Here is a 72089-nt window from a genome sequence, read left to right as displayed (position 1 = left end):
CCTTGACCTCATAAGTACCCCTAAAATCTAGTGTGCATCATCCCTACATTTTGATCGACAGCTCATGTTTTGGTCTGAACTCTAACCTGCACAAATTACAGAACGACTGTTGGGAACTCTGCGTATACTTCTGTAATAGATGGTAGTTATCTGTAGCATGCTTCCCTCCTATCTGACAAATCACACACCATAATGCAGGTGCTGTGCTCAGTCCTACTTGTGCCTCTAGTCTCAATGGCATTGGTCCTCCTCCTGCCAGGTAGTTCGCGATGACTAGATAATGGTCCTTGTCATGTCCTTGGCCCTTGTAGTTTACGCACCATACTTCCTCGCATGCTTCTGGGCGAGCTGTCCTGTCTTGTTTCAAACTCTGCATCTCAACGCACAATTTTTTCAACTACACGTGGATCTGTTGAAATCCTAGGTTAGGATCTTGTATCGGGGTCTCGTGTAGTCTCATTGCGATCTCCAAGGCCTCGACCTGAGTGGATAGCTTCTGCTGTGCTATTGCATTCCTTAGATGCAGCGTTAGCGATGCTACAAACCATCCGTGGCATTGCCCATCTATCAAGGTCATGTTGGCTTCACAAATCATACCCTTCAATCTCTAATCCAGCTCCCAGGGGGTCTCGCCTTGAAGCATTGCGATTTCCTTAAATCTAATGATTGACCATGTCTCTAATTTTGGCCTGCTAAATTCCCTTTATAGTGCAGCTTGGATATCCTTGATCCCTGTGTTCAGATTGTCATTGGAATGCTTGATGTACTACATCAGTGTGGGATCCTACAAAGCACTAACCAACATTGCTTTCTTTATATTATCATCCATGACTCCCTGTGCTTCCCATATAGCCTTTACCATGAACCAAAACTCGTCTGGATCTTCATTCCCTACTCCTTTAAACACCGACGGTTTTATCACGCTTGCCATATTGAACTATGATGGTGGTAGAGGTGGTGTGGGCGAAGATGGGGGTGAAGATGGTGAGACTGGAGGTGGTGTAGGTGGAAGTGGCATGCGCAGAATTCGCTACCTTATCAAATTGATCACACTTCTTGGTGAAACCTTCGTGAGCTCTTCTTCGCTTTCTCGTGGAGGTGAAATCAAGGGGCTAGTTTCTAGTTTTGTGCCACCTTCGTTTTTGTAGATCCTCCCACTTCGCGTAGCCCCAAACATCAATTTATTCACATAATCTGTTTTTTCACATAGTAGCATCTTAATCCAAGTGTTAAAAGATTTAACGTACTTACCTCTTTGAGGAAGCGTTGTTCCGCCTCACTATAGCTGACTGAAATATCTACCGCGAACTCGATGATAAACCCTCCTATAATTTGATCGAGGCAATGGTCCATGGCATGCGTGATCTTATCTTTCGATGCTTCCAGTCTGCGCACCAACTCTAGAGTCCACACAATAGGTTTGTCAAGCCTACACCTTCCCTGACTATCTGCTAGCTTCCCGATCCACTTGTACAACTTAGAGGGGAAGGATGCAAATAAAATTTCATGGATTTCCATATATAAGTAGCAATCTAACCACTCTTCCTTCGATAATCGCCGATTCCTATTTTCCTGCACCGCTAACTCGTGAATCTTCCTATCCAACCACTCTTCAATTCCTTTCTTTGTCAAATTCCAGTGGTACAACATCAAACATCTCTTATGCAGATCCTAGTCCCGGCAACAGAACCATTTTTTGGCTTATTAGGGCCTAACCCAGGTTCATAGTTAAGTTAGCCAAAACTATCTCGGTACATTTGGCCCTTTCAGCAACAATCCGCAGAGCGTGGAATGAGGTCTCACCTAAAGTAGTATGGGAGGGTGCTAGAACTAGGTTTCCGCACCTTGGAGATGTCTAATGAGTTCAAGTCGTCCGTGGTTTGACCCTGCATGCAGGTTGCTTCGTGCACTTTCCCTTACCTCGCAGCCTGATATACTTCCTTCGTGCAGACCTACTGAGTGGCTGAATGTCGCACTCCACGTTATTACCCAAGACCTCAATGGTATTCCAACGTTAGTTACTTAACTTTGCCTACTTGAGTGCTTTAAGTATACTTAACAATATAAACCATTCATATAGGTGCGCATAGTAAATAAACAGTATATTTGCAAATCAAATCAACCATGCTTTAACCCAAGAACAAATACGCAGAATTATGATAAAAATTATCTTTATTAATTCCTTCCTTGGTTACAGACTCGACTCTACCCTATGCACTCAGCTGCAGGGGTTCGTGCACTCAGTTGTAGACTACTAGGCCTCTGCGCACATAGCGGCAGAGCCTTCTCTTACTCTACGACCCAAAGACACACTTTACACTTGTGACTCAGTCACTTACACTTTTTTTCTCTCTACCATTGTTTCTCTCTTTTACACTTAGAGCCTCGCTCTATTTATACGATCCCATGGTTCGTGGACCATGGGTAGGTCTATCCAGCCAACATTACATTACAAAACTAGGGTGGACAACCTTGTGACTCTATCATACTTTCGCGCCCCGCACCCACAATTCGCGGAGCTTTACAACACAATTTGGTCAAAACTTGGGCTTTGAGCCCCTAAACATGCCTTGGGGGGATTCCATGCCCAAAAATTACCAAATTATACTTGCAAAGAATATCATTATTGCGGGTGAAGTACTAAAACTGGTTGACATGTGCAAAGTACTTAGGCTATTGATTGATTCTTTTGTAAGTGTTTTATCTCATGATGTTTATCTCCCTTATTAATTTTAATGAGTTGAAGCATTTTCTTTCAAGCAACTAGTTAATTCAGAATTTCATTATAGTTGCAATTCCTTTTCAGCATATCTTTTCCTCTTTCAAAAGTAAACTGAAAACTAAGTAAATGTAACCCTGCTTTAGGGAAAGAGCAAGTCTCTTGACATTGGAACAGAGTGCTCCAAGCCCTGAGGCTTAGAGCACCTTCACTCAAACATAAGTCTTTAGTAAGGAAGATTGAATATACTCTTACACAAAAATATTGTACCTGCACTAGTGCAAGAAAGATTGCAACTGTGCAAGGATAGCTTTTTTGTGTGGGAGAAAGATCTAAAGAAAGGCAGAACTCTGCAAGGGCCCACTTATCAAACTGCTTATCATCCATCTGGAGATTAACATATTGTTTCATTTAGCATTTAATATTGTTTCTGTTGTGTGGAATTTCTTTACTTGATTTACTTGCAAATTCTCTTTTACATTCCAGCACTAGATTTGCCTTGGTGTAAATTGCCTTTCCAGTTGTTTTCTATCTGATTCTGCAAAACATTCCCTTCAAGAAGTAGGATTAGAAATAAGAAAATTTCATACCATTTCTGGCATTGTCTATGCTTCGTCTCTAAGTTTACAAAACCCTCAGGTTGACGATTAAGTGTTGAGGTGTTTTCTCAAGCGCAATTCCTGCACCCAACATTTTGGCGCTGTTGTCGGGGAGGCAATTTGAATTGGTAAGAATTTTCCATTTTTTGCAATAGGGGTAAGTCTGCTATCAGTTTTTCCGCAGTGTGCTTCTATTGTTTGAAGGAGTTCATAGGTGCCAATTTATTTCTAAAACTTGCAGCTTTTACTTTTTGAATTTCGTTTGTCATTTTTTCTAAAATGAATGCCTAAAAGAGGTACGGGCCCAAAGCCCACTAGAGGCCAATGAAACACTAAAAAATCTGAAACCATCACTCATATTGGGCCTTCTTTTGCAGACAGAAAGTCCAAATAAACTCAGATTCATCACGCAGGAACATTCCACCTAGGCTTTGGTAGCAGTAGTTCAGGTGTGACACAACCCATAAATGGGAAGAAGGGGACTGTTGGAATCCATAGTTATCCTTCTCAGCCTATTAAGAGTGATTCATATGGAAGAACAACAATGGAAGATATGGAAGACCATGCAAAAGGAAGTGGTGAAAATCAGGAAAATGAGGAACAATCTACTTTCAGATTCCCTATTGTGAATCCTAATATACAAGCACAAATGAAAAATATTTCACCATCAGCTCTTCCTCATTTCTATGGTTAGGTACATGAAGATCTAGACTCTTTCTTATTTGAGTTTGATATTTTATGTAGAAGTTATGATTACTTATCTGATGCCTAGAAGTTAAAGTTGTTTCCTACAACTCTCAAGGATGCAGCACTCCACTGGTTCATGGGACTAGGAGGAAACACTATAAATTCTTGGGATCAAATGAAGAAAGTGTTTTTATCAAAATATCAGGAATATTGTAAAACTAGAGATATCCAAGATGAAATCTCTACTATTGTGCAAAATAAAGATGAAATGCTAGATGACTATTTGGAGAGATTCATGTATATTCTCCAAAGGTCAAAGCACAAATTTGATATAGGTACTATTAGAACCTTGTTCTTACGTGGACTTACTGATGATTCTAGGAATAATCTAAATCTATTACGACAAGGGGATATTTCTCAAAAACCTTTTGATCAAATCTATGACTTGTGCAGGAAATTCTCGAGGAACCAATATAGATCTGGTAAAGGAATTCGGAATAAAAATAGGAAAACCGAATGTATTGATGCTATGATTATTGGATTAGAAAACAAAATGGACAATATGAAAATTGAAATAATGAATACTATTAGTAAACAAATACTCTTTGAATTTTCAGCAAAAACTTGTAGAAGAGCAAGAAACATTGTCTATTTTCTATTCAAGATGTAGAAGAAATCATCCTCTAAGAGAATGTCCTCTAGATATTAAAGAGACTAATAAATGTGCAATTTGTGCATATAACCATGCCACGGAAAAATGTCCCTCCCTACATGGGCTGAAATTTGTATTCGAAGGGGAACAACCTGAAGCTGAATCATTACATGCAATAGGAGCACGAAGAAATTGGCCTCAGGTAAGTGCAGGTATGGTTCCTGAACCTCCACCACATTTTTTTGGTTATAATGCACACTCATATTCCTATCCTAACACTGGTCACTCTCGGCATTGGCAACATGGGAATCAATATCAATATGGACAACCCTCCCAATCTTGGCAACAAGGATGCAGAGGGCCAAACCGTTCACATCATTCACATAATTCCTATCATTCATCGATGCAATCATATCCTCCTACATATGCACCTTACCCAATGCCTCAACCATCATTACCTCAGTTGAATCAACCTATGCCACCATTACCTTTACCTCCACCATTTCGACCCTCTCAGCTGCCTGCTCAACCTTTACCCAATCCTAATAATAAAGCGGTTCAAATGAGCCATTATGTGACCCCACTTTCTTCATCCATATTTCAGACTAAACCAGTTGGAGTCAATGATCTCCAATTGAAATCAGGGAAAGTGTTAAGCTCAGAAAATCAAAAGCAGCCCATGGTGATTATCGATGAGAAAGGAGAGGAGGAAACTCCTGACCATTCTGGGAAAGATGACACCATTTATCCTATCCTTGTACATTCTGAGCCCTTGTCATCTTCTTCCAACCAACCTCCCTATCCAGAGAGGTTAGTTGTGGAGAAGAAAGGCCCCATTCCCGAGTATAGCCTAGCTTCTGAGCTTAGGAACCTTTTTATAAAGGTAACTTTGCTCCAAGATATCAAAGAGATCCCCATTTGTACAAAAATAATTAGGGAACATTGCCTCAAGAAGCTAGGGAGGAGAAGATTGGAACCTTAAACCATTCAATTTGTTGGTAGAGTACCAGAGTTAATGATGGGATGTATGAACATGGAAAAATATACCAACCCCGAAAACCCTATTGTCTCTATTTAGATAGGTGATTTCCTTGTCTCCAATGTACTTATAAACCTAGGGGCAGCCATTAATGTTATGACCAAGCAAACCATGGATCAACTTGGATTGGTCCATATTCGTCCTACTCCCACTGTGCTTGAACTGGTAGATAGATCTAAAATCAAGCTAGAAGGAGTATTGGATGATGTGATCGTTTCCTTAGATTCTTGGGAATATCCCATAGATTTCATTGTGCTTCAGCCAAAGAATCCTATAGGAGGGCATCCCTTGATCTTGGGACAACCATGGCTTGCTACAGCTGATGCTTATATTGGATGCCGTTCTGGTGATATGTATATTTCCCATGGAGATTCTAGAAATAAATTCAACCTATATCCACCTGTTAGATCTATTCAAGAGCTCTGAGACACTTTATGGTCAGACTATAGTAGTGATTAGGAGACCCAACCTGTTTCTTTGATACATCAGAATTCTGAGACCTCACAGGAGGGAGAGATTCAAGACTTCCTAAACAATCTAGACACCATGGCTAATTTTGAGTCATTAAGTCAGATTTTTAGTCTAGATTTTTAGGAAGGATATCACTCTCTACCTCCATCATCACCACCTCTAGCGACACCTTTGTGTACTCTGGAGCCTAACGCTACTCTTGTTGAGACTAGTCTAGGTAAATCCTTGTATATCAGTTCAGACTTGGACCCTTCTCAACGAGAGCAGCTTTTGAATTTGTTGCGAAACCATCTTGATGCCTTTGCATGGGGTTATGAGGATACGAAAGGCATCCCTCCTGAAACTTGTACAAAACATATCTATATTTAGGATGGAGCCTGACCTGTTTGACAATCACAAAAGCGAATGAACCCAGCTCTAATAGATGTTGTAAAGGAAGAATTGCAAAAACTCTTAGATGCTAATTTTATCTATCCCATTTTTGATAGCCAATGGGTCTCTCCATTAGTGTTAATCCCAAAGAAATATGGGAGATGGCGCATTTGCATTGACTATAGAGAATTAAATAAAGCCACTCTCAAAGATTACTTCCCTCTTCCTTTCATCGATCAGGTACTCGATACCCTTGTTGGTAAAAAGTACTTTTATTTTCTAGATGGCTTTAGTAGATATAACCAGATACAGATAGCACGCAAGGATCAAGACAAAACCATTTTTACATGTTCATGGGGTACATTTGCTTACCGAGTGCTTCCCTTTGGCCTATGTAATGCCCTAGCTACCTTTCAAAGGGCAGTCTCGGCTATTTTTGTTGACCTGGAGTGTGTGGAAATCTATATGGATGATTTCTCTATGTTTGGTGATTCATTTCAAGAAGCCCTCAAGAATCTAGAAAAAGTTCTTCTTCACTGCCAAGAAGCTCATCTTTCCTTGAGTGATAAGAAATGCAGATTAATGTGCAAGGCAGGAGTAGTCCTTGGCCATCTTATTCCCGACAAAGGTATCCAGGTTGACCCTGCAAAGATAGAAGTCATTTTGAGTCTTCCTATACCCAAAAGTCAAAGGGAAGTGAGAGGTTTTCTAGGATATGCGAGCTATTATAGGAGATTTATTGAGAATTTCTCAAGGATAACTACCCCCCTTTTCTGACTTTTGGCTAAATATAGTGAGTTTTCTTGGTCTACAGCTTGCCAACAGTTTTTCGAGACATTGAAGGAAAAACTAGTTCAGGCACTAGTTTTGAGAGGACTAAACTTGTCCCTACGATTCCATATTTCCTCTGATGCCTTAGATACTGCTATTGGCGCAGCTTTAAGACAAGAAGAAGACAAACAATCTTATGCTATTTATTTCATTAGTAAAAAATTGTCACCCGCTGAACTCAATTATACTGTTACTAAGAAATTGTTTTTAGCTGTAATTTTTTCTATTAATAAATTCAGACACTATATTACAAGATATGAAGTTTTTGTACATACTGATCATTCCTATATAAGATATTTGATGAATAAACCATTAACTAGTGGTAGAGTGACTAGGTGGTTGTTGTTATTATAGGAATTTAATATTACTATTGTTGATAGACTAGGGAAATCGAATGTAGTAGTAGATTATCTTTCAAGATTAAATCATCCTGGTGAAGCAATTCCTATTGATGATGATTTTCCTGACGAACATCTTTTTTTTGTGTCAACAAAGTCTCCATGGTTTTCTGATATATCTAACTATTTAGTCACTAGAAAATTACCACCCCACTTATCCACTCGTGAAAAGTGGAATATCATTCAGAAAAGTGTTGCATATTCCTGGATCCAAGGAGACCTCTTTTACATTGGAGCAAATCTCATTATCTATAGATGTGTAAGAGAGGAAGAGGTGTTTGATATCTTAAAATCTGTTGATTATGAACCATGTGGTGGTCACTTCGTTGATAAGCGAACTACATACAAAGTGTTACAAGCTGGCTATTTTTGGCCTTCCTTGTTTAAGGATGCCAAACAATACGTCGAGTAGTGTGATAGCAGTCAGCGAATTGGCCAGCCTAACAAAACCAATGAGATGCCTTTATGTCCTCAAGTTATGATTGAGCCTTTTCAAAAATCGGCCATTGATTTCATAGGACCAATAAATCCTTCATCATCAAATAAAAAGCATATCTTGGTTTGTACAGATTTTGTTACAAAACGGGTAGAAGCTAAAGCTATTTCTTTCGCTACTGAAAGAGTTGTTATTGATTTTCTTTTTACTGAAATCTTTACTAGATTTGGTGTACCTAGAGAAATTGTTTTTGACAATGGATTGTAATTTATTTCTAATCTGGTACAGAGTGTAATGGAGAAGTACAAAATTCGGCACAGGAAATCCACACCATATCACCCATAAGCAAATGGACAGGTAGAATCCACAAATAAGGTGATTGAGTCTATCCTCACAAAGATGATAAATATGAACATAAATAATTAGGCTGACAAATTACCAAAAGCATTGTGAGCCTATCGGACCACTTGGAGAAACAGCACGGGACACACACCATGTGAGCTGGTGTATGGGAAACAAGTCCTTTTGCCGATAGAATTCCAGATCAAGACTTTCAGGACTGTAGTCCAATTAGGGCTAGATATCTCTGAGGCATAGCAACAATGCCTTCTACAATTGAATGAGTTAGATGAAATCCGAAGGGATGATGTTCAGCAGAACATCTTGGTTCAACAACAGCGCAAGAAGTGGCATGACAAGTCCATTCAGAAAAAGCAGTTCCAACCAAGTGATTGGGTTCTCCTTTATGATTCAAGATTCAAAAATTTTGAAGGAAAATTCCATACATGCTGGATGGGACCCTATGAGGTGGTCAAAGTGTTCGAAAATGGAGCGATAGAAATCAAAACTATTGATGGACAGAATTCAGTGTTCCTGGTAAATGGGCATAGATTGAAGGTATATTTTCAGCCCCTTACTAAAGGAGATTTTATGCAGCAAGTCCAACAGCCATTTGAAAAGGAGTTGGTAGGTGATAACAATAACTTGTTGAAGAATTGACTCCTTCTTGTCCCTATTGTAAAGAAAAAATAATCAAAGAAAAATAAAAAGAAAAAAAAGACAAAAATAAAAAGTATAAAAAGAAAAACAATTCCTGTAATTGTGGAAATCAGTTGACTGACATGATTGCAGAAGGATCAACCTGAAAACAAGCATGCTGGTAGGAAGATAAAAAAATTTCATAAAAAGGGAATGTTACTTGAATTTTAGATATGTTGGTTGATCCAAGAAGGAGAAGGTTCACGAAACCGAGCCCTTACCCAAGTTTGGGGTAACTAACATGGACATTTTTTCCAAGTAAATGATTACTTCCCGTTGCAGTTATTTTTCCTACACCAATGCAGGGAGACTTCAAGGTAAAATGTTCTTCTATTTCCCATTTCAAAATGTCCCACTAGTTTCTTTTCTAAATTCCCCAATGAATTACCTTCCTCTTTCTTCCAAGAAATAACCCTTACCCGATTCGTAGAATCCCTCTTCTCCCTTGAATTTTTTTCCCCACATCCCATTTTGTTTATCCCTCTTGATGATATCATTTTGAAATCCTTGTTGTTATATTCCTTCCCATTCTGAAATTTTTACCCCTTTCCCACTTCTTTATTCCCTCATAAGTTGATTGCAGAATTTGATGCAGTCATTCAAAAGGCATGTCGAGAAGAACCAAAGGATGGCAAATAATTTTTTCTTGTATAATGAGGCAAAATTTTTAAAAGTCTAGCTATAGATGTCCTATCAAAGTTTCTATTTGGTAAAATTCTATGGTGCAAGCACAGCGCAGTGCAAGCACGAGTGCAAGCAGGTCTGGTGTAGAGATACAATTAACTGTGGGAGCAATTTACACAGTCTTGAAATGGTTTATCAAAGATCTACAGGCCCATATTTTTTTACATATGTTGATATGATAACTCACTTCATGTTTTAAATTGATGCTTTGTTTCATTAATTACTAATCTAGGGATAAATCTTTAAAGTGCAAGGTGTGGAAGCGTACTCCGTCTGATAACCTGCACTCACCCTCTTTGCAATTATTTCGCACTATCCTACCATCATTAACCTACTTGTGATCAAATCATTCTAGTCATTGCATCACCACCACCCATACCACCACTACATCCAATCATTGCGATTCACCTATAATGATGATCACTGACACGAATCTACATATGAAGTGGAAGGACTATTCCATCATAACCAGGTAACCAGGTCTACAAAGATGGAAGGAAAGGAACCTCCAGTATAGAATTCTTGGGTAATGTTGGAGTTACCCTGGAATTTTTCCGAAGGTCTAATTGGTGAAGTGTAAGAGGTTCGAAATGGCACCCATGAGGAGTGAACCACTATCACTACAAGAGATTGAACAAACTGTCGAGTACAGGAACAGTCTTGCACTTTTGCAAGAAATTGGGTTCCTGCCATTTCTCCAAAAATTTGATGGATTCGACATGGGCATAGTGCTAGAATTTGTAAGAACGTTCAAGGAAGGCTGAATTAGGGTTGGGTCCTTCAAATTTAAAATCACTGAAGAGTTTATTTCACAAGCCACAGGCCTGCCACTTACAGGTGAGTGCTGGTTTAAGGAGTGGTTGACAAAGAAGCGTTGGCAGCAGTTCGTGGTCAATAAGAAGATTGAGTCCGTGGCAGAAAAGGAATTTTCTCCCGAATATCTCAGTAAATCACCATCCACTCTCTTCCTTAATAGCAGAATAGTGGACTTGGAGCAACAAGTCCATGACTTGGAAGCTCTAAACTAGGTCATGAAAGAGCAGAGTTGGCAAAAACAGAGTGAGGTGGAATTATGGGTTGAAGTAAAGAAGCAGAAGCAACAGGTAAATGTGTGGAAATATCGAGCTTCCAAATGCTATAGATGCTTGAAAAAGGTAACTAAGAAGCTGCAAAAAGCCTAGGACAGGAAGCCAAAGATAGTAAAGATAGGAATAAACATTGAAGTGCAAAACTGAGGTGCAACCACTCATTTTTGAAGTTTTTTTGCAGAGGTAAAATGTTGTGTGAGGACACACAACAACTTAGGGATGGGAGGATGTTGGTATCCTAAATTGCCCTATTTTCTACCCCATTTCCATCAATATCAACCTCTATTTTACCTTAATACAAGACCCTTCTTCCCTGCACTAGTACAAGATGGTTACCCTTTTCCTACACATGCTCATAGTTTACATTAAGATTTGCTACAACACTTTATTAATATTTTTATGTATATTTCATGTTATTTACATATTCTTGCAACTCATATTGATTTCCTAGAAGTAATCATGGAACGTAGTGTTAATAATGTATGAGTTGACTAGTGCAGGAAGATTCCTGCACTGCCACTGTCTGAGATTCTGAGAGCTATCTTCCACGAGGACGGATCTCGATCTTCGACTCCGAGTTTAACTGCTGATAAACTGAAGTAGGTGGCGCACATCCAGGGATTTTTCTCCAAAGATAGATCATGGCCCAACGAAGCTCATGTTGTTATAACGATTGGCCAAGTTTGTAATTCAGTTTCTAAGTCTGTTTAGCTGAGAGGTCTGAACGAAAAATTATCTGTAATTAGTGTAAATGGCTTAGAGCCGAAGGATATATATGATGTAAATCATAGATAGGAAAGCTAACGAACCATCAGTTATTATTTTGGTTTATGTAATCTAGTTATCGCCTCATTCTAGGGCTTGACTGCTTCGTAATGTAATTTGTCGAATCAAGTAAATACAAGAGGATCATTAAGGTTTGCACACACAACATGTAATTTTGTCTTTGATGTGTTATTTGAAGTGTTGATCGCTTTCGTTCCTTAGAAGGGGAACGAGCTGGTTGGCCAGGGCCCAGCCAACCCAGCTCGTTGACCCCTCTCGCTTTCGTGATTTGGGAAGACGGTGTGTTTATTTCATAGCAGTTGTGTGATGAAATATTTTAATCGTTAATCTTTGAGTTATGAATTAAATTATCTTTTGTAGCCTATGTGTGGAACAGATCCATAGTTTGCAGAGTATTTGTGTTCATTTCTGTTTATAAGATATCTTTTACATATTTACTCTATTCTTTCTTTATGTTTTAATTCATTTTCAAAGCAGATCATGCAAGGAACTCCGTCCTTCACTAGTGCATGGTGTTGCTTGCACCACGCTCAGTCATTCGTTGCAGCAAACATTAAATCACTCACCTACATTTTATTTCCCATTATTTCGCAAGTGAATGAATCCATAAATCAAGTAACTATTTTTGGTGGTAAAATTTCATCTCTAAAAAGATTTGGAAGTAGGTCCATATACTACTAGTGTAACCCCTTATTGTTATTAGTGCAACCCCCTTATTGTATTATTGTGCCCATATAGTCCCCATGTTGTTATTATTATGCCCCATAGAAGCCCACTATTGTTATTATTGTGCCCCTACAATATTATTGTTATGTAGGCTCTAATTGTTTTGGGATGCCTTAGATTCCTATATATAGAAAGGAGGTTTGTAATTTGTATCATCCAATAATTTTTCATTTGTGTAATGTAAAGGAGGTTGGCCCCTTGAAGAGGCTGATTTTGAAGTCGTTGATCTATCTTTTCTATATTTTTGTGAGTTGGGTTCATAACATAATGTCCAATACTTATAATTTCTTATACTCAATGGTGTTCCAATACTAAGATACAAAGAATCCATTATAGATACCGAGTGGACAAAACTAGTTGAGTTGCAGAATCTATATGATGAATATCAGCCAAAATTTCCTAGAGGGAGTCCGTCTTTCTTACGTCCCAAAGAGATTGATGTATACTTAAAAGAAATAAAGGAAGGAATAACATCATGCATAAAAATGTGGATGGACACTATCAACAATGAGGATTCTCCAATTATTACAGAGGAATGGAAAAATACAGGAGATTATTGGGAAAGAGTTCTTGATACATTATATGGAATCTATAATGACCATGTGATATTGGACAAAAGTGTTTCATCTTATGAATATTTTTGGCCCAAGCTAAGGCAATTTATTTATGATAACCACAATCTAGTACATGTTATGAAACCAACTCACAAAAATATAGAAAAGATAGATCAACACCTTAGAAATAAGCATCTTCGAGGGGGAAACCTCCTTTACATTACACAAATGAACAATTCTTAGATGATACAAATGAAAATACCTCCTTTCTATATATAGGAGTCTAAGGGGTCATAATATAATCAGAGCTGACATAACAATAATAATGTAAGGGAACAATAATAAAAATAGTGGCTTCTATGGGGCACAATAATAACAATATGGGGACTACATGGGCACAACAATATAATAAGGTGGTTGAACTAATAACAATAAGGGGTTACACTAATAGTGTAGGGACCTAACATGCCCCTCTCCTTCAAAAAGTGTTTTCCTCAATGCTTGAGTAGTTCTTGATGCTTCTATATAAAATTCTTGTCCTCCCATGTGGAATATTCAACTAAGAAAGTTCTTCCACTTGATGAGATACTCTGAAATTGATCGATTTCATAGCTATCGGGTTCTTGTCTCTGTGACTGCTCCAAGTTCCAATATGATTTTTCCTTCCTCGTCAAGTTCTAGCAATATTATTTGAATTGGGATCTTCTACAACTTTTGAATGAGTGACCACACTTCTTCATCCTTCTTCCATTCATCCCTTGCTTCATTTATCCAATCTAGTTGGATAATAGAAATAGCACAAAACAATGCTTCCACATCCTCATCCTTTCTTAAGAGTGCATCTACAACAACATTTTTCTTCCCTTTTTTGTAGATGATTTCAAAGTCATAACCCAACATATTTGTGACCCATTTTTTCTGTTCTTCAAAAGATAAGCTTTGTTCTAAAAAGTATTTAAGACAATCATGATCCATTTTTACCTTTAAGTGTCTTCCCATTAGGTAAGGTCGCCATTTCCTAAGTGCATGTAGTATTGCCAACATTTCCTTCTCATAAATAGCTTCCTTAAGGGACATTTGTTTGTATGGATGTAACCATAAAAATACCCAATTGCCTACATCAAAAAAAAATTCATTGCGATGTTGATCTGCATGTTGTTTCATTCGATTCTAGACCAAAGTGGCGTTATCCTTTAAAAGTTAGAAAACTTGTTGTTGATGCTCGATGTGATCTTTCACTTCTTGAATCTTTTTCTTCTTGATATGTCCTTCTATCTTGAGAGTTTGAGGAGTGGTAATTTCTTCCAATGCATTACAAGATATGATCGGATTCATTCCGTGATGCTCAATGTGATCTTTCACTTCTTAAAAAAAATTCTTCTTGATATGTCCTTCTATCTTGATAGTTTGAGGAGTGGTAATCCCGACCAATGCATTACAAGATATGGCTAGATTCATTTCTTCTTTCTCTAGGGTTGGTTCCTAGTGAGTGTCCTTTTCTTTTGATGTTTCTTGATACTTTTCTTCCTGGTATTTCACTGATTGAACCTTCTTCTTCTTGATATTTCCTTCTATCTTGAGAGTTTGATGAGTGGTAATTCATGCCATTGCAATACAAGATATGGTCGGATTCATTTGTTCTTTCTCTAGGGTTGGTTCTTGATGTATATCCTCTTATTTTGACATTTCTTAATCATTTTCGTCATTAGAAGGCCTTTCTTGTAGCAGCTTTGTCTCACCTTCCTTCAAACCTTCCATGTCCTTCTTCAAATATTCCATGCCTTTCTTCCAATATGCTTTTATACCATTGATATCAGCTTCCATGGCATAGATAAAACTATCTATCTTTTGCTTCTCTAGAATATCATTTACCCTTATATTCAATTTTTGAAAGTCCTCAAGGTGCTCTACCATTGTGCCCCTTTGTTTGAGATTTATAAATTGGCTAAAAAGGGTGTTTCTCTTGGTATCCTCATAATGTGCTATCATTTCCTCGGTGAAAATTGACCATGTGACAAGTGGTTTATGAGAAAAAAGCGCTTTATACCATAAAAATTGATTTGGTTCTAAATAATTAAATGTAATACATACCTTTTGTAACAGTGGTACACAATGTAGATCAAAATATTTCTCCATCTGTAGTATCCAATTTACCGGATCCTTGCCATCAAACTTCCTCATCTTACTTTTTCTTGATTTTAGGAGCTCGATCTTGAAATGCCTATAACTCTATAATTTTGGATCTTTAGGTTCTGAAATTTTGGCTTGTAATAGCCCTCTGAGTCCTCTTTCTAACTCTGAAAGTTTGATCACAATTGAATTCCCGAAGAAATATTTATTCCCAATCTCCTGCAATGACCTAATTATAGACTATTTTAGTATATTTAACTTGTACGACATTCCACGTGTCACTGTTTCAACCTTAGGTTCTAAAAATTATACCTAAACAAAATAAAATATGTCCTCTTTCTGTAACTTCTTACGAAATTTCAATCTAATGGTCAAAGAGAAAGTTATGATGGTTTTCCCAAGGTCACATGTTTACGATGTAACTCGGGAGTATGAAAAAACCCTAACTTCCTCAGATCATATATCCGAAAATATAGGGAGCAAAGATCTGAAATTTGGACCCAAGGTTCAGACCAATTTCTACTCAAATGGGTTTTTGTGTTAGCTTCTGAAACTTTGTAGCGAAAACGCTATAGCGAAAATTCCATGATGACCTATTTTAGATGAAATTATCGAGCTTTCAAAAACCCTAACTTTCTCATATCATATCTTTGAAAATATACTGAGCCAAGATCTGAAATTCCGACACGAGGTTCAGTGTGATTTCATCTCAAATGGGTTTTGTTTTTCACTTCTCAAAATTTGCATAAAAAAGGTTATAGCAAAAATGCCACAATGACCTGTTTGGAGCAACGAAACTATAAAATCCAAAGCTCTGATACCAAATGTTATGAAACCCGCTCACAAAAAGATAGAAAAGATAGATCAACGCTTTAGAAATAAGCCTCTTCGAGGGGGCAACCTCCTTTACATTACAAAAATTAACAATTCTTAGATGATACAAATGACAAGACCTCTTTTCTATATATAGGAGTCTAAGGGGTCATAATATAATTAGAGTCGACATAACAATAATAATGTAAGGGAACAATAATAACAATAGTGGGCTTCTATGGGGCACAATAATAACAATATGGGGACTACATGGGCACAACAATATAATAAGGGGGTTGCACTAATAACAATAAGGGGTTACACTAGTAGTATAGGGACCTAACAGTCCATGATCTCTCAAGTATTGTGGATGGAGATTTATAATGTGACAAATGAACCAGTATATGTTGGATCCAAATGCAACAAGCCAAAGTCAACATTCAATCCTATGATTGATGTTGAGAAAGTGAAGATGTTTCTAGTTATATCGGGAAAGGAGGATGAAGGAAATATGTTTTGGATGGAAAAATCCACCTCATATATCTTCAAGGATAATGATATTTGTTGGCTTAGAGGGTCCCAACCCAGGTTCAAAGTTAATTGTGACAAACAAAACCCTACACTATTTCCCATTTCAAAATCAACCCATGGAGCACAGGCTGAAGTCTCACTGGAAGCAGTATGGGGGGATGCTGGAACCAAGTTTCTGCATCTAGAGATTAGTGTAATGTCCTTTTATTTCCCTAGATCTACCTTTGTGTAGATCTATAAGCCCATAGGGCTCGGTACTATAACTTCCTTTAAACAACCTTGAGACCTTCATGAAGGTCTATGATAGGTCTTTGTAGACCCTTAACAGTTGAATTATCCACTTACGCGCATCAGAAAATAACCCTAGATCTGAACTCGCACAGATCTAATTAAGTATTTAATAAACATAACTGAATGTATTATTATCTTTGTGAAAGTACTTAACATGCATTGCGTACAGTTAATAATACTTATCCCATAGAGTCATGCATAAATATATCAATATTTCATAAATACATTATTCAATCACATCATATATTGCAAACATAAATAACAGAAGTAAACAGATAAACACAAGGATTATTCAACAGTCTTTTTTATTGATCTTAAATATGGTATTACAGACTCAAAACTTCCATGCGCACTTAGCTGCCGGGGTCCACGCATGCAGCTGTGGAATCCCACTCAACTACCCCTTTTCCTCTCTGAGACATAGACATGCCTTAGACTCTCTAAGACACAACTATTTATAGATTTTTACATACAATCCCATGGTCCACGAATCATGGGTGGATCTCAAAACTGACTCAATTTTAAATGAACAAGGGGCTAAAGCCCCTTTGACTCCTAACCATGTACACACTCCACAGAGACTTTATATTACTTACAAAAATTACATCAAAACTTCGGTTTTTAACCCCAAAACTGACCTAGGGGACCCCATCCCCACAGGCCCCCCAACACAAAGGTCATGAATCGCCCTCGAGTCACTCAGCTAGAGCTAGGATCTTGCTACGAAGATCCCCCAGCTCCACCTATACTACTACAGCCTTGGAAATTCTTTGCGTAACTACTTTGTTGACTTCTTCCATGAGATGCTCGGTAGCTGGTACTTCCGCGACAAGCTTCATCGTTTGCTAGGTCTGCTACAACCCCGTCTGATTCTCCTGAAGGTTGGTTATGACTTGGTAAAATTCTTCTAACCAAGGTCCCAACCTGGCCTTAAGCACAACCTCCTTTTTCTGGGTTGCTTCTACCTGTGTGAGGAGCTGCTTCCCCTCCTGTAACTTGGCGAGGCACTGCGCTAAAGAAATTGATCACGTTGTTGCCTAGACCTAATCATACTGCTTTTGCAGCTCACAAAGCTCTGTATTCAATATCTTCAGGTTTGCGTCTTCCTGCAAAGTCACCACCAATTCCATTGCCTTCTCAAATACGGCCAAGCAGTGAGCAATTGTGGCATCCAAAGTCACCATACTTTCTTTTATGGTGGCTCCGTGCTGCTCCATGACATCGGGCGGAGTTGTAGGCTGTAATTTGAGCTGCAGCTCCATTATTTTCATGTTGAGTTCGAATTGAACTCGCCCAACTTCTACCTTTGCCTCGCGGACGCCTGCAGCTAACTTCCGGATCTTAGCTTCTGACTGTGCATCCTTTGGAATGTGAAGTTCCGACACTTTTCTACATGCCTCTGCAACTGCGGACTCCAGCTGAGAACGTTGTGCCTGTAGTTTTTCTTTTTCCTTTAAGGCTTGTTTTTTCTTAACAAACATCTACTCATTTTTCACCCTATATTCATTGATCAAATTGAGAGCGTGCAGCTCTTGAGCTCTCAATTCCTCCGTCACCCCTGCCTGCAATGCATGAAGAAGCTCATTTGGGAGCACTATGATGTTCAACCCAATGTTCTTAAGGGTGCTCAAGATGATGTGTCATCATTTGACTCTGTGCGTAGGGACCCTTCTGGTAAAGCAATAGTTTGAATGTCCAGTGTCCTTCCCATTCCGCAGCCTGACTCATCCCCAATGCTAGGCTCACTTGTGTTGCGCTCACTTTACCCGCGCCCACCTGTATCTTGCTAGCTTGGATCTGTAACTCACGTAGATCCTGATGGACGCTCCCCAACGTCTACATATATTGTTGCTCAAACTATTGCAACACTTCAGTGGTAGTGCCCGTATTTTGTCACTGATCTCGTCGAGATTTCCCTCCATTAATACCAAGGGATCATCTTGCAACTTGTCTAATTTTTGGTTTTTAGGGGGACTTTCCCGCTGCTCCTATCTATGCTTCTTTAGTTGAAATGGGGTACTCTACCCCTCATCTCCTTCACTGCCCTATTTGGACTGGTCTTCCTCCTCGGTTTTGGGTGAAGGTGATTTTCCACTGCGCTCTAATTCGCACTGCTCTTGCTCAACCTACTCCTTAGCAGCGCACTCCTTCTCAATCTGAGCCTTCTCTATGACTTCCTTTTTCCATTGTGCAGCCAAATTTTGTGAAGCCTGCTTGGTTGCATCCTTCCTTTTCTGTTTTTCTGAGCTTCCCATGCCCTTACTGGTGCTGACATCCAAGCCTGAGGAGGCACGCCACTTTGATAGCCATTGCTTGATTACCTCTTGAATGTATGACCTTGACCAGTTGAATGTCCCATTTCTGCAACGGGTCCTTCCATGCCTGAATGTAGACTCGATGGAAGTTAGCCTTGAACACGAAATAAGTTGACAACTGCTCGTACAAGGTTGGGGACAACCTTGGGCGATGATTGATGGCCATGTGGAGGCCTGATTCCATTAGAACCTAGAATATTCTTGTCTCTATGACGCACACGGGGTCCTTTGTGGGCATAGGGAGGCAAACTGTGCGGCCTCCCACAATCCTTCTTTCAATGGAGGAAATTGGTTGTCCTCCGACATCTCCCATGTGACCAACACAATGGAGAGGAACAACGAGTCATAATGGAATGGCTTAGTTTCATCCTAGACCTCGCGGCAATTCACAAGGAATTCACTACAGAGGTACGTTGACCAGTTGAACTGCACACCCTTCGCGCATTATGCAGCTAGAGAAACCACTGGCACCGAAACTCCCTCCGCATGACAATTCCTCATTACCTTCCCTGCTAAGATTTGTGTTGCAAATTGCATCTTATCCAACTCCAAGCGAACCTTTTCCTTGTATTTGGGATTAAGGTGATACGGCGTCTGCTTAATAAGCTTCATGTCCAGTTTCAAAGTGATTTTCATCACACCTAAGTCGCCTATGATGCCCTTTAGTTCCGAAAACTTGGTAGGAAAAAGGTCCTAGTACTCGTGGAGTAACTCAACAACTTTATCCACTATAGCATCATCCCAGTAATCCCCAATATTCATAAATTTTGGCTCTGCTTCAGTACCAATGTTCACTTGCTTGGTTTTCAATAGCGCGGTGATGTCTAGGTTTTCTATTTACGAACCTTTGACCTTATGATGGCCTTCTGCTTATTGAATATTAATATTTCTTGGATCTTCATCCTCCCCTTCAGCGGTCACATTATAGCATTCTAGTGCCTGGCACAGCTGGGTGCTCCAATATGGTTGAGCCCACTCCAAAGGTTCTTGTGGGACTCTGAAGATCGTTGCCTTAATCTCTTATAGAGCTTCATCAATGCTCTCGAACCCATCTTGAAAACTGAAGGTCATTAAGAATCCTTCCCTTAATATATCCCACTCCACGGTGCCATGGTGGAGCTCTGTTTCCAAATACCAATTCATAGGAATTGTATCCAAAGTATGACAGAATAAGTGCACCCACTCCAACTACAGCTCTGTTCCATAAGCTTTGGACCACTTTGCTAAATGATCACTCGGATAATTTCTCCCATCATATTTCTTAGTCAGATGAATTTTAGGATGACCAAATCACAACCTCATCATCATTTTGTAGTCTCGCCATTCATCGAAGCTGCCCTTGTGCGTACCCCACCATCATGTGGGAGTAGCGTGTAGTGCCAAATCCAGTGCTTAGAATCGATGATCCTTAGGGTCTTCTCATTCGAAGGCATCCAAGAACTTATCTACGTCATTTAAACCATCATAATAGGGTAAATTTCTTACCTTCAATGACACATAGCGCAGTGATTTAGTCATCATGTTGCAGTGTAGCATAGATACTTCATGCAGTCTATTCTACTAGTGGTCCAACTCTTCATCTGAATTTGAGGTATAGGAACTTTCCCGGTCCCATGCAATCGTCCATCAGCTGTTGGATTAATCCAGCCTTGATCTCGCGCTGCTATTTTGTAGATCTGATCCAAGTCATCATCACTTTCTTCATAGTCATGGATTGGTTCAGTATAGTGAGGTCCTTCTGCAGGATCCAATGGTACTACAACCCGAAGCGATTTCCTCTCAAACGAAATTGTCCTCTTCTTTAAGTTGATGACTCCATTCATATTTATGGCCCAATCAATTCCAAGGAGTGTGAGGTATGGATTTTTGTCGTCAACTATCTCTATTACTTTAAAATCAGTCAGCGTGCTCGAGAATTCTATATCCACTGTTAATCCATGTAGTTGTCCCATAGGGATGATCTTCTACTGGTTTTCCATTCTAAGCTAGATCAAAGTCCACTTCAGTGTGGGTCTCCCCATTCCCTCCCATGTCTGGTTAGGAAAAACGTTTAAGTCATACCCTAGATCCAGAATGACTTGGTCCATCTCGTAATCTCCTATCTGCGTAGTGAGCATCGTCATGTGCCCTATTCTTGCCCTATGTTTGCCAATTTTTCTAATCACGTGGTGTTCATCAAGGGCATTTTATTCATCAACACACTTGTTTATCAATTCTTGCAGGTCCTTCATAGCTTTGCTATCACACAGAAGTTTCATGCAGGTCTCCAAGAATGTGGTAAGTAACGTGGTAAGTATAGAGGGATCAACCTATGTAGGCGCACTGGTTTCTAGCACTTTGTTCTGACTTCTTGCGGTGGAGGCCTTAGAGAAGATTTTCTTGGATTCCATAAATGTTTCCTTCACATGCTCCAGATCAAACCCAACTTCCTTTTCTGGGGCCTTGCGGACCCATCCATCCTCTTTAGGTTGTTTTCCCTTATCATCCCCAGTTGTAATCCCTCTTCTCAGCATGATCACATTTGGATCTTCCTCATGGTGCTCAGCTCTCATCATTTGTAAGTTTTTTGTTGGTTGTTGAGGTTGCACCTTTTTCTCCTACATTTTTGTTATCAACATAGGGCATTCTTCTATAGTGTGGTCAAACTGGCTAAAGTATTGACATGACGGGCGTGTATGATTCTGACACTCCCACGCGTAGTGCCCTAGCATTCCATAATTATAACAAATAACCTATCTATGACCTCTATCAGGTCCTCCTCCTCCTTGGCCCCATCCTATTCCTTGATACCCCCCATGCACTCCTCCTACACCTTGATCCGGAGGCCGAGTTTCTGCTTGCATTCAGTAGGTAGGTGTTCTTTCCATAATTATTTCATATCTATGATAGTGTCGCTCATCATGACCCACTGATTTGTAGAAGTTGTAGAACAACTATCATTGCAGAAAATGACAATTATCCATTACGTGTTTTTTAGCCACCTGACAAATCGCACAACATAGCATGGCCCCTTCACTTGGTCCTACTAGAACTTCTAACCTCAGAGGAAGTGGTCCCCCTCTTGTAATATAATTTGCGAGGACATGGAAGTGCTCTTTATCATGCCCCTGTCTTTTACATTTCAGGCACCAGACTTCCTCACACACGTCTACTTTAGTCTCCTTCTCTTTCTTCAAGCTCTGCAATTCCAAGTAGAGGTTTTTCAACTGCAAATGAATTTGTTGGACTCCCAAAGTCACATCTTGAATAGGTGTTGCATGCAATCTCATCATGATTTCTAGGGCTTCTGCCTAAGTTCCTATCTTCTGTTGTGACAAAGAAATCCTTAGGTGGAGCAGAAGCGAGGCCATGAACCACTCGTGGTGTTGACCATCTGTGAGCTGCATATTAGATTTTCACATCACACACTTCAATCTTTGATCTAACTCCCAAGGCAATTCATCAACCCTCATCTTGATTTCCTTAAATGCAACCACTGATTGTGAGTCATACTTAGGCTTACTAAACTCTTTGTTTAAATCATCCTTAGTCTCTGCTAGAGTTGCTATAGGAAGATTAGCATAGTACTTAATATACCACATCAATGCGCGATCCTGTAGAGAAGTAACTAACTGCACCTTCTTTATGTTATCATCAGTGATCTACTACATAGTCCACACAGCATTCACAACGAACCATAGCTGATCTATATCTTCGCTCCTTATACCCTTGAAAATTGGTAGCTTTATTTAGTTCGACATGTTGAACAATGGTGGTGGTGGTGGAGGTGTGCGCTGTGGAGGTGAAGGTGGAGGTGGAGTGGATGGATGATGTATCCGCAGAAAACACTATCTTATCAACTGGACAGCACTCCATGGTGATGCCAATACCATTTTCTCGTCGTCACTCGAACTAGGTCCAATCAACGGGCTATATTCAGGACCTACATTTTCTCAATTTCTAAAGAGTTTTCCACTTCGCATAGCTCCAAACATCAAGGAAATGGCATAAATCATTACTCACACAAGAGCATCCTAATCCAGGTATTCAAAGATATTAGATACTTACCTCACGGTCCATTGAAGAAGCGTCTCTCTGCTTCGCTATAGCTGACCAAGGTATTAATCATGAACTCTGTAACAAATCCTCCTATAATCCAATCGAGCTAGTGGTCGACAACACACGTGATCTTGTCTTTAGAGTCTTATAATTGTCGTACCAACTCTAGAGTCCACACTATTGGACCATCAAGCTTCCATCTTCCTTGGTCGTATGGAAACTTAGCTATCCACTCGTATAGTTCAATTGGAAGGTGCAAAAGAAAATTTCGTGTATTTCCGTATACAAATATCTATCCAACCATTGCTCCTTTGATAGGCGTAGAAACCTGTTTCCTTGCATCGTAATTCATGAATTTTTCTATCCAACCACTTCTCAATTTCCTTCTTGGTCGGATTCCAGTGATGTGACATCACACTTCTCCTTAAGCAAATCCTAGACCCAGTAATGAAACCATTTGTTGGCTTAGAGGTTCCCGACCCAGTTTCAAAGTTAATTGCGCCAAACAAAACCCTACACTACTGGCCCTTTCAGCATCAACCCATGCAGCACAGGCTGAAGTCTCACGCATTTCCACATCCAGAGATTAGTGTGATGTCCTCTTGTTTCCCTAGATCTGCCTTCGCATAGATCTATAAGCCCCTAGGGATTGGTACTGCAACTTCCTTTAAACAGCCTCGAGACCTTTGCGAAGGTCTATGATAGGTCTTTGTGGACCCTTGCCAGTTGAATTATCCACTTACACGCCTCAAAAAATAACCCTAGATCTGAGCTCGTGCAGATCTAATTAAGTATTTAATAAACATAACTGAATGTATTAACATGCATTACATATAATTAATAATACTTATCCCATAGAGTCGTGCATCAATAGATCAATATTTCATAAATACATTATTCAATCACATCATATATCACAAACATAAATAACAAAAGTAAACAAATAAGCACAGCGATTCTTCAACAATCTTCTTTATTGATCTTCAATATGGTATTATAGAGTCAAAACTGCCTTGCACACTCAGCTTTAGGGGTCTGCGCACTCATATGTGGACTCTACTCTAGGCCTCTATGCACTCAGTTGTGGAGGCTTTCTCCTTATATCTACCCTGTGATGCAGGAAAGTGTTCCCTCTGCGGACAGAGGCAACCCCGCTAGCCCTAGAGTGGGTCTAGTCACAAACAAGGATAGATCAACAATAGCTTTCCTTAAACAGTCATAGTTGGAGGCCTACCTCAACCGATGGTTGATGGAGTTCCGTTGCACTGCTCCAGCTCTCACTTCCTTCTCCCAATGAGTGATCAACCTGAAACAATGCAAAGGAAAAACAACAAAGCACGTAATCGGAAAACAACAATGATCTGTTTACTCACAAAGTCAAGAAGTCATGAGCTATCAAGTAAATTACATACAAGACATAGGAAAACATCATTGATTGTATTAATAATAAAAAATAAGAGCAAGCTTACAACCAAAGTCTTAACGTCACAAGCCTTCTCAGAGGAATCCAGCTAACATGTTCCTCAAGCATTCACTCTTTGAAGATGAATCTCCCAACATACAAGGTCTCTCTCACTCATAAGTTTTACACAAAATCAAGGGCAGTTCACAACCTTCCACAAGCTATCAACAATCCCACACTTGTCACACTCACACCAGCTATCTAGAAAACTTACAAACACTAACAACACTGCTTAACTAGCCAACTATCAAAAACTAGCAATGCATAGCAACGGTGAGAGTTTAAATAGGAGAAGGAGTCTCCATGAAAGGTGGAAGAGTGAGCTTATCTCTAAGGAAGGTAGCACAACTGATGGAACTACCATGCCAGAGAAAGGAGGGTGATACAAACTATGCCAACAACCAAGTCTGGAGTCATCCAGAAGGCCAACTGTTGGAACAAATTTGCCCAATCTGGATCATCGTAGGGGCATCACTGATCTTTAGCACTGACATTGCCAGTGAGCAATGTAGCCAGTCAGGTCATTGCTAAAGATAACAAGTAACCTCGCGCTGGAGCATGAAATAGGACCATCGCAGGAATCAGATGTACTTTCGCGCTGGCAGCGCATCTGGACTGTTTACGAGCACCCTTCAGCACGTATATTAAGTCCACAGTCATGATGAGGAAGATATCTTAGGAAAAGTGGGTCATTTGGCAGCACAAGAGAGCATTTGTTCAATATGAGCATGTTTGACTTGGACACATGACACAGCAGAAGGACTGGAGTGAAGGCAGTGACAAATTACTGTGTAACATACCCACTTCTTACTTTCCCTTTTTCCTCTCTCAGACATAGACATGCCTTAAACTCTCTAAGACACACCTATTTATAGATTTTTACATACAATCCCTTGGTTTGCAAACCATGGGTGGATCTCAAAATTGACTCAATTTTATATGAACAAGGGGCTAAAGTCCCTTTGACTCCTAACCATCTACGTGCTCCATGGAGGCTTTACATTACTTTAAAAAATTACATCAAAACTTCGGTTTTTAACCCCAAAACTAACCCAGGGGACCCCATCCCAACAATAGCAGAACACTCTTCATGTAAAGGTTCATTGGTAGAATCCTATTTCAGGGGAATAAAATGGAAAAATTTTAAAACGATATTGGGTATTGGCAAAAAAGGTTTAAATTAAATTTTACCCAAGGTTCAGCCTTGGGTGCCAACAAAAGTCTTCATGTAGTCTAGCACTTCACTGGAATTTTCACTCCCTTGGATTAATGGACCGTCTCACCTGAGGCGAGAGAGAACCATAGAAATGTGTAAGGGATATAGATTTAGTTATCTAAGAAACATGTGCAACCATTGATGCATTCATTCGCATCTATTTAACTCGTGCATTTAACAAAAAATAAACATAAGCAGAAAATTTTAAAAGGGGGCATAAAATACACAACTAAATGATAGAATTCCCATTCTCCTTTTATTATTAAAACAATAAAGCCTGATTACAATAACATTTATCCATTAAATATTGCGGCATATTTTAGACTTGTGTTCAATATTACAATTTAAAACAATTATCAAAATGGATCATTACATATCATGATCTGCATATAAGCAGTTGTTCTCCGATATAGCCCAGATTCATAACATTACCACAAAATCTAAACTCTGTAGAGCATTTAAAAATTTACAACACTGTATGAACTCGGTGAAACTATCTAAACTTGTTTCTTGTTGCTCTTCATCCTCTTTTATTGTCGTGCTCGCTTGATTTATTCCTTGGTCCCTCACTCTCTTGATCCATGGTTTTCCAATACCTAGGGCCATTACCTTGGTTCTTTGTTCACTGTATCAAAATCAGCTCTAGCTTCTTCGATGTGTGCCCTTATTTTCCATTGTGCAAGTTCCAAAACAATTATTCCACTTCTGCTTTGATTTTTCAATGCTCTGTTTCTGGCATATTTGTCCAAAATTTCCTCCGGAATTGCTATTCCTTCAAAAAATAAGGACCCAACATACCCCGACGACAACCCATTGACTCACCCTCGAGTCAATGTGCTACTACTACTTCTCCTTATCTCTGTGCAGGTTAGTCGTTTCTTAGATCAACTACGGTACCTTTAAATGAAGTACCAAACTCTGGAACAGTATGAAGGGATGACTCTTTAAATGTTGTGTATGCGGAAATAGAGGAGTCCAATAGTGTAGACACTTTTCCTGAAAATTCTTCCACTATCTGCGCACTAAGATCAATCGGTTGTGACTACACAAGTTCCTAGAGCTTTTGATCAGTAAGAGTAGATAGCATGCTCAAAGTGAGGAATTGTTTTTGTGCTTCTAGGTGAAAGTCACAGAGAACTCGCTTCATTGCTTGAGCTGCATATTCTAATTGGTTGATCTAGGCATCTATAATGTCATCTTAATGAAGAAGTTGCTTCTTTACCTCCATATCGGTAGTCATAAGTTCTTGCTAGAATAATATTTGAACATTCTCGCATAAGGGATCAAGAGTTGCATTCTTCTTCACAAGAACACCACTGCCATCTAAAATTTGGTGGAACATGTGTTGAGACTCCTGCATAATTTGTGGTAAAGTGGCACGAACAAAAGTGGCGGTCTGAAATCTTATTAGTGATATGATCTCGATAGAAAATTGAAGGGTTTGATGAAGATTGTTGCATAGTGGTGACAGTGTCCTGGAGCTCGATATGTTTGGTAACAAGTTGTTTGCACATCACTTCAACAAAAGTGAAACATTCGGCAGGGGAACATGTGACGAGATCTTCATGATGAGCTTCAGCACAAGGAGAAAGAGTAGGTGTTGGGAACGAGATCCCCCAAAGGACAGTTTTGAGGCTAAAATCCCATGTTTTTGTCAAATTTTGTAACAAACTTGTAAAGACTCCACATTTTGTGGTCGTGGAGCACGAAGGTGTTAGAAGTCATAAAAGGTAGTCTGCCTTTAGTTTTGTAAAGTAAAGTAGGTTGTAAAAGATCCACCCATGGTCCACGCACCATGGGATTGTATAAAAAGAGCTAAGCTCTAAGTAGTTTTAGAGTTAGCAATATGAAGAAGATAGTCATAGCTCTGAAGTAAGAAGTCTAAGTTTCGGGTTGTAGCATAGGTAGAGGCTCTATAGCTGAGTGTGTAGAGGCCTAGGGTGGAAGTCCGCAGCAGCTAAGTGCACGGACCCCTGCAGTTGTGTGCGCAGGGTGGATAGAGTCTGTAATCACTTGGAAGATATCAATAAAGACAAGTATTCTGCAATTTTTGTGTCTTTGTTCCTATTAATGCATCTTGACATGTTATATATGAATTTCCTTTATAATTCTTATGTGATGCACAGATGTGTGTAATTATGTTGGTTAACTGAACACAAATAAGGATATCTATTTACACGGTGCTAACTGTGAGTATCTAATAAGATATGTAAGATTCTTAAGATAACTTGACAATCTATGTAATATGCTACCTTAGTAGCATGAAAGTGTCTAGATCAAAGGTTAGGGCTACACGAAGGCGATCTGTACCCTTTCGCGAAGGTATTGAAGGGAGGAATAAGGGGTTAGGAAGACAGAGCCCTAGAACTAAGTGACCTATGCGAAGGAAGGAATAGAAGTAATAAAACGACATCACGACCATCTCAGGGTGCAAAAACTTGGTTCCAGCATCCCCCCATACTGCTTCGAGTGAGACTTCGGACCGCGCTCCATGGGCTGATGCTGAAAGGGCCAGTAGTGTAGGGATTTGTTTGGCTAACTAATGCTGAACCTGGGTCAGGCCCCAACAAGCCAACAAATGGTTCCGTTACCGGGACAGGAATCTGCATAAGAGATGTGTGATGTCATATCACTGGAATCCAACTAAGAAAGGGATCAGAGACTAGTTGGATATGAAGATCCATGAATTTGTGGCACAGGAGAACAAAAACCTGCGACTGACAAAGTAATAATGGTTGGATTGAGCTATACGAGTGGATCACAAAGCTAGAAAATAGCCAAGGAAGGTGGAAACTTGACGGTCCTATTGTTTGGACCCCGAAACTAGTATAGAAATTGGAAGCATCTGAGGACAAGATCGCCCACACTGTCGATCATTGGCTCGATTGCATCATAGGAGGATGTGTGACTAAATTCACGATTGAGACCTCAGTCAGCTACAATAAGGCGGAGCAACACTTTTTCAAAGGACCACGAGGTAAGTACATGAAATATTTGAATACCTAGACTAAAATGTTATTGTGTGAAAAAAGGGTTATGCAGCTACCTTGATGTTTGGGGCTACGCGAAGCAGAAAAAATTAGAGTAAAGAAGGAAAAAATGGTCCTGAATATAGCCCACTGATTTCACCTCCACGAGCTGACAAAGAAGGAATAGTGTAGGTTTCTCCACAAAGTGCTATTCAATTAATAATACAAGGGTTCCCGTGGATACCACCTCTACCCATAGCACCTCCAACTTCACCACCATCACCTGTACCACCTCTAACTCCACCACAGTTCAGTATGGAAAACTCAGTGAAGCTTCCTTTGTTCAAAGTCTTGGGAAATGAGGATCTGGACCAATTCTGGTTCATTGTGAAAGCTGTATGGGAAGCTCAGGGTGTTACAAGTGATAACATGAAGAAAGCAACCTTGGTTAGCACTCTGAAGGATCGCACGCTAACCTGGTACATAAAGTACCCTAATGATAGCTCGAATGTTGGAGTGGCAGACATCCAGACCGCGTTGAACAAAGAATTCAGTAGGCCCAAATCTGAAGCACAGTCAATTGCGGGGTTCAAGGAAATCGCAATGCAACAAGGTGAGACACCTTGGGAATTAGATCAGAGGTTGAAGTGTAAAATCCGCGAAGCTAATATGAACTTAACAGACAGCCAACATCCCAAATGGTTTGTGGCTTCACTCCTGCCTCACCTGAGGTTGCGCTGTCACAACAGAAGATAACAACTCAAGTGGAGGCCTTGGAGATTACAATGAGACTGCATGAAACCCTGATGCAAGATCCAAATCTCGTGGTTCAACAGGTCCATGTGCAATTGAAAATTCTTTGCCTTGAGATGCAAAGTTTGAAGCAAGAGAGAACAGTTCGACCAGAGGTGCGTGAAGAGGTATGGTGTCTGAATTGAAAGAGTCAGGCGCATGACAAAGACCATTGTCTGGTCTTTGCAAACTATATTACAGGAGTGTAGAGCTTTGAAATTACACCTCTCCTACACACTTTCCTAGAACTTTTTCCACTCACCTAGACCTCCTAAGCTATCAAAATCATTGCATATTGATTCCAAAAGAGCATTTAACGTGGTTTTCTAACTATGTTTTGTGTTTGCTGTTTGAACTAGATTTTGCTCATTAGCTGCAGAATCCAGTCACTTTCCGCAGCTGATTCAACTTTCCGCAACTGTTTTTGTTAAACTCTATGTTGCAGGTGTCACCAGGCAAAACAAGCCACATGGGCAAGTTAGAAATGACCTGGACATGGATCAGGTCCTATTGGTTCAGCCGAATTCATCAAGGGAAGTTGTGGTCAATGGTGGTCAAACGGTGGTCCTACGTAAGAGTCCTACGGCAGCGAGACTCTGTTTTCCAGCACATGAAGGATTCTGAAGGATGTGTGGCCGTTCCTAACTCTCTGGGGTCTATTGCCACCTGTAGACTGACCCATGATGAGAATCTAACAGCCACAATTGCAATATAGTGCACCACACTTCATCAATTTACGACTCCCAGATTGATAATTAATGTAGCAATTTAGGACACACTAAATTGACCACACATTTTGGCACCGTTGCTGGGGAAGTGTAACTAGGTAGCCAATCTCTTAAAAAAAAGGGGGGGAAATTGATAACTTCTTGAAGTATGCTCTCCTCTTGCACCTAATGTGATCTGGAGGATCAGAAAAGAGAGTTGTTAGTTTAATAATTTCTTGATTATGCTCTCTTCTTGCACCTAGTGTGACCTAGAATATCAGAAAGAGAATTATTAGCCCAACTTTGAAAAATTAAAAAAAAAATGACATGCATAGAGCAAGAGATTCTAGGGGAAGGTTTATAGCTAGGGCCAAAAGTTTGATTTTTACAACTCTAGCTACTTCAAGGCATAGATAAGATACACCTCCATCATCTCCAACTCACACTCCCAGCCTTAGGATTACTAGAATTCAAGGGGCAGCAGCTGAATTAGGAGACTCTCCCACACTATCCATCAAATCTGACCTAGGGAAAGAACCTTTCCTCACTTCTACAGGAGAACATATTGTAATCAAAGAACTAGAATCACCTGAAGAAGAAGAAGGATAAATTCCTCCTCATTCGCCATTAATAGAAGAACCAAAGGACTTTGAAAACTCTGAGGAAACTATCATGACAGAGGAAGTAGTAAACGAATTTGGAGGAGGAGGTAGAGGTAGAGGTAGAGGAGGAGGAAACAATGGAGGAGGTATAGGTAACAATGGGGGAAATAGGGATGGAGATAACTCATTTGGATTCCCTATAGCTGATGAGGAAACCCATACAATAATGAAAAATATTTCACCATCTGTCCTCCCAAACTTTTATGGGTTGCGAAGTGAGGATCCTAAAACATTTCTATCTAAGTTTGAAGTCTTGTGCCGAACCTATGACTATATGGAAGACTCTCAAAAACTCAAATTGTTTCCTTCAACATTGAAAGGAGCAGCTTTGAAATGGTTCATGGGATTAGTCACTCAATCTATTAGAACTTGGAATGATATGAAACAAACATTTTTGGATAGATACTTGGATTATTGTATGCCCACCAACCATAAGGATGAGGTATTCAAGATGATGCAAAAAGAAGATGAAAACTTGGAGGATCTACTTGAAAGATTTCAATACAACTTAAAGAGAGAAAAAATGAGTAATTTAGATGAGGAAACCTTGAAATCCCTTCTATTGAAAGCCATTAGAGATGAATGGATAGATATTTTAAACATGATGGGGAAGGGAGATATTTCTCAACTTCCACTCCATGACATAGCAGAACTATGTGTCCATCTCTCAAGGGGAAAATCTAAAACTGGAAAAGGGCCTAGAGATCCTTCTCTTATTAGAGCAAACAAATCTGCAACCGGACGAGTAAGTAGGGTAGAGATTGGCAATATGCTTGATGAGTTCAAAACCGATATTCTAGGGAGCCTTAGTGAACAACTAGACACCCTTAAAATACAAAACAAGAAGAAAGCAGAAGCCGAAGCCTTAGCCATCTTTTGTCCAAAATGTAGAAAGAAACATGCTTTAAGGGAATGTCCCTTGGATGCAAAAGTTGTAGAGACATGTGTGATTTGCTCAGAAAGCCATGAGACCAAGGATTGTCCTTCAATTCTGGGGCTCAAAGCTGTCTTTCAGGAAGATCCAAATTTAGTAGAATCCCTTTGTTTTGTTTCAAGAAGACCATGGCAGGGGCCACAAAATCAAGGATTTAACAATCCTATGAATTTTCAGCTCCCACCAAATTGGAATTCTTGGCAAAAACCTTGGCCCCAATCTCAAAATCCATACCAATCATGGGCACAAGGGATGCAAAATCCTTATGGGAGATTTGCTCAATTTTATCAATATCCTCCATCCTGTCAAAATCCACAAATTCCAAATCAAAACCCACAACTTTCATTACCATTTCCGCAACAACAACCTTCTCAACAAAATCCAAATTCTCAACTCTTGCTTCCATTTCAACAAAAGACAAATCAACTACCAACCTATCCATTGCCAAATCCCAATAACAAAAATCCTCAGAATGCTTACATGGTAGAAGGACAACAATTTCCTACCTATATGATTGTTCCTCTCAATGATGTACAACTCAAGTTTGGTAGAGTTTTAGAAAAACCTTCTATAGATGTTCAAGAGCAAGATGCCTCTGAGGAGGATTCTCTTAAAGCTAATAAAGGTTCTGAAGAAGCATCTGTTCAAAACCCAACCATTCAAAAAGAAAAAGAAAAAGAGTCAACCCCCACAGTTCCTATAGTTGAGCAACCTGCATCTTCGTCCACACCTCCTTTTCCTGAAAGATTACAAATTGACAAAGGGGTGGAAAAACAAATCTTGTTGCCTGACTATGATTTTCTAGATGAATTAAAGAATGTCTATATCAAGATTCTCTTGTTACAAGCCATTAGAGAGATTCCTATTCTAGCAAAAACAATAAAGGAGTTGAGTCTTAAAAGACCAGGAAGGAAACCAAGAGATACAAGAAGAATCCACCTAGTAGGAAAAATTGCAGATATCATGATAGGAAAAATTACCATGCAAAAATATGTAGATCCAGGAAGTCCAATTGTCAAGACACATATAAATGGGATAGAAATTCCAAATACTTTGATTGAATTAGGGACTACTATCAACATTATGAGTAGACAGACTATGGAACAGCTAAAACTTCCTAATCTTCTTTTTACACCTACCTTGCTGCAACTTGCAAATAGATCAATAATCAAACCAGATGGTGTATTAGAAGATATTTTAGTCTCCTTAGATTCTTGGGAATATCCAGTAGATTTCATGATTTTGACTCCCAAGAGTAATTTAGGAGGGCACCCACTCATCTTAGGAAGACCTTGGCTAGCCACAACCGATGCTTTCATTAGTTGTAGATCTGGGGATATGTACATTTCTAATGGTAGTTCAACAAAGAAATTACATTTGTATCCTCCAGCAAAAGCAATTACAGAAGTAGGAGACAATGAATGGGTCGATGATGAGGATACTATACAACCTGTCTTTACCATTTCTGAAATCAATGAAGATAGTCAGATTCTGAACACATTAGAAAATTTTGAAACATCTTCAGAATATGACCACACACAATTTCATTTAGATTCTGACATTGAGTATTTATCCTCCAGACAAATGTCTCTTTACTCTATGGAAGAGTTTGGTAGTTCTACCATTGAGATTTTTCCAGGTAAAACATTGAATATCAACAAAAACTTGGAACAATCACAACAGGGAGAGCTAACAAAAATCTTGCAAAAACATTCTACTACATTTGCATGGGAGTATACTGATATGAAAGGTATTGACCCTAAGACTTGCATCCATCATATCTATACTGAGGAAAACAGTAGACCAATCAGACAACCTCAGAGAAGGATGAATCCAAATCTTAGGGAGATAGTGAAAGAAGAGCTCCAAAAATTACTTAATGTAAACTTCATTTATCCAATTTCAGATAGCCGATGAGTTTCTCCTTTGGTTATAGTACCCAAAAAGAATGGTAAATGGAGGGTATGCATTGATTACAGGGAATTGAACAAAGCAACCTTGAAGGATCACTTTCCTTTGCCCTTTATTGATCAAGTATTAGATACATTAGCAGGCAAAAAGTTCTTTTCATTTCTGGATGGTTTTAGTGGTTATAATCAAATTCAGGTAGCACCTGAGGATCAGGACAAGACCAAATTTACTTGTCCATGGGGAACTTTTGCTTATCGAGTGATTCCTTTTGGATTATGTAATGCACCCGCAACATTCCAAAGAGCAGTACTAGGAATATTTTCTGATCTAATCCATGATTGTGTAGAGGTTTATATGGATGATTTTACAGTTTATGGTAATTCGTTTGAAGAAGCATTAGAAAATTTGGAAAAAGTCCTTATAAGATGTAAAGAGACAAACCTTTCATTAAGCCATGAAAAATGCTTTATGATGTTTACTGAAGGTATTGTTTTAGGACATCATATTTCTGGGGATGGGACTAAAGTTGATAGGTCAAAAGTTGAAGTCATCTCCAAATTTCCTATTCCAAATTGTCAAAAAGATGTTAGAAGTTTTCTAGGATTTATTGGATACTATAGAAGATTTATAGAAAACTTCACTAAAATAGCATCTCCACTCTTCAAATTGCTTACAAAAGACTGTGAATTCAAATGGGATCTTGATTGTCAATCAGCATTTGAAACTTTGAAAACAAGAATATTTGAAGCACCTATCTTGAGAGGACCAAATTGGAAACTCCTTTTCTATATTTCTACAGATGCTTCAGATACAGCTCTAGGAGCTATGTTGGGTCAAAAGGATTTATTTCCTTATGCCATTTACTATACCAGTAAAAATTTGACTCCCACTGAGTTGAACTATACTGTAACTGAAAAAGAGTTCTTAGTTGTTGTTCATGCAATCAATAAGTTTAGACATTATATAATAGGCTACGAAACTTTTATTCATACTGATCATTCTGCGATTAGATATCTAATGAACAAACCTGTTACTAATGGCAGAGTTACGAGATGGCTCCTACTTTTACAAGAATTCAATATTAATGTGTTGGATAGACCAGGGAAACAAAATATAGTAGCTGATTTCTTGTCTAGGATTCAGAATACTAAAGAGGATTCTCCTGTAGAGGATAAATTTCCTGATGAATATTTATTTGCAGTAACTACTAGGACTCCTTGGTATGCAGATATAGCTAACTATTTGGTTACAGGGAAACTACCTCCACATTTATTTCCTAGTGAAAGAAGAAAGATTATTCAGGATAGTTCAAAATATTCATGGATTTCTAACGAATTGTTTAAAATAGGACTAGATCTTGTGATCAGAAGATGTGTTAGGGAAGATGAAATGCCTGATATTCTCAAAGCATGTCATGATGAACCATGTGGCGGACACTTTGCTGACAAAAGGACAGCCTATAAAATCCTCTCTTTAGGATATTTTTGGCCATCCCTCTTCAAAGATGCAAAACAATATGTCAAAAGATGCGACAGCAGCCAAAGAGTAGGGAAACCTACCCTTTCAAACAAAATGCCATTGCAACCACAGGTACTCATCGAACCCTCTGAAAAATGGGCTTTAGATTTCATTGGACCTATTAATCCACCATCTAAACAAACAAAGTATATATTGGTATGTACTGATTATGTCACTAAATGGGTAGAAGCCAAAGCATTAGTTTCTGCTACTGAAAATTCAGTTGTTAGTTTTCTTTATGAGGATATTTTTACTCGCTTTGGTGTTCCAAGAGAAACTGTGACAGATCAGGGAAGTCAATTCACATCCAACCTAGTGGAGAAGCTAATGGAAGAATACAAAATCAAGCACAGAAAATATACTCCTTACCATCCGGAAGCAAATGGCCAAGTGGAGTCTACAAACAAAGTTATTGAAGGCATCATCACCAAAACTGTTCATCTACACAGAAGAGATCGGGCAGAAAGGCTTCCTGAAGCCTTGTGGGCCTACAGAACTACATGGAGGAATACAATAGGAAATTCTCCCTATGAACTTGTTTATGGGAAAGAAGTCCTGCTCCCCATTGAGTTCCAAGTCAAAACTTTTAAGATGGCAATTCAGTTGGGAATGGATCTATCAGAAGCCCAAAAGCATAGAATGGAGCAGTTGAATGAGCTAGATGAGATCAGACAAGAGGCAATCCTAAGAAGTGATCTAGTTCAATATCAAAGAGCTAAGTGGCATGACAAATACATCAAGGAGAAAAAGTTTCAAGAGGGAGATTGGGCATTACTATTTGATTCCAAGTTTAAAGATTTTAAAGGAAAATTTCAGACTCATTGGCTTGGGCCATATGAGATTGACAAAATATTTAGCAATGGAGCAGTAAGAATCAAAACTATTGATGAACATCAAACTCCTCTTATTGTGAATGGCCATAGATTAAAGATCTATCATAAGCCACTCTCAAAAGAGGAATTTGTCAAAATCATTCAGGATAATTCTGCAATAAGGCTGGTGAAGAAGAATCCTTCTTCTCCACCAGCCTAGCCTTTGTTCCTTTCTATTTAAAAAAAAAAAAAAGTATGCATAAGCCTGAAAACCAATCACTGATTGGTAGTCTTATACAGAAAATACAGGGTGAAAATCAGGAACTCCTGACACCCTATATTTTCCAAAAAAAAATTCTCTCTCTCATTTCACAGTTTTGTGACACTCCACTTCATTTCATTCCACTCCATTTCATTTCATTCCACCAATAAAAGTTTTTTTCATGACCATTTTCATTCATTCAGTCATCATTTATCCATCTCCATTCAGTCATATGATTGTTGTGTCAGTTTCCGTAGCTGAACCCAGTTTCCGCAGCCAGAAGTAGTTTCCGCAGCCATCACTTTGTTTTTCAAAACTGACAGTCAGATGTTAGTTAAATGATCATGAAAATCAAATGCAAGTATGACCAAGGACCTATTTTGAAGATATGAGGCACATAAGAGCATCAACGAGTAGCTGATCAAAGTTTAATGGACGAAAAGTGGCAAAAATTCCAAGGTATGGGTAAAATTTATTTCAAATAGCATTTAAAAGCACATTTTATATAGTTTGGAAACCACGGCTCCATTATATGCAATGATTGGCATTGATAGCCCCATAACCATTCCACAACCTATATATGATTCCTCCACAAGCCTTACATTTATTTTCAAACAACCTCATGATCAACCCTCCGGTTTTAACTCGTGTTCGGCTGTACTTTGACACTCCACCTGTAATTATGGGACGTGGTTGATTTGATCACGGCTTTTCTCCGCCGCACAAATTCCGCAGCCATTCCTTGAGCCTATTTATGTCTACTTCAGTTTAAAACTCTGTCGGGCTCATTTTACTTCCCTACTATCCTATTCAAGTCACATTTGTATTCCTACACTGTTCACATAAGCCTCTGCTCCACTACATAAACTCACTTCCGCTACCTGTTCTCTATTTTCCGTTTACAGTCACTACTTTTTCTATAAATCCTATCCATCTTCCGCCAACCCAGCCGTCTCACCTCCGTTCATCCAATACTCACGCAGTGTTAAGACAAGAGGAAAGAATGGGTCCTTTGTTGAGAGCAGAATCGGAAGGGCACAAATTTATGGAAGGGTATCCGCAAGTGAAAGGCATGCTAAGAAAGGCCCAGTGGTTACAATTTATTCATAAATTCAGAGGCTACAACAAGGAAGTTACGAAGACTTTTTCGAGGTCCTTTGACGGTGTAGAAACGGAGATTGGAGACCTTAAATTCACAATCACGGAGGCATCCATAGTAGCTGCAATCGAACTTCCGCAGGAGGGAGAACGCTGGTTCAAAAATAAGAGCTTTGATGAAAGAGCATGGAGGGTTATCCTACGAAATCCAGGTATGGATGTAAGCATCTTTAATAAAGGAATCCCTGTCTCTGCTTTACAAGAAAAATGGGCTAGTTTACTATTAATAATCCAAAAATTCATTACCTGTGAGGGAAGATTCGGGTCAATGTACATGTATCACACCCGGTTGATGATGAATTTTCTAGAGAACCAAACTCTTAATTTTCCCTATTTCTTGCTAAATAGCCTGAAGAAAATGTCCACCACAGTCCAAAAGAATCTGGGGGACGTAGAACCCCACTTGTATCACCACGACCTTGTGAAAATCTTGATAGAAAAACAATTAAAAGAAAAGAGGGACACATGGGAGCAGTTTTTGGTCAGAAATTTCTTTAAAGATCCACAAGAAACCCCTAAAAGCAGCACATCAAGGAGAAGCAAAAGAAAGAGAACAAGTGATAAAATTCAAGATACTCCTACTAACATAGTTGAAGAAACTAGTAGAGAAGAAAAACTATCTGAAAGTAGGAAGGAAAAGACTGAGGGTAAGAAGCCAAGAAAATCAAAAGGGAAAAGAAGTATTGAGGCTGTGCATCAAACTCCAGAACCTTCCTCAGAAGAAGACCATCAAGTACTGTCTGAAAGACTAGTATACCTTCAAGAACAGTCAGCTGCAGCAAAGAAAAAAGGAAAAGAAAAGCAGAGTGAGAAGAAAGAGGACACCAACCCACAAAACTTAAGGAAAAGTTCTAGACTTAAGGGGAAGTTGAGAAAAATACAAACTAAAGGGCCCCACTTTATTGATTTAGGAGGGGAAACACCGGAGCAGCTTTCAACAATCCCTCCTGACCGTGGTCCCCACCATACTCCTATCTCTCAGCCAGATTTTGGCATGAGTCCTTCTCGGCCAGATTTTGAAATTTTCCCTTCTCAACAGGATTTTGGGGTTAGCCCAAGAAAGATCACACCTGAGATAGACCCGAACCAGCAAGAGATGTATGATTATATAGAGTCCTTGGAGAAAACAGCCGAAGACCCAGGCACTTCATCTGCCCAGCCTAATACAGCTCAAGAAACTCAAATCCAATCACTGAAACAGGAAGTTTTTGAGCTAGAGGTCTTAAATAGACACATTAAAAATGAAAATGAAACATTGAAGGAACAAAGCAGGTTAGATAAGATCATTCATGATAACACCATGTTGCATCTTAGGCTATGGCAGAAGAAAAATAGAAAATTAAAGAGAAAGAACAGAAGGTTGAACAAGGCTCTCATCAACCTCAAGTTTAGGTGTCTAATGAGGAAGCCAAGGATGGTAGTGGTCCCAAGGAAGAAGAAAAGAAGACTGGATGTATTGGCAGAGGTCTCAGAACACATGAACTGAAGGAGGATGATCAAATTTTTGGTTGCATGGGGACATGAAACACCTTCACAGTGGGGGTATGTAGAGCTTTGAAATTGCACCTCTCCTACACACTTTCCTAGAACTTTTGCCACTCACCTGGACCTCCTAAGCTATCAAAATCATTGCATATTGATTCTAAAAGAGAATTTAACGTGGTTTTCTAACTATGTTTTGTGTTTGCTGTTTGAACTATATTTTTCTCATTAGCTGCGGAATCCAGTCACTTTCCATAGCTGATTCAACTTTTCGCAGTTGTTTTTGTTAAACTCTATGTTGCAGATGTCACCAAGCAAAACAAGCCACATGGGCAAGTTAGAAATGACCTAGACATGGATCAGGTCCTATTGGTTCAGCCGAATTCATCAAGGGAAGTTGTGGTCAATGGTGGTCAAACGGTGGTCCTACATAAGAGTCCTACGGCAACCAGACTCTGTTTTCTAGCACATTAAGGATTCTGAAGGATGCATGGCCGTTTGTAACTCTCTGGGGTCTGTTGCCACCTGTAGACTAACCCATGACGAGAATCTAATAGCCATAATTTGATAGATTTAATATTTTTGACAACCAGTACGCTAAATCCATGGACACTGTCTTTTACGTGTCCCCTATTCACGCAGTTCTACAAGAAAACAGTTATGTAAACTTGGTTATAAATAACACGTTTCTATAACGCATAATCTTAGTCTTTGTCAATGTAATTTTTGCTGTTCAAACCCACTGTGTCGTGACACTAGTTTTATTGTTGTAATCGTGTTATGAAATATATGAGAAGACTCTATTTTTACATGATTGCGTGAACATAATCTTGGATTAATAGCCTGTTGACCGAGGCTATGCAGAGGGCCCCTATACATTTAGGTTTTGTTTCTCTTGTTGCTGTAAAGTTTCCTGCATTATTTTCTTATTTCCATTTGCATATATTCCACCTGTGTATATTTCAATTGTCATGGTATTAACATTCCACTTTTGTTCATGATTTTACAGCTTTGTATAACACTGATCAGTGCATGTATGTTTCAGGATAGAGTAGGCAGCCCGGGCATCTGCATATAATTTTCACAATGACTAATGACATGGGATTAATTCTCTGCTGACTTTGCTTTTCCTAGTTTTTAATTCCAGTCCTATTTTGTTGATTTCAGTTTTTTTTCCTTGCTTTATTAGTTAAATTAGATATTAAATTGCTCATATCATTGACGGTTACCTCTGAAAGCCATAGCTGGACTACTGGCGAGAGATTGAATTATGAATGTGTAATTTGATTTTAGTTTTACTTTTCTGCAATTAGATATTAAATTGCTCATATCATTGACAGTTACCTCCAAAAGCCATAGCTGGACTACTGGCGATGGATTGAATTATGAATGTGTAATTTGATTTTAGTTTTAATTTTCTGCAACTAGATATTAAATTGCTCATACCATTGATGGTTACCTCCGAAAGCCATAGCTAGACCACTGGCGAGGGATCAAATTATGAATGTGTAATTTGATTTTAGTTTTACTTTTCTGCAATTAGATATCAGATTGCTCATGACATTGATGATTACCTTCGAAAGCCATAGCCGGACTACTGGCGAGGGATCGAATCATGAATGTGTAATTTGATTTTAGTTTTACTTTCCTTGCAATTTTTAATTTCTTTGAGTGCAGTAGCTTAAATCATTTTTCTGTATTTAGATAGCAGCACATTATTTACTTGTTTTAAATAGCAGCACATTTTCATTCTTGTTCAAGTACTACTTTCATCACTAGTATGTTCTAGGACCTTCTGAAGTGTTAAGTTTTGGGAACCATTATAGAGAACACAAGCACCTTAAAATCTATAACCATACTTGCCTTCTAGACACTTAGGAATAGGAATTCCATTCACATTGTAAAAACTCCCAAAACAAAATAAAAACTGAAAAACGACAAAAACATAAGAAAGAGGCTATCTTGCACATATAGTGCACCACACTTCATCATTTTACGACTCCCGGATTGATAATTAATGTAGCAATTTAGGACACACTAAATTGACCAAACAAGGAGGAGGACCAATACCTTTGAGGCCGGAAGCTCAAGCAAGACCGAGCGTGAGGCCTGCATTGTGGTGCACTATCTGTTAGGTAGTAGGAAAACATGCCACAAATAACTATCATTTGCTGCAATAATTGTTTTGCAACTTTTGTAGTTCGGTAGGGCATGATGAGCGTAATTGCAAAAGTTACGAATTAATGATGGATAGAACTCCTGCCTATAGGGTCCAGGCAGAAACACGGCCCCCTAACCAGAGTGTGGGGATGGCACGAACAAGATTTCAAGGGCATAGACGAGGTCGAGGAGGAGGAGGACCTGGCAAAGGTCAGGGACAGTTGGTCTGCTACAATTGCGGAGGACCAGGACATTAGGCCCACGATTGCACTAACCCAACATGTCCATCGTGCAAGTATTGCACTCTATTTAATCATGAAACAGAAGATTGTCCTACGCTGATAGCTAGGTTACATGACAAAGGGGTGTTATCACCTCTGCCTTCTCAGAACTTGCAGATGATGAGGTCTGAGCTGCACAAATAGGATCCAAACATGAATATAGTGCTCCGAAGTGAAATCACAATAGGAGATGACAAGGGGAAACAACCTGAAGATAGTACATGGGTTTGCAAAGCTCCGGTGAAGGAGGCTAAGTTCGATTTGGAGCATGCACGTGAAACATTCATGGAAGCTAAGAAGAGCTTCACCGAGGCCTCCACCTCAAGGAGCAAGGATAAGCCTGATCAGGAGATGGACCCTTCTATGCTTACTGCCTTCTTGGAGACCTGCATGATAGAAAGGCTATGAGGGAGCTACAGGAGCTTATAAACAAATGTGCCGTAAATGCTCTGGGTGAGCCATGCATAGTACAAAAGATTGGTAAACATAAAACAAGGACGAGACGAGAGATGAGACTGACCACGCAGATAGGAGAGTATGAGATGGATTAGGTCATTTTAGACCTGCGGTCAGATGTGAACGTCCTACCGAAGCAGACTTGGGAGTGGATGTGGAGACCCACACTGCAACGGTCTCCGATTCAGTTAAGGATGGTGAACCAGCAAAAGATCATCCCCATGGGGTGGCTGTAGGGTGTGACTGTAGATATTAAAGGTGCGAGCGCACTGAATGACTTTGAAGTAATAGAAATTGTGAATGAGATCCACCCCTATCATGCGCTCCTTGGAATTGATTGAGCTATTGATATGAACGGGGTAATCAATCTAAAGAAACAAAAGATGATATTTGAGAAGAAATTGCTCTTCATCATAATACCCCTATATCCTTCTGAAGGGTCACGATATATTGAACCAGTCCATGATTAGGAGAGCAAAGACGATCTAGACTATATCTATAAGATAACAACGCGAGACTAAGATTGGGTGAATCCAACAGCAGATGGACAAATTACGTAGTATCACGAGAGTTCATGCACCTCATACTCTAATGAAAAATTAGAGCGCTGGCAGAATTGGTTACATGAGGTAACTACACTAAGCTATAACATGATGACCTAGTCGATGTGTTGTGTGTTGTCGAAGGTAAGAAATCTGCCTACTTATGATGGCCTGAATGATGTAGATATCTTTTTGGATGCATTTGAGAGGGAGGTACCAGAAAAGCAACGCTTCCAGCCATTGGACTGGGCACTACGTGCTACATCCGCAAGGTGGTGGGGTATGCAGAAGGGAATCTTTGATGATTGGCATGAATGTAGGAAGATGATGAGAACTCATTTTGGGAAGCTGAAGGTGCGAATGACAGACAAGTATGATGGGAAAGATGATCTGTGCGCGCACTTGGCCAAATGGGCTCAGGCTTATGGAGAGAAGCCCCAACCTGAATGGGTGCACTTGTTCTATCACACCCTGGATGTCATCTCGATGAACTGGTACGTAGAAATAGAGCTCCACCATGGTACAAGTGAATGGGATATTCTGCGCAAAGGATTCATAATGACCTTTAGCTTTGAAGACAGGTTTGACTATATTGACAAAGTGCTACAAGAGGTGAAAGTAGTAATCTTTAGGATACTACAGGATCCTTTAGACCTAATTCAGCCTGAGTGGGCTACTCAGCAGAGTCACGGGCTAGAATGCTATAACATAACTGTTGAATAAGAGGATGAGGATCCGTGAAAGATTAACATCCCTGAAACACAAAGTCACCCCGAGGTTGAAGGTTCGCAGGTTGAGAATCTTGATATAACCGCGCCACTGAAAACAAAATAGGTAAACATTGGTACGGAGGTAGAGCCCAAATTCGCGAAGATTGGAGACTACCAAGACGATGTGACAGTGGATAAGGTTGTTGAATTTCTCTGCGAATACCAAGATTTATTCCCTACCAAGTTTATGGATCTAAAAGGGATAATCGGGGACCTAGGTGTTATGAATACCACGTTAAAGCCCGATGCAAAGCCGGTTAAGAAAAGGCCTTACTGTCTCAATTCGAAGTATAAGGAAAATGTCTGCTTAGAGCTAGACAAGATGCTCACGGCAGGCATCATTGAGCCTATGGAAGAATATGACTGGGTAAGCCCAATGGTGGTACAAGAGAAGCAGAAGGATGAAATAAGGATATGTGTGGATCTCAGAAAGTTGAATGACGCTTGTGTACGTGATCCTTTCCCAACTCTGTTCACTGATGAAGTGTTGGACAATTTAGGTGGCCAGGAAGCATATTCCTTCACTGATGGGTTCTCTGGGTACCATCAGATCAAAATCGCACTGGAGTATAGGATGAAGAATACACTATAATGTCGTTTGGGTTGAAGAATGCGCTTGTAATTTTCTCATGTGTAGTCATTGCTGTGTTAAAAGAGTTTATTCATAAGTTCCTGGAAGTATACTTTGATGACTGGACTGTGTTTGGAATGGTGAAACACCATGTAGCAAGCTTGCGCATGATGCTAGATACCTGTTGAAGATACCAGATCACGCTTAATCTGAAGAAGTGCTTGTTTTGTGTTCCTTTTGGGACCCTGTTGGGTCATGTGGTTTGCAGACAGGGATTGATGGTAGACCCTGTGGAGATGATGGTGATACTGAACTTGGAGGTGCCAAGGAATGTGAAACAGATGCGTGCTACCCTAGGACATACAGGATATTGCAGAAAGTTTATCAAAGGCTATGCCCAGATCACTGCGCCTATGGAAAAGTTGTTGAAGAAGGATGTCACATTTTGCTAGAATGAGGACTATAAGAAGAGCCTGGATGTATTGAAAGAAAAGATGGTCACTATGCCAATCCTAGTCTTCCCGGATTGGAAGAAGGAGTTACATGTACATGTCGATGAATTGTGTATAGCACTAGGAGCAGTACTGACATAGGCTGGCGGAGAAGACTTGGACCATCCTAACGCATTTGCAAGCAGAAGGTTATCCAATGTAGAAAAGAACTATTCCACCACCAAGCGCAAAGGGTTAGCTATGGTATATGCAATCCAAAAGTTTAGAGACTACTTGTTGGGAGGCAATTTTAAGATGTACACATATCATTCCTTGCTGAAGTACTTGGTCAATAAGCCTGTGTTGGGGGGGATAATCTGTAGATGGTTGTTCTTGTTCTAGGAGTATGATTTTGAAGTTATTATGAAGCCTCGACGATTGAATGCAGGACCAGACCATCTGTTGCGCATCGAAACAGGGGAAGTGCCCACTAATTTGGAGGAGGGATTTCCTGACACGCAACTATTGGCAATGTGCATCACAGATGGTCATTTTCAAGTTATAATATACTTCCTAATGATAAGAACTGCTCCGGCAGGATACACTGTCCAGCAGAAGAAGGAATTGGTGGTGTGCGTAGCAGATTTTTCTGTCATTGATGGGAATCTATACAAAATGGGATCTAATGAGGTATTGCGATGATATGTACCTGAGTTTGAAAGAAGCAACATCCTTGCAGACGCTCATGGGGGCGTTGCGGGAGGACATTATGAAGGAAGAACGACCGCGCAAAAGATTCTACACACAGAGTTGTGGTGGCTAACCCTCCATCAGGACTCAAAAGTGTATTGCAAGGTGTGTGATGTATGTCAAAGAACTAGCAGGCCATCGCAGAGGGATGAAATGCCTCCAAATCCAGAGATGACCTTGAAACCCTTTGAGAAATGGGTGATAGATTTTGTGGGACCTATTCAGCCCCAAGGAAAGACAGGAGTGAGGTACATTATCACCACAACGAAGTATTTGACTCGATGGGTAGAAGCACAACCCGTAAAGAATTGTACAAGTGCAACTGCTGTAAAGTTCCTCTTTGAGTATGTACTGTTGGGTGTAGGAATTACACTTAAGTAAACTCCTCAACACTTAAATTGTCAACCTGCGGGATTCGTAAACTTAGAGACGATGCACGGGCAATGCCAGAGATGGTATGAATATTTCTAATATCAACTCCTACTTTCCTTAAAGGAAAAATTTCATAATCAAATTATAGAGGAAAAAAGGCAACTCGAACCATCAAAATAATCCAAGGCTGGAACAAGAAGAAATGTACTTGCAAAAGAGATTCATAAATAAAAGGAGGAAATTACTCTAGCTGACTATTAATTAACTACTGAGAATGTGTTTTCTTTAGCAAAGACACCTTAGCAGTCTTCAACAGATGGGCCCCTTCAAACCTACTTATGTAAAGATGTCCTTCTCGCAGGAATCGATCTTGCACTAGTGCAGTCTACTTGCACTAGTGCAGGAACAGCAATTTATGCAGAAGGTGTAAAGTAATGTTTGTACTAAAAGTGCTTTTCTTCGTGCAAGGGCTTGAACTTTCTCAAGTCCAAAGCACTCAAATCTAGTACCAAGAAACTGGTTCTTGTACCCGATCAGAGCTTCTTACACTTTAACTTTTAATTCTTGAAATCAATGCTTAATTACTGCAAGTGTTATGAAACCAGATTGCATATCAAAAAGATGAATGTCTGCAGAAATAAAGAAACAATCTTTTCAATTTATCCTGTTGTGAAATGTTAATGAAAGAAAGAAAGTTGTTAGAAGTAAACTAAAGAGGCTTACTGCATCACACTATCTAGCACTGGTGTAGGAACAGTTCTCCTGCTCGGACCAGGGGGAAACCAAACCAAACGTGCAGAAAGTGAATAGCACACCAACGTGCACTGGTGCAGGTAATTTCTCTTGCTTGAACCAAGTGGAGAAAAACAAAACCAATCGTGCAGAAAGTGAATAGCACACTAATGTGCATTGGTGCAGGTAATTTCTCCTGCTCCAACCAGGTGGAGAAAACCAATTCAAAATCAGATGCAGAAAAGGAAATTTAACTACTTCACGTTGCATATCTACTTTCACTCAGATAGAAATTCAAATGCTGTAAATTAAATCACACTTGACAGTTCAAAAACATAAATTACAAGATTAGAAAAGAGGGAAAACGTGCTGGGTTGGCTGGGCCCTAGCCAACCAACACGTTTCCCTTTCAAATGGAAACGCTACTCAATACTAAATCAATTCATCAATTGTTAAACATAAAAAATAAAATTCATGAAGCGTAAGGCAGAGCTCTTCTTATTAAATCATCAAAGAAAATACATGTGTGATTACATATCCAACCCAGATTTGGGCGATAACAAAAGACAGGCTTGTTACCACCTTCCTGGTTCTATTCTTTGTTCTATACAATTCTATCAACCATTAAGCATTTCGTCCTATTTACATTTCTCCTTATATAGATCCTTGGCTGAAGGCCAAAAGGATCGTTTAACTCGTTACATAGCCAATTGCAGAATAAGCTTCCGTTACAACAAATTACATAATCAATTACAACATAAGCTTTCATTACAATAGATTACATAACCGCTTGAAAAATAAGTTGTCGGCCTTCCCAAACAGGTCGTGGCTATCTCCAGCTATTCGTTCCTCCTAAGTCTGATCTCAGCTACTCCAGATTGATTTGCTGTCATAACTGGGACTCGGCTACCTTCAAATATGTTCTGTTGTTCGTGGCTAAGGCAATGCAAAATTAGGCTGCAATCTCAAAGATCTAGATTTGCTGCCAAGATTCGCGGTGCTGGCATTGGTGCGAGATTTGATCTGCACTAAAATCAGTGGTCAAGGTGAGAATTTAACTATTAACTAACATAGGAGGTAACGATAAGTTTCAAAAGTAATTCTAAGCAGGAAATCACGTAATAAATAGTTAATAAATGCTAAGTTAAATTAAAAATGTAAAATATGAAGTTAATGCAAAATGTGTCATCATTCTCGCACTAGTGCAAGATGAGGGCGCATAAGATAAGTAAAACAGGGGTAAATGGTTATGATTTGGGAAGGGAAAAATGGTCAAAAAGGATGAAAATTAGGGGACTAACATCCTCCCATCCCTAAACTGTTGTGTGTCCTCACACAACTCTTTACCTCTGCAAAAAACTTCAAAATTTTGAGCACTCCAACTCAATCCTATTCTGGCACGTTGTCCTCAGGCTGCACTATTTCAGCCTTCTTCTTCTTGATGTGCCTTAACTTCTTTGCTACCTTTTTCAACCGCCTGAAACAACGTCCAACCCAATATTTCCAAACTCTGACCTTACTTTTCTTTTGTTTGAGCTCTGCCATTAATTCTTCTCTGCTTTGTTCTTTCTCCTCCTATGCTTTGGTCACAAGTTGCTCCAAGTTTTGCACTTGGAGCTCTAACTCAGCTATCCGAGCAGCAGGAATCACCAATTCTTTTCCTCCCTCTGTCTCAGCAGGGGCTGTCACTTTCTCAGGGACTTCCATATCTGCCATGGTCATATCAAGGAATTCTTCTTCCTGTGGTCCCTCTTTTTCTAGGTCTCCTTCCTTCTGCTCTTCTTCTGGTTTTGCCTTTCCTTTTTCAGGTTCTTCTGCCTCTTCTTCTTCTTCCGGTTCTTCTTTCTCCGATTCTTCTTCCTCTGGTTCTTCTTCTTCTGTGGGTTCTATCTCTTCTTTTTCGGGTTCTTCATTGTCTGGTTCCTCCCCTCCTATCTCTTCTTCTCCTGCATCTTCTTTTTCTTCAGCTCCTCCTTCTGTCTCCTGTTCTTCCTCTCGGGCTGGTGCTTCCTCTTGTACTAGTGCAGGATGGGGTTCCATACCCTATGGGGGTTGTGGTTCTTTATCTACACCAAATATTTTACTCTTCTTATGGGCCTTTTGATAAAATCTGCCAGCGGAGTATCGTCCCCGACTTGTGCAATATTCGTCGCATCTGCAAGGACCGACAGATTGTCGTGTTTAGAGGCTTGTGCCTGTGTAGAAGGGGTTTCTTCAGTGGTTGTGCCAGCTATTTCCTTAGTGGAAGACGAGGTCTTCTCTTCTATCGATTTCTCTGACCGCTTCCTTTTTGCACTAGTGCAAGAAGGACTTCCCTTTTCACTTATGTTCGGGCCCTTGCTTGTACTAGGGGCCTCTGTCTTCTTTTCCTCGGCTGACTCTTCATGCAATTGTTTCAACAACTCTTCCCATGACATACCTTCGCTCTCCAACTATTTTAGGACCAAGATTTTGATCAGGCCGTGATGGTATAACCGTGTATCAGCCTGGTCTTCCCTTCCATCCTGTACGCTTCTGGCCATTTTCTCCAGGCTTTTGAGCAAGAAGTGAGGGAAGTTCATCCTCCAATGAATGTGCCAGCCTGCTTCAAAGTGTTGCAGCATTCTGAAATGATACACCAGGGTGCGGGTGTATCTCCCTTCGCAGGTCACAAATTTCTGCAAAATAAATAGGAGGTCCTGCCATTGACCCAACAGGGCTTTGCGCGGGACTCCACATTTCCAGTTCACCTCTATCTTTTTATCCTCGACAAAACACTGCCAGCGTTTGCTTTCCAGCTTCTGGTTCTTGAACCACTTTTCTCCCGTATTCTCCAAACCTGTTGCTGCTGCTACAAATTTCTTCGTGACTTTAAATTTTAGTGGCCCAATTCTCACTTGGTCGTTCTTAAAACTTCTTGCAAATTGTAGGGCAACCTCTCTGTCATACCCGTCAAACTTCTACAGGAACTGTAGAAATCCTGACTCTCACAACAGTGCAAGACTGTTGCGATATTCGGCAGTTTGCTCAATTTTGCTGAGAGACAGGGGTTCATTTCGGACAGGCAGCATTGCTGCTAGCGGCTATGAATAGTTGAGCTCTGAGACTTTGCATGCAATACCGGGGAATCGGCCTTCATAAATAAAAATCTAACCGTTCATCCACCGTATCTCTGATTCATTTGCCGTAGATACTCATCATTTCTGGTCAGGCCTAATTGGTACGCGCGGCGGCGGTTTAACGGTTAAGTGCAATAATAATCACGGTGAAGGGATGTTTAGGATAAATGGAGGAGTGGGGGAATTATGAGTGAAAGACGTTTCAAATCATGGCAGAGCAGGGTAGATTATATGCAAGCAACGATTAACACAATTCTTACATTTCTTCATAATTACAAAAAAGGACTTAGCATTCATTAAAAAAAGATCATGATTTCTACTTAAAAACTTTGTACTTTTAACTAATTTCCTCCTAGGTAGTATAATAGCATAAATACTTGTCAATGACATGAAAAGATGTCATATAACTTTCCATAATGACCACTTTCTTATGTCATATGATAACTTGTACTATGCTGTCGACGAAGTGCATGCTCATACTGATCTTTGTACTGCTTAAATCATATCATTCTGCTGGTACTTTTCTGCTCATCTTATCACATAGGACAACATGCTTGCACTAGTGCAAGCATAATATTAAGATAGAGAATTAAAATATAGGTTGGATTTCACATGATTTCCTCAACTTTGTTCTGAAGTTTGCTTCACCCTTTCTGATGTTTCAGAGCACATCCTTTTTCTCTTTGTATGCAAGATCCTGCAATAAATTCATGAGGGAATAAAGGAGTGGGAAAGGGAAATTTTTAGAATGGGAAGGAATTATGTTATAGGGATTCCAAGAAAGTACCAAAGAGGGAATAAATAGAAGTGGGATAGGGAAAAAAATTTAGGGTTAAAGTGGGATTTCTTCGAAGCGCAAAGGGTAAATTTAGAAGAATGTGGGAAGGTCAATATTCTGGGATCAAAGAAGAAAACTGAGGGAATATTATGAAAGTAGAATATGAAGAAAGGTAGAAAATTTTCTGAAAATTTTGCTTGCACTGGTGCAAGAAAAAAATAGTTGCTGCAAAAATTGATCATTACTTGAATAAAAAATTATCCATGCTAATTACCCCAACTGTATAAAGGTTGGTTCTGCTGAACCTACTTCTACTTGGTGGTGACTTAGCACATCTAAAGATCAAGCAACATTTTCTTTTTATTAGGAATTTTTGATCTTCCTGCCAACAAGCTGGTTTTCAGGTTGATCCTTCTGCAATCATGTTAGCAAACTGATTTTCATAATTACAGGAAAAGATTTTTTTCTTTATTTTTTCTATTTTATATAATTTTTCTTATTATTATTATTATTATTATTATTGAGAAGAAGAAAAATTCATGTCTCCAAAAAGTTGGTATTACCATTCTCCACTACTGTCCCAAATTGCTATTGGACTTGTTGTGAAAAATCTTTCTTGGTAAGTGGCTGAAAGTACTTCTTTAACCTGTGTCCATTTACCAAGAATACTGAATCTTGTCCATCAATAGTTTTAACTTCAACTGCTCCATTCTCGAATACTCGGATCACTTCATAAGGTCCCATCCACTGTGTATGGAATTTCCCTTTAAAAATTTTAAATCTAGAATCATAAAGGAGCACCCAATCACCTGGTTGGAACTGCTTTTTCTGAATAAACTTGTCATGCCATCTCTTACATTGCTGCTGAATTAGTATGTTCTGCTGAACAACATCCCTTCAAAATTCGTCTAGCTCATTTAATTGGAGAAGACGTTGTTGTTGTGCCTCAGAGAGATCTAGTCCTAACTGGACTGCAGTCCTGAAAGTTTTGATCTAGAATTCAATTGGTAACAGAACCTGTTTGCCATATACCAGCTCATATGGTGTATGTCCCGTGCTATTTCTCCAAGTGGTTCTGTATGCCCACAAAGCTTCTGGTAATCTTTCAGCCCAATCTTTTCGATGCATATTGACTGTCTTTGTAAGAATGGACTCGATCACTTTGTTTGTAGATTCCACCTGGCCATTTGCTTGCGGGTGATATGGCATGGACTTCCTGTGCCGGATCTTGTATTGCTCCATTACACCTTGTAACAGATTAGAAATAAACTGCAGACCATTGTCAGGAACTATTTCTCTAGGCACACCAAATCTAGTAAAGATTTTAGTAAAAATAAAATCAACAACAACTTTTTCTGTTGCAAAAGAACTAGCTTTAGCTTCTACCCATTTTGTGACAAAATTTGTACAAACCAAAATATGTTTTTTACTTAATGATGTTGGATTTATTGGCCCTATAAAATCAATAGCCCATTTTTCAAATGGCTCAATCATAACTTGAGGGCATAAAGGCATTTCATTAGTTTGATTAGGCTGGCCCATTCGCTGACAGCTATCACAGCACTTGACATATTGTTTTGCATCCTTAAACAAGGAAGGCCAAAAGTAACCAGCGTGAAACACTTTATATGCAATCTACTTATCAACGAAGTGGCCTCCACAAGGTTCATCATGAGCAGATTTCAAAATGCCAAACACTTCCTCCTCTCTTACACATCTATGGATAATAAAATCTGGGCTTGTGTAAAAGAGATCTCCTTGAATCCAGGAGTATGCAGCACTTTTCTGAATACTATTCCGCTTTGCGTGAGTGGAAAAGTGGGGTGGTGTTTTCCCGATAACCAAGTAATTAGCAATGTCAGCAAACCATGGAGAATCTGTTGACATAGAAAAAAGATTTTCATCTGAAAAATTATCATTAACAGGAGTTGTTTCACCAGGATTATCTAATCTAGAAAGAAAATCCACTACAACATTAGATTTTCCTGGTCTATCAACAATAGTAATATTAAACTCCTGCAACAATAGTAACCACCTAGTCACTCTACCACTAGTTAAAGGTTTGTTCATCAAATATTTAATTGCGGAATGATCAATATGTACAAATACTTCATATCCTATAATATAGTGTCTGAACTTATTAATTGCAAAAATCACAGCTAAAAACTCTTTCTTTGTAACTGTATAGTTTAATTCAGCAGAAGATAATTTTTTACTAATATAATAAATAGCATAGGATTTCTTATTTTCCTCTTGTCCTAGAGCTACACCAATAGCCAAATTTGAAGCATCAGAAGAAATATGAAAAGGCAGAGACCAGTTAGGACCTCTCAGAACTGGTGCATGTACTAACTTTTCCTTCAATGTTTCAAAAGACTATTGGCAAGCTGTAGTCCAAGAAAATTCACTATCCTTAGCTAGAAGTCTAAAAAGAGGAGCAGCTATCTTAGAAGAATTTCAATATATATTCTATAGTAACCAGCATGTCCTAAAAAACCTCTTACTTCCCTTTGAGTTTTGGGTGCAGGAAGATGCATAATGATTTCCATCTTTGCTGGATCAACCTGGATACCTTTACTAGAAATCAAATGGCCAAGTACCACCCCTACTTTGCACATCAATTTTCATTTCTTGTCACTCAAAGTGAGATGGGCTTCCTCACACCGAAGAATTACTTTTTCCAAGTTTTTAAGAGCTTCCTGAAAAGAATCACCAAACACAGAAAATTCATCCATATAAATTTCCACAAATTCCAAATCAACAAAAATAGCCAAGACTACCCTTTGAAAGGTAGTTGGGGCATTACATAAGCCAAATGGAAGCACTCTATAAGAAAATGTACCCCATGGACATGTAAAAGTAGTTTTATCCTGATCTTTAGGTGCAATCTATATCTGGTTATAACCACTGAAGCCATCGAAAAAAGAAAAGTATTTCTTTCCTACAAGGGTATCAAGCACCTAGTCAATGAATGGGAGAGGGAAATAATCTTTGAGAGTGGCTTTGTTTAATTCTCAATAATAAATACAAATACACCATCTTCCATCTTTCTTAGGTACTAGCACTAATGGAGAGACCCACTGACTGTCAGAAATAGGATAGATAAAACCGGCATCCAAGAGTTTCTGTACTTTTTCTTTCACAATATCTCTTAGAGTTGGATTCATTCACCTTTGGGGTTATCGAATAGGATGGGCTCCTTCCTGAATATAGATATGATGTGTGTAAGTTTCAGGAGGGATACCATTCATATCTTCATAACCCCATGCAAAGGCACTAAGATGGTTTCGCAACAAATTCACAAGTTGCTCTTGCTGAGATGAGTCCAAATATGAACTAATATACAAGGATTTACCAGGGCTAATCTCAACAAGAGTAGTATCAGGCTCGGGAGTACTCAAGGGAGTGGTCAAATGCAGTGGTGCAGAAGAATGGGGATCATGATTTTCTTGAAAATCTAGGCTGAAAATCTGGCTCAATGGCTCAAAATTAGGCATAGTGTCTAGATTATTCAGGAAGTCTTGAATCTCATCTTCTTGTGAGGACCCAGTATAATGATGGATAAGGGAGATGGGTTGAGTCTCGTCATCACTACTTTGATCCAACCACAAAGTATCTCGAAGGTCCTGAATGGATCTAGCAGGGGGATATAAGGTAACTTTCTTCCTAGAGTCTCCATGTGAAATATACATATCACGATAACAACATCCAATATATGCATTGGCGGTAGCAAGCCATGATCGACCCAAGATCAAATGATGTCCTCCTACTGGGTTCTTTGGCTGAAGCACAATGAAATCAGCAGGATATTCCCAAGAATCTAATGGAATGATCACATCATCCAATACTCCTTTTGGCTTAATTTTAGATCTATCTACTAATTCAAGCACAGTGGGAGTAGGGCGAAGGTGGGTTAACTAAAGTTGATCCATGGTTTGCTTATTCATGACATTAATGGTTGCCCCCCGGTCTATAATAACATTAGAGACAAGGGCATTACCAATCTAAACTAAGACAAGATGGTTTCCAGGATCAGTATATTTTTCCATAGATACACATCCTGTCATTAACTTTGCTGCCCTACCAACAAATTGAATGGTTTGGGGTTCCAATTTCTTCCTCCTAGGTTTCTTGAGACAAAGTTCCTTAATAATCTTAGTGCAAATAGGGATCTCTTTGATGGCTTGAAGCAAAGGTATCTTAATGAAAAGATTCTGAAGCTCTAATGCCAAGCTAGTCTCAGAAATAGGCTCACTTCTTTCCATAACTAGCCTCTCTGGGAAGGGAGGTTGGTTGGAAGAAGGTGGCAAGGATCCAGAGGGTAAGGGCTATTTGGTGACTACTTTCAGAGAATGGTTAGGATTTTCCTCTTCTCCTTTCTCTTCAACAATCACTGTGGGTTGATTCTGATTTTCTGATGTTACAGTCCTTCCCGATCTTAACTGGATATCATGAACCCCAACTGGAATAGACTCGTACTCTGTTAGGCCCCTATACTACTAGTGTAACCCCTTATTGTTATTAGTACAACCCACTTATTATATTGATGTACCCATGTAGTGCCCATATTGTTACTATTGTGCCCCATAGAAGACCACTATTGTTATTATTGTGCCCCTATATTATTATTGTTATGTCGGCTCTGATTATGTTATGACCCCTTAGACTCCTATATATAGAAAGGAGTTATTTTCATTTGTATCATCCAAGAATTGTTAATTTATGTAATGTAAAGGAGGTTTCCCCCTCGAAGAGGCTAAATTCTAAGGCGTTGATCTATCTTTTCTATCTTTTCTTGAGCTGGTTTCATAACATTTGGTTTCAGAGCTTTGGATTCTAGGGTTTCGCTGCTCCAAACAGGTCATCGTGGAATTTTCAATATAACTTTTTTTCTGCGATGTTTCAGAAGCTAAAAACAAAACCCATTTGAGAAGATATCGTACTGAACCTTGGGTCCAAATTTCATATCTTTTCGCGCTATATTTGTGAAGATATGAACTGAGGAAGTTGGTGTTTTTGCAAACTCCTGAATTACATTCCAAACAAGTGACCTGGGGAAAATCTTGATAACTTTCTCTCTGAGCATCAGATTGAAATTTCGTAAGAAGGTACAAAAATAGGATGGAATGTAGTCTCTTTTAGATATTTTTAGAGCCAAAAGTCGAAACAGTGATACGTGGCACTTCATACAAGTTCGCTCATCTGGAAAGGTCTATAATCAGGTCATCTTGGGAGATTGTGCATAACTCTTTCTTGGAGAATCCAATTTGGATCAAACTGGTGGCATTAGAAAGAGGACATAGAGGGCTACTACAGGTCACAATTTTATAACTTAAAGATCCGAAAGTACATAGTTAAAGTCATTTCAAGATCGAGCTCCTAAAATCAAGAAAAAACAAGATGAGGAAGTTTGATGGCAAGGATCCGGTAAATTAGATACTTCAGATGGAGCAATATTTTGATCTACATGGTGTACCACTGTTACAAAAGGTATGTATTGCATCTTCATATTTAGAACTGGATCAATTTTTATGGTATGAAGGGCTTTGTTCTTGTAAACAACTTGTTACGTGGTCAATTTTCACGGAGGAAATGATAGTACATTATGAGGATACAAAGAGCAACACCTTCTTTAGAGCGACACCACAACAATTGGAAAGAGTAAAAGGGCTTTGTGACATAATGGAAAGCAAAATTATGGAAACTAGGAAGCATACCCCTCACAACTATAAAGATAGAAGTGTTGTTTCTCCTAGCCTTCCACAACCTACAAGGGTTACACCACAACAATTGGAAGAAAAAAGAGAAAAAGGGCTTTGTTATAATTGTGATAGAAAATGCACTAAAGGTCATAAGTGTGCTGAGAAGAAATTATTTTACATAGAATATGAAGAGGAGGAAGAAAAGGATCAAGAAACATCAAAAGAAGAAGATATACGCCAGGACCCCACCCCAGAGAAAGAAGAAATTAATCAGACCATATCTTGTAAAGCATTGGCAAGAATTACCACTCCTAAAACTCTCAAGATAGAAGGACATATCAAGAAGAAAAAGGTGCAAGAAGTGAAAGATCACATCAAGAAAGAAGAAATGAATCCAACCATATCTTGTAATTCATTGGTCGAAATTACCACTCCTCAAACTATCAAGATAGAAGGACATATCAAGAAGAAAAATGTTCAAGAAGTGAAAGATCACATTGAGCATCAAGAAATGAATCTGACCATATCTTGTAAAGGATTGGAAGAAATTACCACTCCTCAAACTCTAGAGATAGAAGGACATATCAAGAAGAACAAGGTTCAAGCAGTGAAAGATCACATCGAGCATCAACAACAAGTTTTCCAAATTTTAAAGGATAACGCCACTTCGGTGCAAAATCAAATGAAACAACAGGTAGATCAACATCGTAGTGAAAAATGTTTTGATGTAGGTGATTGGGTATTTTTATAGCTACATCTCAAGCAAGCTATGAGAAGGAAATGTTGGCAAAACTACATGCACTTAAAAAATGGCGACCTTACCGGATGGGAAGACTCTTCAAGGATGAGGATTTGGAAGCATTGTTTTGTGCTATTTCTATTATCCAACCAGATTGGATAAACGAAGCAAGGGATTAATGGAAGAAGGACAAAGAAGTATGGCCACTTATTCAAAAGTTGCAAAAGATCCCAATTCTAACAATATTGCCAGAAATTGAAGAGGAAGGAAAAATCATATTGGAACCTGGAGTAGTCACAGAAACAAGAACCCGACAGCTACGAAATCGATCAATTTCAAAGTATCTCATCAAGTGGAAGAACTTACCCACTAAAGATTCCACATGGGAGGACAAGAATTTTATACAGAAGCATCAAGAACTACAAGCGTTGAGGACAACGCTTTTTTGAAGGAGAGGGGCATGTTAGGCCCCTATACTACTAGTGTAACCCCTTATTGTTATTAGTACAACCCACTTATTATATTGATGTACCCATGTAGTGCCCATATTGTTACTATTGTGCCCCATAGAAGCCCACTATTGTTATTATTGTGCCCTTACATTATTATTGTTATGTCGGCTCTAATTATGTTATGACCCCTTAGACTCCTATATATAGAAAGGAGTTCTTTTCATTTGTATCATCCAAGAATTGTTCATTTATGTAATGTAAAGGAGGTTGCCCCCTCGAAGAGGCTAAATTATAAGGTGCTGATCTATCTTTTCTATCTTTTCTTGAGCTGGTTTCATAACATACTCAAATGATAAAGGTGGGTTTGTTACATAAATCATTTACGCTGCTTTGTTATTGTTAGGATTAGGCATAGGTTGAGCTGGTAATTGAGGAGGTTGAAAGGGTGGAGGTAAAGGCAATGGTGGATTAGAATGACTTGGAAGTTGCGGAATTGAATTTTGTGTATGAGGATATGACTGCATAGGTGGCTGATAGGAATATGGGGAATGAGTTGGCCCTCTCCAACCTTGTTGCCACAGTTGAGAAGGTTGTCCACGCTGATATTGATTTCCATACTACCACTACTAATTAGTTTTAGGATAAGAATATGCATGTGAATTATAACCAAAATAGTGTGGAGAAAATTCAGGAGCCATACCTGCACCTACCTGAGGCCAATTTCTTCTTGCTCCCATAGCATTCAAGTATTCAGCTTCAGGCTGTCCCCCTGTGAATACAACTTTAAGTCCTGGTATGGAGGGACATTTTTCGGTGATATGGTCTTTTACACAAATAACACACTTATTAGTTTCTTTTAAATTAAGAGGACACTCTTTAGGTGGATGCTTATCTCTACATTTAGGACAGAAAATACATAGTGACTCTTGTTCCTTTATAAGTTTTTGCTGAAATTTTAAAGAGTCCAACTGTTTAGAAACAACATTCATTATATCAATTTTCATGTTTTCCATTTTATTTTCTAGTCCAATAATCATAGCATCGGTAGATTCAGTTTTTCTATTTCTATTTCGAGTTCCTCTACCAGATCTATATTGATTTCTTGAAAATTTCCTGCATAATTCACAAATTTGATCAAAAGTTTGCTGAGAGATGTCACCTTGTCCTAGCAGATTTAGATTATTTCTAGCATTATCAGTAAGTCCTCTTAAGAACAAGGTTCTAATAGTGCTAGAATCAAGCTTAAGTTTCAACCTTTGTAGAATATACAGAAATCTCTCTAAGTAATCTTCAAGAGTTTCATCATCATCCTGTATGATCGTAAAAATTTCATCCTGCATGTCCCGAGTTTTGCAATATTCTTGATATTTAGACAAAAACACTCTCTTCATCTGTTCCCAAGAGGTTATAGAGTTTCCTCTTAGCCCCATGAACTAGTGCAAGGCTAAGTCCTTGAGGGTAGCAAGAAATAATCTTAACTTTTGAGCATTAGTTGAATAATCATAACTTCTACACAAAATATCAAACTCGAATAGAAAAGAGTCAGGGTCTTCATGAACTTTACCATGGAAATGGGGGAGAGCTGATGGTGGAATATTCTTCATCTGTGCCACAGTATCAGGATCCACAATTGGAAACACAAAAGTGGATTGTTCTTCACTTACCTGATCCTGGTTTTCACCAGACCCTTCCACATAATTTTCATGATCTGCCATTGTCTCTTTCTTACTCTCGACAGGCTGAACCACACCTGAGTTGTTGTCACCAGAATCCAGGTGGATTGTTCCTACGTGATGGGTTTGATTGGGCTTCCTACTCATAGAAGGAGACCCAATATGAGAATTGTTTTCAAAATTCTTTTGGCCCTTAGTGGGCTTTGAACCCTTACCTTTCCTAGGCATTCATTTCAAAGAAAGAAAAACAACAAGTAATTTCTAATAATAAAAATGTTGTCAGAAATCAATTAACACTAGTAAAATTCCTTCAAAAGAAAAATCTTTCCCAAACAATGCTGAAAGAAAAAATTACCTCTATTGTACAATCAGAAAATTCTTACCAAATCAAATCGCCTCCCCGGCAACGGCGCCAAAATGTTGGGTGCAGGAATTACACTTAAGTAAACTCCTCAACACTTAAATTGTCAACCCGGGGGATTCGTAAACTTAGAGATGAAGCACAGGCAATGCTAGAGATGGTATGAATATTTCTAATATCAACTCCTACTTTCTTTAAAGGAAAAATTGCAAAATCAAACTATAGAGGAAAAAAGGCAACTCGAACCATCAAAATAATCCAAGGTTGGAACAAGAAGAAATGTACTTGCAAAAGAGATTCAGAAATAAAAGGAGGCAATTACTCTAGCTGACTATTGATTAACTACTGAGAATGTGTTTTCTTTAGCAAAGACACCTTAGCAGTCTTCAATAGATGGGCCCCTTCAAACCTGCTTATGTAAAGATGTCCTTCTCGCAGGAATCAATCTTGCACTAGTGCAGTCTGCTTGCACTAGTGCAGGAACAACGATTTATGCAGAAGGTGTAAAGTAATGTCTGTACTAAAAGTGCTTTTCTTCGTGCAAGGGCTTGAACTTTCTCAAGTCCAAAGCACTCAGATCTAGTACCAAGAAACTAGTTCTTGTACCCGATCAGAGCTTCTTACACTTTAACTTTTAATTCTTGAAATCAATGCTTAATTACTACAAGTGTTATGAAACCAGATTGCATATCAAAAAGATGAATGTCTGTAGAAATAAAGAAACAATATTTTCAATTTATCCTGTTGTGAAATGTTAATGAAAGCAAGAAAGCTGTTAGAAGTAAACTAAAGAGGCTTACTACATCACACTATCTAGCACTGGTGCAGGAACAGTTCTCCTGCTCGGACCAGGGGGAAACCAAACCAAACGTGCAGAAAGTGAATAGCACACCAACGTGCACTAGTGTAGGTAATTTCTCCTACTTGAACCAGGTGGAGAAAAACAAAACCAATCATGAAGAAATTGAATAGCACACCAATGTGCATTGGTGCAGGTAATTTCTCCTGCTTGAACCAAGCGGAGAAAACCAATTCAAAATCAGATGTAGAAAAGGAAATTTAACTACTTCACATTGTAGATCTGCTTTCACTCAGATAGAAATTCAAATGCTGTAAATTAAATCACACTTGATAGTTCAAAAACATAAATTACAAGATTAGAAAAGAGGGAAAACGTGTTGGGTTGGTTGGGCCCTAGCCAACCAATGTGTTTCCCTTTCAAATGGAAATGCTACTCAGTACTAAATCAATTCATCAATTGTTAAACATAAAGAATAAAATTCATGAAGCATAAGGCGGAGCTCTTCTTATTAAATCATCAAAGCAAATACATGCATGATTACATATCCAGCCCAGATTTGGGCGATAACAAAAGACAGGCCTATTACCGCCTTCCTGGTTCTATTCTCTGTTCTATACAATTCTATCAACCATTAAGAATTTCGTCCTATTTACATTTCTCCTTATATAGATCCTTGGTCGAAGGCCAAAGGGATTGTTTAACTCATTACATAGCCGATTGCAGAATAAGCTTCCATTACAACAAATTACATAACTTATTACAACATAAGCTTTCATTACAACAAATTACATAACCTCTTGCAAAATAAGTTGTCGGCCTTCGCAAACAGGTCGTGGCTATCTCTAGTTTTTCGTTCATCCTAAGTCTGATCTCAGCTACTCCAGATTGATTTGCTATCATAACTGGGACTCGGATACCTTCAGATATGTTCTGTTGTTAATGGGTAAGGCATTGCAAAATTAGGCAGTAATCTCAGAGATCCATATTTGCTGCCAAGATTCACGGCGCTGGCACTAGTGCGAGATCTAATCTGCACTAAAATCAGCAGTCAAGGTGAGAATTTAACTATTAACTAACATATGAGGTAAGCATAAGTTACAAAAGTAATTCTAATTAGGAAATCATGTAATAAATAGTTAATAAATGCTAAGTTAAATTAAAAATGTAAAAATATGAAGTTAATGTAAAATGCGTCATTGTTCTCACACTAGTGCAAGATGAGGGCGCATAAGATAAGTAAAACAGGGGTAAATGGTTATGACTTGGGAAGGGAAAAATGGTCAAAAAGGATGCAAATTAGGGGACTAACATGCACTGACGTGATTTGGCTGTCCAAAGATCTTGATGAGTGATTGCGGTACACACTTTCTGAATGAGACGATCAGCACGCTAACAGAGGAATTTCAGGTATATCACCCGTAGGCTAATAGGACGATGGAAGCCTTCAATAAAGAGCTGGAAAATGTGCTGACCAAGGTTTGCAATGCTCAGTGAAGTGATTGGGACCCACACATACCTGCAATACTATGGGCTTATCAGACAACGTGCAAGAAGTTGACTAGACAAACTCCCTTTAGGCCTGTCTATGGTGTTGAAGTGGTAGTGCCTATGGAATATATTGTGCCTAGTCTATGCATAGCGGCACTCATGGGTATGACGGATCACAGAGCCCTGGAGGAGAGGCTCACGCAGCTGGATGAGCTTGAGGAAGAGAGATTCCTAGCTGGATTTCACCAACAAGTCCAAAAGCAACGCAAAAAAGCATGGCATGATCGACACATTAAGTTGCGCACATTTAAGGTAAATGACCTGGTTTTGTTATATAACAGCAAGTTTGATAAATTTCCAGGGAATTTCAGAATGCACTGGTTAGGGTCCTATATCATTAAGGATATTACCGACAGAGGAGCGGTACAGCTGGTCAAATTGAATGGAGATCCCTTCCTACGAAAGGTGAATGGCAGTCAATTGAAGCCATACACCGGTGGTCCAGCCATGTGACTAGATGAAGGTAGCATACTATTAGTGCTCCAAGTAGCTGAAAGGAGGTGCAGGACTATAAACTACATTGCCTGGGTTGGGGAGCTGTGCAATTGGAGGTTTGTGTGAAGCAAGGAGGTGTCACAGGGTTCGCGGCAACATGAAGGGAGCTATGCTACCCAGGGAGAAATCGCGCAGGTCGGTCGGAAAGTGACTGTTAAAGTCACTATTCATGATTTGACAGGGGAAATGTGGCCAAATGAAGTGGGCGACCGGCGTTTAAGGAAAAATTTATGGCTCAGATCCTTGAAAATTTCTGCCAATTTGGCATTAATGAACTGAATTTGGGGGAAATAGTAGGATTTGAATTCAAAACGCCCTATAAATTACAAGTGGCTGTCTAGCAAAAAACACTTGGCATTTTGAGAATTGAGTTGTTGAGCTTTTAGGCACATATGAATCGAGACATTGCCAAAGGAGACATAGGAATTCTTTCATAAAATCATGTTGACACCCACAGAAGCTATAGATACCGAAGGAGAGGAGTCAGTGTTTGAAGTTGAGATGGAGACAAAAGTAGCTCCTCTAGACGTCACCAAAGTACTTGTCGAAGTCCCCAAATCACCGAGGATGTCGAGACCAAAGTCGAACCCCACCAAGGAGACCACAAAGGATAAAAAGGGCAAGTAACCTACTATACCGGTGCGTGCATCACCAAGGAGAAACCCACCAAAGCCCACCGCACAGGAGAAGGGAAAAGCTATAAATTTGGAGTTGGAGGAGGAAGTCATTGAAGACATCCTGATGGACAATGAGGATGTGGGAGTTGAAGTAGAGGAGGTTGAAACCCAAGGTGAAGACCCTATTACTTAGTTGTCAGAGTATGTCCCTCCATGCAAGCCCAAGACCAAGGTACCAAACGACATCAATGAGAGCAAGACCCCCCTGCAAACCCCTCTGCTACTGGTTGAAATTGTTTTCGATGGACCGCGCTTGGCACAAGTGCCACTACTAAAACTTGAAGACTGGGACTTGGCCGATCACAAGAAGTTCCCACACCTGGCGACCGAGCAGCTGATGTGTCATATCATTGATACAAACTCTAGAATGACCGCCTTGGAACCATGAAGGTGGCTCCAAGGAGTAGACAAGGCAAGGTTTCTCAACCTGCTTTGAGTGTTGCACTACAACCACACCCTAGTGACTATTTTGTTCATCAAGCAGTTGTTGTGCTTGGTGCATGATGGGTGTCTGTGGCTGGAGGAGCCAATACCCATCACGAATAGATTGATTCACCACATAACATGATTTTCGTATACAGGGGAAAATCCGGCCATGATATTTGGTGGAAAAGGTGGCGAGCAGGCTCTTATAGAATCCATGAAAGAGAAGTTTAAACTGGTGAAGAAGCCATGTGGATATGCTATATCTAGCATCTGCGACCCTACTATGAAGGTAGCCACACAGATCTTAGTAGGGAAGGTGATGAGGAAGTTTTGTGCCGATGAGGTGTCGGCCCCTGTTGTCACGCTAGCATACCAGTGCACCGAAGGAGTCTAGTTCAACTGGTCGGACTACCTTCGTGGAGAGTTCTTGGTAAACTCCTGCGAAGCACAGGAGCTCAGCAAGATGTTCCACTATGCGTGGCTCTTGTTGTCAATTATGCTAGTAGTGTGGAAGCTGCCAGAGGACAGCCAGTTCCCTTCGGTCATGCCAAACCTCACAGAAGCAACAAAGTACACTTTGTTGTGGGCGACCAAGGATGTGCAGCGAGTCAAGGAAAACAAGATCTTCTGTATCTTAATGGAGATGAACATTCGCATGGCTATTAATCGCAAACTATGATTGTCACCTACAGTGTATGCTAACCTACAGGGCTATGCCAAATTTAAAGCAGATTTCCATCATGTATCCATCAGAGCGCGGAAGGACCCTACGCAGAAATGGTACGACTTGCCTTATCTAGAAACGGATGATGCCATTGATGTGGTGCTTGATCAATGACTGACAGAGTGGCGCACTACCACAGACTTGGCAGTGGGCAGGAGAAAGTCCTCCGCGCAGAATAAAAGGAGGAGGCTAAGCTTAAGATGACATAGCTGGTCGAAAAGAGGAAAAAGGAGGCCACTGACAAGGCCTAGGCAGAGCATGAGGCCGTGAAGTAGACAGGGAAGCAGATAGGTGGGACAAAGTGGGGCTTTGACAAAGGTGCAAGGTTGCCTTCACCTGAAATAGAGGAGGAGATAGAACAGCACAGCGTGGACCCTCAAGAGATGTCCACCCACATCAAGCGCCCAAGGGAGCTGGAAAAAGGAGGGTCTAGGAAGAAATAAAAAGCAACCAAGACATCACTGAACCCTATCACACTAACAGAGGGCAACTTGCATGATATCAGTGACACAGTGAAGGATGTCACTGGAGGCCCTGCAACAATTTGAGGAGCAACAATAGATCATATTGGAGGCTATCCAGACAGGGTTGCAGGAGCTGCAGACTTACGCGTCGAAGGTTGGCACGATGTCTACTAGCCTAGATATTGGCACTTCAGAGGCTACCGATATGCTACGCGCGAAGGCCTCTAGTGCGATAGCGCTACTTGATGGAGCATTGACCACGGAGAATGAAGCTGACAGGCCCACTGTCAGTGCCCTTAAGGGAGTAGGGTTGAACCTAGTAGCGATCCCGTGAGAAACACTCCACCTCTTACAGGATGGAGTGATTGCAGAGCTGAGGGCCCGAGAGAACCACACCCTCCAGGTGATAAGTGAACAACAGATCAACAATGAGTAGATGGCACCACAGAGAGATGTTTCCATCACCGCTGAGACAGAGGCAACTAATCATAGCAAGCGCATTTTGTAGGTCATTGAGGAGGCATTCTGAATGGTCCCAGAGTTGGCCATTCCTGAGGAGGAGCCAGTCAAAGTACACATCCGTAAGCTAGCCACAGGGGTGCACAACACTCATACTGAGATGGAGCGGGTTCAGTTGGAGTTGAACCTAAAAATCACAGAGTTACAGTTGAAGGTGCAGCCTTCAACTCCACAAGAAGTGAAGGAGCAGCAGTCAACCGCTATCATAGAAGCAGTAGTGGTGGTGGAAAGTGCAGTAGTATACTGCACACAATTGTTTAAGTAGTCATTTGAGGTCTTGACCAGCTTGCAGGAGGACCCCAATGTACAGCGGCTAGAGACAGAAGTGCGTGAGCTATAGTAGTGCTATAATGAGGTTAAGGGCACAGTGTGAACTGTTGTGCTGACACAGAGACTAGCCAAGCTACAAGAGGCCAAGCGGCTGAAGGAATAAATGGATGTAGCGCTACACAAGGAAGCAGTGCTGAAGGAAAGAATGAAGCCCTGGCTGGATGAGGCTTACACAATGACAGGATCTATCGAAGGAAAGCTTGCAACTCTGTAAGCGAAACAGCAAAAGCTTCAGGTTGACAGCACAGGCGCAGTGGTCGAGCAAATGGTTGAAGATGTGAAGCAGGTGGCAGCTCAGTGCATTGTCGAGGTTGCGGTCATATGGGTTGAGTTGGAAGGGCTTCACGCAAAGATATTCGCACCTGCTGAGTGACTCGAGGGTGAGTGATGATGTTTGTGTTGTGGGCATGTTGGGAACAAGATCTCCCAAAGGATAGTTTTGGGGCTAAAAGCCGATGTTTTGGTCAAATTTTGTAATAAACTTGTAAAGACTCTGCATTTTATGGTCGCAAAGCATGAAGGTGTCAGAAGTCATAAAGGGTAGTTCACCCTTAGTTTTGTAAAGTAAAGTCGGCTGTAAAAGATCTACCCATGGTCCACAGACCATAGGATTGTATAAGAAGAACTAAGCTCTAAGTAGTTTTAGAGTCAATAATATGAATAAGATAGTCATAGCTCTGAAGTAAGAAGTCTAAGTTTTGGGTTGTAGCGTAGGTACAGGCTCTGCAGCTGAGTGCGCAGAGGCCTAGGGTGGAATTTTGCAGCTAAGTGCGCGGACCCCTGCAGCTATGTGTGCAGGGTGGATAGAGTTTATAATCACTTGGAAGATATCAATAAAGAGAATTATTCTACAATTTTTGTGTCTTTGTTCCTATTAATGCATCTTAACATTTATGTATGAATTTCCTTTATAATGCTTATGTGATGTGCGAATGTGTGTAATTATGTTGGTTAACTAAACGCAAATAAGGATATATGTTTACGTGGTGCTAAATGTGAGTATCTAATAAGATAAGTAAGATTCCTAAGATAACTTGACAATCTATTGAATACACTACCTTGGCAGCGTGAAAGTGTCTAGATCAAAGGTTAGGGCTACACGAAGGCCAGCTGTACCCTTTCATGAAGGTATTAAAGGGAGGAATATGGGGTTAGGAAGACAGATTCCTAGAACTAAGTGACCTTGCAAAGACAGGAATAGAAGTAATAAAATGACATCATGAGCATCTCAAGGTGCGGAAACTTGGTTCCAACATCCCCCCATACTACTTCGGGTGAGACTTCGGTCTGCACTCTATGGGCTGATGCCGAAAGGGCCAATAGTGTAGGGATTTGTTTGGCTAACTAATGTTGAACCTAGGTTAGGCCCCAACATGCCAACAGTAGGCCATAGTGACTACTTTTGAGAATGAATATGACCTATCCTAGTCTTTAATCCATCTTTCTCAAAACACAACTATGTTTGGACTACAGTTGTGACATTGAGTTGATACTGATGTTCTTCATAGGTGACATGAAGGTTGGTGCACCTAGTCTCTATCTAAACTAACCAATGCTCCAATTGAGAAACTAAAGCATGAATAAATTGAAACAATTGTGATGAAGACCAGGTACTAAGGGTGCTAACTAAAACCATGTCTGCTGATAGAAGTTGTGATTACAGTAGTTGGCCACTAGCAACTGAATGCTCTGAATGGTCTTGTAGTGAAGATTCTCGCTAGATAGTAACCTTTTGATTATGCACAATTCTATGAATAATAGGGCCAAAATAAAAGTAATGAGGTCATGTTTCTGGGAGGCAAGGGATATCACTTGGTGACACTAGTCAAGGTATTTCATAAAATCAACCACTTTCTCGGTAGAAATGAATGAAGTGGTGGAAGGATATGGATGAGATGAAGTGGTAGTAGGAGGAGGAGAGGTTGATGGTGGGGAGATGAGAGAGGTACGTTAACTATCATAAGTGATAAGAGAAGAGTTAGTTTCCATATCCATTAGATCATCTGTGATAGTAGGTGAGTTCACACAGTCTGATAAGGTTGCTTCTGATGAATGAGGTGTCTCAGAGGCTGTATGTAGGGATAAGGGTTGTTCTTCCTCAATGGGAATAGCAAGATCAGTGGATGGTGGCTCGAAATCAAGGTCAATGATGGTAGTGGTAGCATGTGGGATGGTGCTGGCAATGGTTGGGGGTGCAGTGGACATAGGGGTGACTTGATATACATGAAGAGTTTGTTGAACATAAGAGCCTACTACATACCAAGTAGCATAGGTCGATCTCACGTAGTACTTAGCCTTCTTCAGCAAGGACTGGAGATCTTCCGTCACATCTTTAGAATGCTTGTGCAAAGATGAAGGGTCATCTTCAGTAGGTTTCATTGCATCAAATTTATATAGGATTTGTCCATTCTACAACCATGATGCAACCCCTGGCCAAGTGTTGACTTTAGAATGGAAGTCGTTCTCACTGATGTAGAATGACAATGGACGCATAGAAACAGTGGCCGAGATATCGAACCAGATCGGGGGAGAGTATTGTTCAAGAATAGGGACTGACACCCATGAAATGGTTCTTGTCCCAACATCTATTTTGTTGAACTAGTGGCCAAATGCGAGATCATTAAACTCTTTATTAACGGTATCTTCTGTACTGTGCCAAGATGCATACGCATATGCAAGAGGTTTATCTTCCACAATTGTGGATAAGTCATGGCCTTGTGGAGAACACCATTTGGACGTAACAAGGGGAAGAAGAAAAAACCCAAAAATAAAGTATGTAGGTCAAGAATAAACATCATTAGCAGCTTCAAATAACTCATGAAGGAGATGGTTGGACCAATTCAGCTGATCACCTCAGATGCAAGCTTCTAAAACTGAGATGGCATCCAACTTACATTCACCTCTAGTATAATGGCACATACGTTTGGTGGCCATAATTTTACTAGCAACGAGAACCAGGATATTATTGATCATATCGAGAAAAAATCCTCGGCATTTTCTAGTCTTTCCATACATCTTATACAAATTGTTCCCATCTTCCTTCTTTCCATGCTTAGTGGTTTTCTAAAAAGTTGAGCCAACGTCGGCACCATAAGCATACAATCATGTGATTCTATGAATATCTATTGCATGAATGGGGTATTCTTGGTCCAACCAAAGAGAACCCCCATGAAGTCGACTGATTAGGAACTTGGTGTAGCTCATTACCTCACCAATGGTGCCAAAGATAGGTAAATCATGCAAAAGGAGGAGATTAGACTCATTTAAGGGATGGAATACTAGTCTGACTTTCATGGTAGAGCGAGTATTGGGATCCATATAAACATCGTTCTAGAGTGTAGGGAACAAATTGGGATCACAGGGGTCATTTTCAACTAGATGGGATTTGTCGTGCTTCCCCAAGAGGTCATCCTCACAGTGAATATGAGAGTCAATAAGGTAGAAACTGAAAATAGTTTTAACTTGGCATACCATGGTTACAGAATGACAGGTATACACTTAATGAATAGGGGGGTGACAAGACAAGGAGGATTCAAGGATAGGCGATAGCAGAGTCAGAGAAGAAATTGAGAATGAATGAAGGGAAAATATGAAAATGAAGACAAAGAGGAGGAGTATAAAACAGTCGACAAGGTGGGGGACTTAGCTGTTAGGCGTGGGAAATGTGAATTAAACTCAAATTAATGACAGGAAATCCAAACACATATCCAGGAGTGTTGTGACGTAATAGAAAATCTAATGGTAGAAGGAAATCTTATCAGGAATTAGGAGATAGATTTGGTAACTAACTCAGACATGACTAAAAATAATGGCAGACAAGAAAAGTATTAATGATGCTAATAAGACAAGATATGAAAAAAATCTCCCCGACCAAAATGGGTTGTGGTGGGTTGCAACCGAAAAGACAACAAACTTGCAAAAAAAATGAAAAACACAAAAACTACTAACTTGTTGAAATACTTATTGAGGCTACTACCCTAACTCCTACTTACTACTCTCGTGAGGAGAGGAAACATTATTTTGAAGTTGGAACAAAAAAATAGGGCTTAAAGCGAGCATCATTCAACCATCCAGAATATTTGATTTCCAAAACATAAAAAGAACCAAGCCAATGCATTTGGAGCTTACCAGGATGCTTGTAATACTTGTTGTCATAGAGAAATACCTAGTCACCCACAGAAAATGATTTATTTTTTATGTGTCAATCGTTCCAAGCCTTCTGTCACTCTTTTTCAATAGTTTGATGAAAATAAGCAAGAAATTGGGAGTCATCCTGGTGCAATAATTCATGCAGTCATTCAGGAATGGATTAGTCTTTAGAAATTTGAGTTGCATGAGAAATAAAAATATTAGGAATAATAAACTCAGCAGGAACAACAACTTCTTTCCCATAAACTAGTTCAAAAGGAGTACACTTGTGCAACCATTTGACTGTAGTTTGGTAGGCCCACAATTATCACCTAGATTGACCTCAGGCTGAAGGGAGGCAATTCCAGGGTAACCACAAACCACGATTAACCTAGTAGCTAGCCCTACTAGGCTGGGAGAGGGCTCTCTCCTTATGGATCTTAGCCAAGATGACTGGATCAGGGACAAGATTTTAGGCTAGGTATAGTAGCACAATGTTTTGATTGAATTTGTTGGTATTTTTCTGGATCAAATGGAGCTGGGTAGTTTAGGTCTAGGAAATTAGGTCAGAAATGCAGGGTGTTCTATGGGGCAAGGTAGGCATAGGCTTTAGCACTCTTAGGCTTGATGAGGTGAAGTGTTTGACTGGTGAGAAGCTAAGAAGGGCATGTGGAGGTCATGGATCCTTCTTAAATAGTAGAAAAACATGAAATGTTGTGTGTTTTCCCAAGGCAAAGCATCAAAATTAATGGATTCTACCTATCTGACTTGAAAACATTCAACTAGAAGAAATTAAATGAATGATGGCATACATAAAACATGTAAACAAATGATTAGAAAAGAAGAAACTATGGTAAAACCCCATACCACATGGATCCCATAAAAATAGCTGCAAATCCTATTAATCTCCTTCCCAAATTGCTTACGATGATGTACAATCAAGCTCTGAGCATCCAAGTGAGTCCAACCCCAACAAATGACTAAGAAAACACATGATATAGGCATCAAAACAACTCATCCTAACCCCAGGGGTCGAATCCATGAGAAGAGGAGGTGTTTCAACAAACTCTAAACAAGGAACTGGATTCTAGGCCACCTAACAACTTGCCTCTAAAAGAGGGGAAACTAATTCATTGCCCTCAAAACAACCTTTAATCTAATGAATCTACCCTCTATCACTATTTACCTACCATAATTACATGCCAAATCATCATTTACATTGGTAAAATATCCGTCATGAGAGAAAATCCACAATCATAGTGAAAAACTGGAAAAATAGGCATCCTGAGCAAACTTCGCCCTACGCACAGTGCCACTGGCTCAATGTGTAGCGCCACTTTCAGGTCACTTTTGGAGACCTTCACGGAATCCAAATTGAGCCCATGATATCGCATTGGAAAGGTCTTCAAGTCTAACTTCCAGAACACCTAGAATTTCTGCATTTGGAGCTCATTTGACCCCTAAAAACCTGATTCTCCCAATACTACTTTTGTGTGTCCAAAAGTGGCAGAAAGGTCATTTTTAGGGTGTTTTCAGACCTTTTGGTGGCCCAGTTCTACTCCAAAAACTTTGAAACTTGCTAGGGTGCATGTCCTCACTGTCTTGAATCCAAAAATGCAAGCCATTCCTCCATTAGATTATCCTAGGAAAAGTGCAACACTGGTGGCGCTGTGCTTCTAGGCAGTTTTCCTGTGTATTAAAATTCAAAATTTTCAAATGACAAAATTTGCCCAAAATTTGTGTGAAGCACCACCATCATGTGCTTTGATGAGCCAAGGAAGCCTCAGCCAAAATTCTAAGTCTATCCTCCTCTTTCTTGCCATTCAAGGCCCGCCTTAACCTAGCTTTCAGCTTCTTGATTCTTATGTTGCAAATCCTATTACGAGTCCTATAATGATAGGCCATGTGTCTGAGCATCTGATTATCTCTGTTGGCCTTCTATAGTAGCTTCTCAAGGTGTAGGTTGACTCTCTCAAGCCAGGTTTCTCTATCCTCTTTTATTCCTCTTTTATTCCTCTTTTATCTCCTGCTCAAGAGGGGTCAGAGTGACTTGTGCTTCTTTGCCACTTTGCCTCTTTGCTTTGAGCACTTCTAGCTCCATGAGGACTTGTTTGTCACTCAATTGTTTGTTTTCCTGCTCTAAATATGTGATGACATACTTGGCCCTCTCTAAGTTGTCCATCAGAGCCCACACTTGAGCCTCCTTTTCCCATATGATGATGTCTTTTATTGTCTCCCTCTCCTGAGCCTCTAAGTCAATGGTCTCAATGTCATGCTACTCAGGTTCATCATGTTCTGCCAAGTCAAAGTCCCTTTCCTCCTCATCATCATCTGACATCTTTTCCTTTCCCTTGTGCAACTATTGTACTTGTATCTGCTGTGTCGATGAAGAAGGCAAATCCCCTTCCACATCCTGTGGAGCTAGAATTTGCCTATGGGATGATGAAGAAGGCAAGGTCCCTTCCACATCCCGTGGAGAAAACACTTGCCTAGCAGCTGCAAACAATCTCCTTGTGCCTCTCTAATATGTCAAGTAAACTAGCACCTCAGCAGTTCTTGTTTCCTTGATCTCTTTCCCCATTTCCACATGACTAGAAGGTCCACCTGTTTCTTGAAACACTGATGGAGGAATCTGGGGACCCCTAAACATGTCATGAGCAATAAATGTCTCCCAAGGGATGTTGAGGAGATTGATATGATGAAGAACAATAATTTTGATCAAGGAGCAGTGATAGATCCTACTCATCTACTGAGGGTATGGCTTCTTCTGCACAAGATAAGCCATCTTCTCAATGTTCCTAAACAAAAAGTATGGGAGGTTTAACATCTTCACCCTGGTAAAATGCATGAGGAGCCTAATGTGATAAGTGTACAGCCTGGAGAATCTGCCTTCACAAGTGAAATATTTGATGATGATTCTCAACAACGGGACATACTTGTTCTCAAGAAATTTGAAAGGAAAGAGCCTCTTCACCTGATTTCTGTACTGAGGTTTAATGTAAGGCTCATAATAATGTTCATCAAG

This window comes from Pinus tabuliformis, chromosome 4_2 (assembly GCF_031772625.1).
Source record: "Pinus tabuliformis cultivar Carrire ecotype Pingquan chromosome 4_2, CPIR1, whole genome shotgun sequence".
NCBI classification, from domain to species: Eukaryota; Viridiplantae; Streptophyta; class Pinopsida; order Pinales; family Pinaceae; genus Pinus; species Pinus tabuliformis.
Note: the sequence above shows the minus strand (reverse complement) of the source record.